We start from the raw sequence: 71,410 nt of genomic DNA on the forward strand, positions 1-71,410 counted from the left end.
TGTACAACGACCGCCGCTCCTTTTCCTGGAGGAGCGCATCAATAAATCAGGTGGATTCCCTTTTCGATATAAACGAAAGTTTGTAAATAACAACTCGGTGTCGGTGATCTCCAGGCCAGACCGCATCGCTTTAATAATTCATGGTGAAAATGTGAAACGCAACCAAAAATACTTTCCCGTCTGATATTCGTTTCCATATGACGTGCCAACGAGAGAGGTGGTTTTATGGATTAAATATACGTTTATATAATAATAATAATATATGTTTGTTTTGGGAGTTCTTGGATAAATTGCTCCAGGCCGCTGGTCAGCAGGGCGCATTGTGCGAGTACAGGCCCACCCTGACACCAGGGTCCCATTCATACACTCAACACACACAGTGGATCTCATTCTAATGCATCTTTTCTATTTCATGGTGTGTTGGTCCCACAAACGACCCAAACAAACTGAAGGGGGCCTCTAGTACCAAGGCTATGTGGGATTAATATGAAATATGTGAGGTTTGGTTTGCACTCGGTCCTCAAACTCTTCTTCTTGGTTAATTCTATATGGCTAACATAGGGTTGTTTTTTTTTTCTTAAATCAACAGATTCCCCAGGCCCAAGTAAGTATACATATGATGTTTGATGCGGTATTAAGCTATATCAGACATATAGTGACGCGTAGAGGTCTAACACATCTTGGTCTTAACCTGAGCTGACTGTGATTTTCCCACAGTCACTGCATGGTATTCAATGCTTGTCTACACTCTTATGATTATCATGTATTTATCATTATGATTATTATGATTATTATGATTTTATTATTATTATTATTATTATTATTATTATTATTATTATTATTATTATTATTATTGTAAGGGGTGGACCCCCAATAATAATAATAATGGGCTATTGTTATCCCTCTGACTTTTTCATTTTTAATCTTGGCATTTTTCAGTCGAAAAGTATCTGAAACGCGACAGCGGCAGTACACACAGACATGGCTGAGCTCTCGTTAGAACCGGGACGTTTCAGACATCTTCTCATTCAAGTCTGATCAATATTGAAGAACATTTGGGGCAGAAATGTAAGAAAAAAACAGTCATAATTTAATTCGTTTCGGGAGCAGGTCATTTTGTTTTTTTCCAAGCTTCGTATCTTGGAAGTCATTCCCATCCAGCCACTTGGCAGTGCGACACCTAGACAGGCAACTTGAGCCGGTGCTGCATTTAAAGGAAACTCTGAAAACTGTAACTCATGCAGGTTTTATAAAAACCCAGACTATAAACTATAAATGGTCACAGAAGGTGTCTTCACACCACAGGAAGTTCTAAGAAGCCTTGCAGGAAGCGACACTTTCTTTTGTGTCTGCACTGTATGATCCAGGGAACGATCCAAATTGTTTAAAAAAAACAACATTCTTCAGGGATATTTAAACTGAACGACAGAAGAGGAACATTCAGTGATGTACGTGCACATTGATTGGTCCAGACCTAAGTCCACTGTGATTGGTCGAACACATGTGCATGAGAAATACTTGTAAAAAACCCATGAAAATGTGGATTCCTCATTTAAAGTACACTTGTCTTTATTTATAAACAATTATTTAAAAAACAATAAATGTAAAGGCACTTAAAGGCTAATCACGACATTACTGAATGAAAATTGTACTCAATACGACTAAACTGGACCCTGTGTATTGCTGCCTGCAGCTATATTTATTATTATTATTATTATTATTATTATTATTATTATTTTTGTTGTTATTGTTCTTATTAGTATTATTGTTATAATAATAATAATAATAATAATAATAATAATAATAATAATAATTATTATTATTATTATTATTATTTTTAATAGTAGTCGTAGTCGTAGTAGTAGTAGTAGTGGCAGCAATAATAATAGTGGTAGTAGTGTAGTGGTGGTAGTGATAGTGACAGTATTAGCAGTAGTAGGAGTAGTGGTAGTAGTAGCAATCGTAGAAATAGTAGTTGTAGTAGTGGTAGCAATAATAACAGGTTGTCGTGTAGTAGTGGTAGTGATAGTGATAGTATTAGTAGTAGTATTAGTAGTAGAAGTAGTAATAGCAGAAATAGAAGTAGCGGTAGTAGTAGTAGTGTAGTAGTAGTAATAATAATATTAGAAATAGTAGTAGTAGTGCAGTAGTAGTAATAATGGTGGAAATAGTAGAAGTAGTGTAGTAATAGTAGAAGTGTAGTAGTTGTAATAATAGTAGAAATGGTAGTAGTAGTAGTGCAGTTGTAGTAATAATTATAGTAGAAATGGTAGTAGTAGTAGTAGTAGTTATAGTGTAATAGTAGTAGTAGTGTAGTAGTAGTAGTAGTAATAATAATAGTATCAATTGTAGTAGTAGTAGTAGTAGTAGTAGTAATAATAGTGCAAATAGTAGTAGTAATGTAATATTAGTAGTAGTGTAGTAGTGTAATAGTAGTAGTAGTAGTGTAGTAGTAGTAGTGTAGTAGTATTAGTAGTAATAATAGTAGCAATAGTAGTAGTAGTAGTGTTGTAGTAGTAGTAGTATAGAAGTAGTAATAATAGTATAAATAGTAGTAGTAGTAGTAATGGTAGTGTAGTAATAGTGTAATAGTAGTAGTAGTGTAGTAGTAGTAGTAATAGTAGTGTAGTAGTAATAATAGTAGAAATAGTAGTAGCAGTGTAGTAGTAGTAGTAGTGTAATAGTAGTAGTAGTGTAGTAGTAGTGTAGCAATATTAGTAGTTATAATAGTAGAAATAGTAGTAGTAGTAGTAGTAGTAGTAGTAGGGTTGTAGTAGTAGTTTAGTAGTAGTAATAATAGTATAAATAGTAGTAGTAATAGTAGTGTAGTAGTAGTGTAATAGTAGTAGTAGTAGTAGTGTTGTAGTAGTAGTAGTAGTAGTAGTAGTAGTGGTGCAGTAGTAGTAGTAATAATAGTAGAAATAGGAGTAGCAGTGTAGTAGTAGTAGTGTAATAGTGGTAGTAGTGCAGTAGTAGTAATGCAGTAGTATTATTATTTCTGTAGTAGTAGTAGTAATATAACAGTATAAATGGTAGTAGTAGTAGTAGTAGTGTAGTAGTAGTAGTGTAGGAGCAGTAATAATTATAGTCGAAACAGTAGTAGTAGTAGTAGTAGTAGTGTAACAGTAGTAGTAGTAGTAATAATAATAATAGTACTATAGTAGTAGTAGTAGATGTATAGTAATAGTAGTAGTGAAGTAGTTGTAGTAGTATTAGTAGTAGTAGTAGTTTAGTAGTAATAATAATATAAATAGTAGTAGTAGTGTAGGGAAGTAGTTGTAGTAGTAGTAGTAGTAGTTTAGTAGTAATAATAGTATAAATAGTAGTAGTAGTGTAGTGGTAGTAGTATTAGTAGTGTAGGACTGTTAATAGTAATAGTATAAATAGTAGTAGTAGTGTAGTGGTAGTAGTATTAGTAGTGTAGGACTGTTAATAGTAATAGTATAAATAGTAGTAGTAATAGTAGTAATTGAATAATAATAGTAGAAATTGAAGTAGTAGTAGTACAGTACTAGTACTAGTAGTGTAGGAGTAGTAATAATAATAGTATAAATAGTAGTAGTATTAGTAGAAGTAGTAGTAGTAGTAGTTATAATATTAGTATGCATTTTCTAGCTACTTGAGTGGTAATATTATCATTAATTTTAGGGACAAGCTCAGAAAGACCGACCCAGCAACGTGGTGTTTTGTGTAACCACACAGCTTCACATCAGTGAATATCTCTTTGGGAGTCGTCGTTAGCATGTAGCCCGCTTGTTATTTTGCCCCGGGCGGCGGGGAGGGAAGGAGCGGGGAGCGGTTACATGTGAACAGGCTGGAAATGACCCAGATTCCCCGGGATCACTGGAGCAGACGAGACGGCACATGGGCTTGTCACCAACGGCCGCGGTCCAGCAAGGACCGAGGATACCTTTCCTGCTCGCCGGCCTCACAACGCCACCCCCCCGCCACCGCCGCCGCCACCATCACAGCCGGGCCTCATGGGCTTGTGTAGAAATAAAATGGATACGCATGCTTTCAACCCCACCGGAGCGTTTATTCACGGAGGAACATAATAGATGCCCTTGGTGTTTGCGTGCCCTCGTATTGTATATCCAGGAACCTCCCTACAAAGCCACCCAGCCTGCTTAGAGGGTCTGACTGCATCTACATAATGCTGTTAATGAAAATCAAAACATACATTACCATTTGACACCCAGCGCGTGTATGCCGTGAGTTGCCACGGGGCAAGTGGGCCCTTCAGCTGAGCGAAACATAGGGATGCAAACATCCCTATTTTGAAAGGTTGTTTGCTGAGCTTTTGATACGGGGGAATTGGTTTTGTCACACAAACAGTTTTAACCGCCTCGTCGCAACGCTTGCATTCCCGATGCTCCGCGCATCTTTGTTATTATTTTTTTTTGAACAATGATCACATCGCTTGCGTAAGCCCCTCGGGTGACCCGGATGCGCCCGAGCGGGTATTTAGAAAATAAGACACCTTTTTCCATACATCGCCTCTGCCGAGCATAAGGGTCGAGCCAAAGCCGGAGAGCTTTGAGAGCCGTGTTTTCAGACCCGTTTGCCCCCCCGGGGGCAGCCCCGGCTCTCAACGCTGCGTTTAATCCACGGATTTGCGGTAACAGAGAAGACTTCTTATCCAATGACCCATTGGCCTCCGGTGTTCGTAATCCAGTGCCTCCCAGTCGCACAGCCCCCGCTGACACGGATAAGAGGCGGGCCAACGTTCTGCAACAATCAGGGGTTGGGACGCGCCCACATGGGCCAGTCCTGCCCTGACACACATACTCTTCCCACAACGCCCTTTGTTTCGCAGCGCAGCGCAAAGGCCAGTCTGCCCTCGTGAGTGCGACGCGATTGCAACTATTTGGCCGCTCTGGATGCATAATTGAACGACGGAAATATGATTGATTCACGGCGTATTTTAAACTTATTGAGGTTCAAAACGGTAGCGCTCGAATCGACAACACCGTTATTACTCTTCTGCATCCGTAGGGCGGTGCGGTGGAGGGCTTATAAGAGCGTACGCTGAATTTGAGGTTTTGAAAGGGACGGGCGTCCGCGGCGAGACACACACACACACGCACGCACGCGCGCGCACGCACACACACACACACACACACACATGCGTGTGCACGTGCGCGAGGCCACACAAAAGCAGAAGTGGTGTTGCTCTTTAGTCCGGGAGACTTTCAGTCGCTCAAATCCCCCGCGCCGCGCGTGCTCGGCGACGGCCTCTTAATGCGCCTTTATGGAGCGCTGATGGTGCCGTGCCGCCCCGGCCTTACTAAAGTGATGTCTTAACGGAGGCTTCCCAGAATTTCCTCCCTTTCCCTCTTCGGCGGCCTAAGACAGTAGGCGACAGATTGAAAAACAAAACAATAAAGCGCGTGAGCGCCCCGGGAGAGCGTCATTAGGGGCATCTCGAAATGCACCTGGTCCTATTTTGAAAGCACATTTATGAAGCATGTTATAGAGTGCACACAATAATTACATCCATCCCTCGTCTTGAATGCAATCAATTTCTGGTCAGAGAAAAGGCTGAATAAAACTAGGAGTGAGTATGATGCTCACTACCCAGCATATTAGTGTGTGTAGTTGGATATGTGCCTGTGTGTGTGTGTGTGTGTGTGTGTGTGTGTGTGTGTGTGTGTGTGTGTGCATGCGCTTGCCCGCTGGAGGGAACCAGGGGGGTAAAATGAAACGAAACGTGAATCCATATCCACGTCGGGAACATATGGAATTGATGTGCTCTGTTGCGAGCATCCCTTTGGCGCATCAATCCTCTTTCCAAATCATATTGAAATTCAAACCCGGAGTCTAATGGGGTGTGAAGTGTCTATCCGCCAAAAATCAGGCCTTTCTATTTTTAAGATGTTGTTAGAGCACAAAAAAAAACAACCCAAAAAAAACACAGCAGGTGCTGAACAGTGGATCGGGGAGCACTACATGTGGTTAAATCCAGATTGGTTAGAGTGAAAAATACGCGCAGTTTCGACAATATTTCCAGAGTTGTTTCTCGCAAAAGGGGGGAAAAAAGGAAAATAAATTAATTCAATTAATGTATTATTCATACTTGCCGCGCAGCTATAGCGCCAGCGACATTCGGTGTCAGCGTTGTTGGAAGGATTAAATTGGCTTTTAGCTACTTGGCTTTTATTCGGGAATCTTACATCTCACACCATGGGCTGCCCGCCCGTCCGTCCGTCCGCCCGCCCGTCCGTCCGTCTGTCTCTCCCTCCGCCCCCGGCTTCGCGCAACGATAAAAATTTGCCCCGAAAACAACAAGCCGCCACGCCGCGCAATAATTCACAGATCGGAATCAAAAAATTGCGTCGCCGCGCGATGAAAGGCGGCGGCGCGGGTCGGAGGGGTGGAGGCTGTAAGAGGCGCTCCGCCTGTTATCCTACGCCCCCGCGGATCCACCCCCCCCCCCCCCCAAAACAAAACAACAACAAACAAAAAAAAAAACGTTGACCTGTGCGATCTCCTCCCTCCTCCGAGAAGTTGGAGAGGCGGTGCGAGGCGGCACGGCGAGGGGGGGGGGGGGGGGGGGGGGAGCGTGCGGCTCCTCCCCCTCCCCCCCCTCCCCGCCGAGTCCCCGCTCCCCTCTCGAGTGGAGAGTGGTCACCCGCGGAGCGTTTTAGGGCCGAGGAAACTCATCCCCCCCACACACATCCTGTCCATGTCAGAGGATCTTGACGACACCTAAAGGTGACAGGAGTCAAAACTCATCACGGTCAGGAGGTCCTCTGGCGCCGGGGAGCTACATGATGCGTGAGTCAGGGCACAGGTCACAGCGCCCGGCCCTCACCTCCACTTCACATTGTCTGAAAGCCTCCCCTCCTGCAAGGCCCCCCCCCCAACCCCAGCACACACACACACACACACACACGCACACACAAACACACACACACAGGACTGTCGATAAGTGTCTCCCCTAGCGATAGTCTTTGCTCTTTTCTTTTCCGGACTATTGTTGCCTTTTCAATAGTGACCTTTAGACGCGGCTTTATTTATGAGATGCTCTTGATTTAATGTGGTTCACGTGCCAACGGCCTCAAGCCGCCGAAAAATGACGTCGCACGGACACGGGCGATCATTTCGGCGTCGGCGACGTAAACCGGTTCATTACAAAGAAGCGCCGTCGCAAAAAAAAGTTTTTCCTCGCCCCGTGGTCTCGGCGAGCGCCCCGGCGCTTGCTATTGTCGCTCGTCTCATGAATCGAAGGCACAGGTGTGGATTGAACGGCAAACTGACCGTTTGCCAGTGACAGAGGCCCAATTGTGTCCATTCAGTGGGTGGTGTGATTCATAGCCTGCGCCCGGCAGCACGGTGACTTCACCCTGAGGTCAGACTTACTCCATGGTAAAGTGACACACTCATCGTTACGTGACGGTTTCCGCGGAGACTCCGCGGCGAGGGGACCACAAAAAAAAAAAAAGCCTCCTTTAATTTGATTAGGCCTCGTAAAATATAGAACCGACTCCAGGAAGGAAAAGACTCTTATTGGCGGGCGGCGCCTATTATATATATATATATATGTGTGTATGTATATATATATAAAAGCTGCTCGTAAAGCCGTGATTAGGCTTACTCTAAGGTGTTGGTGATACTGGACTTGAGACTGAAATATATTCTGCATTCCGCCGTACATCTTGCTCGTCGATTGCGACCCGTTGTTTATGGCAGCACCGACGATCAATGCCAAACGGAGTGACCTCACCGTCATCAGATCACGACGCGGCGGCGGCGAAAGCGCGCCGTCCCCGTCGCGCGGAGGGGTATTTGAGGTCGGCGTCCCGAGTCGGCGTTTTCCGCAACGGCGGAGGCGGGGGCGGAGGCCGGAGATATCCCGGATTTCCAGAGACTTAATGTCTGTCAACTGTGTTTTATTGACGGCTTATGTCAAATGCCATTCTGACAGAGCTCATTAGGGTGAAGGGAGTCTTAGGTAGGGGCAGGGGAAGGCAGAGCTTGGCACACCGCCTGTTCACTGTGCGCTCATAGCTCACCGCGCTACCTAGAGGGTGATGCCTCTGACAGGAATTAGCTGACAGCAATGTGTGTGTGTGTGTGTGTGTGTGTGTGTGTGTGTGTGTGTGTGTGTGTGTGTGTGTGTGTGTGTGTGTGTGTGTGTGTGTGTGTGTGTGTGTGTGTGTGTGTGTGTGTGTGTGTACGCGCGTGTGCATGTGTGTAAGAGAGATGGATGGGGAGAACGAGGACGATATACGATCAAGTCGGAGAGAGAGAGAGAGGTAGAGAGAGAGAGATGTCACCGCTGACGTTCCCCGGCATGGCGGAGCAGGTCGCCGCTCGACGCCATGACTCCAAACGCGGCTGACAGGCTGAGAGTCATCTCGCCCTCGCCCCTCACACGCTCAAATATTTATCCGTACGCCGCTTCCCAGGCACCGAGGAGTCTTGCGCTACGAGGACGAGGGCCCCCGCGGAGGCACCGAGGACCTTGAGAGGATGAATCAAACTCGTTCTCGCCGAGTTCCCCGCCCCTCCTCAAATCCACAATGAACCCAACAGTTTGCGTGCGCGCCCGCCTCGTTTTATGGAAGCCCAGGCTACGGTTATTTAAACTGGTTCACCCACGGACCACAAGCTATTCCTATGATTTCTGTCATTACCTGAAATTACTCCTTCTTTCATGACCCCAAAATTACCTCTCCTGCCGGAGTTATTAAAGGAAGCTGTGGCTGCCGTTCCGGGGCCTAATCTATACTCGCAAGCGGTCAATGGCGCTGGCTTTGTACTCAGACTGCTATCTGACATCTTAAGGTGGTTTCCTAATTTGCTGATTAAAAATGTATGTCTGGAGGCCAAGCAGAGGGGTGTTCTGGGTAGTCCTGCCAGAGCAGATTAAATCATTTTAACTAATAGATGTTCCGTGGATTAGGGTCAATGTAAATGAGCAAACGGTTGGAAGCCCGAGTCAGCAGTGGATCTGCCAACTCGGTGGAAACGGATCACCAAGGGAGGAGGACAGGAATGATACAAATCCCGTCTCGGGGGTTCTTTGGAGGGCAGGCGTTTGATTGTCGTACGCCGGCGTTCGGGCGGATGCCGGAGTCGGCGCCATTAACGTTTCGCTTTCGGGTCAATCCAAGACGCGTAAAAAAAAAAAAAAGGCAAAAGAGAGGAAGACACGATGGAGTCAGCTTTACAAATGCCGGCGCAAATTGCCGGCATTTGTAAAGCTAATTTGAATTTGTGTCCAAATTCAAATTCGAAGAGAAGACGGTCGTGGAGCATCGCAACACTAGAGAGTGGCAGAGAGGCAGAGAGAGGGAGAGAGAGAGAGAGAGAGAGAGAGAGAGAGAGGGAATAAAAGCTTTGACGCTGTTAATGCCAACTGAGCTTCGGGCTTCTTCCCGTCGCTGGTTGTATGGAGAGTGTCCAAGGGAAGTGAGCACTAATCCAATCAGGGGACAGTCAGACGGCTGAGCCAATCAATACCCATCGCTCTTTCCCTTCTCACACTCATTTGTGATCAGGTACAGTACACAGGCACATATATTTATTATATATTGCCTTCATTCCAATATTTCAATATTCAATCTCCAATATTCATAATTAAAAGCTATATTAAATGATATGGCAGCAAAAGCAAAAAAAAAATTCCCTAACTGTAATATCAACATTTATGACATATATTTTCATAATGAATTAAGATAAACTTGTGATAAAATCAAGAGTGTATATCATATGTATAACTATAAATTAGTAATATTGATCATTTAAATATTACATTTTGTATATTTTCACAGATTGCAAAACCATCAATTTGACCAATAAAACCTCACTTATTCTGTAAATTGCGGCGAGAAAAAAGCCCCGTCGACCCGAAGAGACTATTTTAACAACGAGACACGGATGTAAAACGAGGGGGGGGGGGGACACCTCGACCGAGTTTCGAAACACAAAAAGCGCAGACGTATAGGGGCCGCGAGCACCGCAGCTCCTTATCATATCAAGATCATCGCTAATTCTCTCACACATCCCCAGACTCTCAGCAAAACACAAGCCGCCGTCCTCCCCGGTCTGCTTCCACCGCCGCCCACACCCCGGGGGCAGCCAAATCAAGGGCTGTTTCACAGTTAAATGGGGCGGCTGCGTTTTGTTCCGGACAAGTTGTCGGCCCTACCCAATAAAAAAAAAAAAAAACTAAGCTACCCTTTCCTTTTTGTTGTTCCCTTCGGTAGGTTAGTGGGAGTTTTTATCACGGCTTTTTTTTTTTTTTTTTTTTGCAATCTTTTGAATGCCTCTAGAGACGTTGCCCGCCACGGCCTTGTGTTGAATAACACAGCTTTAGAGAGAGCAGGGGAATTTTTCTCGGGGCACAGGTGTGGCCTGATAGTCTCAGAAACCTCAGGCAGCACAAAGAAAGATGCTTTCCCGGTGAAAGGGAATAGGGAGGCATGAGGTGGAGAAACAGATCAACAATGGCTTCGTCGTCTTGGTGTATTCGGTATTGACCTTCAGTCGGAGCTTCAAATAAATGCAGCACCGTGGGGGGAAATCAAAAATCCCAATGACCCTGAATCTTACGCACACACACGCACACGCGCAAACGCACACGCACACGCACACACACACACACACACACACACACACACACACACACACACAGACACACACACGTACGGCGTCTGATGAATGCATGACGTTGAAAGACTGTACAAAAAATAAAAAAATAAAAAAAAGTCCCAATGTAATAGATTTTCAGAGGAAACATAGAGATTAAGATGGTGGGCTTTTCCACAAAACTCAGCACCAGCGACCCCAATCCTCTATTCCTTCACATTCACACTCGTATAACGCACCCCACATAAATCCCATCAAGGCTATAAATAACATGGAGAAATACCAGTTCCTGTTACTCAACAGGTCATATTCATCACGTAAACCGTGCAGCTAGTGAACTATTTGTATTATTTGAAAACCCTGTCATCTGTTTTCATACGCTGCGAAATAACACCTTTGGGAAGAGGAAAATCGTGCAGTATATTGAATGACAAAATTTCTCTGGAACGGGCGTGACCACACTCAACACAACATTTATTATCAGCAGCCCCTATCTGTGTTTATGACTGCGGGCATTCTGGATTCATCCCCTTTGCTGCCGCCCCACACACACACACACACACACACACACACACACACACACACACACACACACACACACACACACACACACACACACACACACACACACACACACACACACACACACACACACACACACACACACACGCTGCGCTGGGGTGGACAAGACCAGCGTCCAGACTGCTGAGTCACGTGTCCAGGAGTACGCCACGGGAACAGAAAGTGTCTGCGCAGGAAATTGCACTGGGGGAAAAAATTGTACGCTTTGTGTGTTCCTCCAAAAATAGGATTTAGGTAATTTAAATTTTGTTTGGAGGATTTTTTTTTAATGTATTTATCCCCCCCCCCCCCCCCCCCCACCGCCCCACCCCCCGGATAAATTCAGAAATATGACCGGAAATATAAAGGTGAAAGCCAGGGATGATGTTTCCTTCCCTCCCAGAGATGCGGCAGGGAGGTGATCCTGCCTTGTGTCTTTGTGTGTCACCAGCCCCGGGAAAATCCTTCTTTTTTTTTTTTTTTTCTGCTGATAGCACAAAGTGTCTCCATGAGGCTAATGTTCTGTGTCAGCTTCTGTACTAACTAGCGTGTTTAAAAGAGGGAATCCACCAATTCTACTTTTCCCATGAAAGCACTTTTTCTTTCCCACAACATGTGCCACTAAGTACCGAGGCAGTTGAAAAACTGATGACAACGTTCTTAATATATGCTTAAAGTCTACTGTAACAACTTCCCTGATTTGAACTGTTTTGTCTGCTCTCTCTTCACCTTTATTATCTACACTTCAGGGAAAAGGAAGGCCAAACAAGTAAATTGATGGGCGGGGAGGGGAGGGTGATAAGGGAGAGCACAAAACCGAAAAAGGGGAGAGAGAGAGCGAGAGAGAGAGAGCGAGAGAGAGAGAGAGAGAGGATAAAAAAAACAAAAACAAAAACAAACAAAAAAAAAAACCCCACACAGACAGAAGTACCGAGCCCTGAAAACCGGCGTACTGCCGTTGTGTGCCGGTCACCTAGCAACAAGTCCTCCCCATCACTTACCCCCTGCTTTCCCCATCCCCTGCTGCGCTCTCTAATTCAACAAATCTGCTCAGAATGTATGGCTGCTCTTCTAACAAAACGCATTCTGCGCTGGGGGCTAAGGATGTGGGCCTCCGCTGAACACGCCACTCAGCTGCCCATTGACCACCGGGGCCTTTCTCTGCGCACACTAAGGAGCGTGGGACAAAGCCCGTGAAAGCCGGGGCAGCTCCACAGAGAAAACATTTGCTTGTAATTGTGTGTGACTGTATAATGAAAATGATGTTCTTTTTTAATTTGGGCTTGTTAAGGCCACACTATTTTCCTCTGGTCACCTGATTATTGTAAAGAAGGAGCGCCTCGCCGGGCCCTCCGGGGGCACGGGGGGGAAATATTGAAAACGGTCCAAACACTTCCCCCTGCTCTCCAGCGCAACCCCTCTTGTGATTCGAGTGTTCGGTGGTAACAACATAAATATGTAGCCACCCTTCATTACAGGACGAATGAGTTTCCCCCCGGAGCGCGGGCGTACACAAACGCACAAATGAGTTGTGCCACGGCCTGCGCCGAGTTGTGAAGCTTTGAGAAGGTGGCATTCCTGCTGCTCCTTCACTTTAACACGCCATTAACAGGAGCATTGGGCCCGCACCCAAAAGAGGGCTTCAATAGACACATTCACATCTCGGGATTATTTGTACTTTTTTACCCCACTCGCACACGCACGCACCCACGCACGCATGCACGCACGCACGCAGGCAGGCACCCACACACCCGGCTTCCTGTTTGCACTTTATTGAGCCGCGCGCCGTCCGGCGGGACCGAAGGAAAATTCGGGTGGATCATCTCAAGGACACGGGAAGAAAAGATCGCGACCGGAAAAACCCTAAACCCGGGACGCCCCGGCGCAACACGGCCGCCCAGCGTGCGGGGAAGTTTTTTAAAACAACCTTCCTACCCCGAAGGAGTTAGCTGTTTTTTTTTTTCTTATATATATATATATATATATATCATTTTACGTCCACATTCATTTGATGACTGCTGACATGTTACAAATGGTTTGTCAGAAGCTAATGGGCTTTTGAATTCCCCAAGGTTTCTTCGCACTCTTCATATGGATAGCTATTCAGTGATTTAATTGGTTCAGAACGTGGTCCCGTTTTCACCGTTATCAAAGGGTGGCTACCCTTTGAAAAAGCATAAGGCTGTTGATAAGGACGATAAAGAAACACCATTTTTTAATTTAGACATAGCTGACCTGCGACCTCCGTGCGCTGATATTCAGGTTTGGTTTTATGTCGCCGTCTGATTGGAGTTTGGCGCCGCTGACACCGAAGTCCCCTTTGGCTCGGCTGTCAAACTACCGGTGGTGGGAAGAGCCATCTTCAAGAAGTAACTAACACTGAGAAAAAAAAAAAAATCGGGCTGAAAATCATATTGAGCAAATGTTCTACTGCACTTCATGAAACATATATTGAATCTAAGGAGTCGAAAGCAAAAATTACTTGTTCAGCGTTATGACCTCATATTTCAGGGGCGAAGATGCATTCCACTCGTTCATCTCTATTTGGTCAGCCTGGCAGTCTCCTTGTATTGGCAATCGGCTCAAAATTAAAATATAACACATTTTGAAACGTATCGTGTGACATAGTAAGAAAAGCCCTTTGGTAAAAAGAAATATATTATATATTTGAAAGTATTCAAGATGAATACAATTACTGAAGTAATGCACAAACAGCTTGAAATTATACATTTAGTCTCCTTGCGTTAAATTACCTCAACGTCTACATCACCAGGTGGACACTGTCACACAACCTCACCATCGATTCCAATTTCCTACCGCTCGTGAGGATCCCGTGGTCTGGCTGCTCGGTAAGGGGTTTGTAAATATGCATTTTGATGACATCACAATTTTTGCAACGAATCACCATTCACCAATCGAACATTCAGAGCAAAATTTGTGATATCATGAAAACGCACATTTACAAACCCCTAACCGAGCAGCCAGACACGGGATCCTCGCCATCGTTCCGACGCTTGCCCCCCCCCCCCTTTAATTTTTAGAAACAACTATCTCTTTAAGGGCGGAACAGGTGTAGAAAAGAAAGGGTGAATGGTCGGCGGGGGTCAGTTGTGACCCGGCTAAAAGTCTGTGGAATCAGTCACACTTGAGTGGCTGGAGGGCCCGCAGCAACACCCGCACGCACCCCTCACTGGATTAACAAGTTTCCCCACACTGACGCCGCCCTGTTTCATTTGTTTTTTAAAAGTGTCAACAAGTGACGGTATCTGTCTGTGGGTATTTCTGAGACTTTCACCGTCAGGACCCCAACTCTGACACCAATTAAGGAGATTATGTCTTAAGCTGAGAGGAAAGCTATAGTACTGTCATACCGCGTTGATCCCTTCTGACAGGGTCACAGGGCACCGTGCAACAGCAGACATTTACAGGTTTTACTTAAATCGCATTCAAAAATGTACATTTTGAGAAGGGGGAAAACGCCATATTTAAGCACAGCTACCAAACACCAATTTGCATTGTGTTATGTACACCATGCACACTAATATTAATATGGATTTGCATTTAAGGGTGCTATAATGTTCAACCGAAAAGCTGTAATTAAACGAAAACATCTGGGGGTGAGTTTATAGGCGGGGCTTATAAAGTGCAATGTTTAAAATAGAATCTCTTTTGTTTTTCCCCAAGGATAATTTATAGAGCTGTTCTGAAGAAGCCAATACGTACCTTTGTTTTGTTTAATGGTTCTCTCATGAAGATAACAGAATTGTAGCCCACAGTACGTTGGGAAAAAAACCCCAAAACAAAACAAACAAAAGAAGCATGAATCATGAATCTGAACAGTGAAAGAGATAATTAGACCAAATGATCAATGGTCATTTCCTGTGTGTGTGTGTTTACTGCCTCCACGATCAAGGAATTACGAGGTAAATAAGAAACGTGCATTAGCTCCTCGGTGTGTTCAGATTGAAGAGGATCCTATCATTTGACATTTCACTGCATATATGTATGGAAGTATGTATATGTACGTGACGAATAAACCTCTTGAATCTTTAAAGTGCAAAGAGTGGAGAGCAAGGAGTAGATTTGTGACAAAATCGAATATGAATAATAAGTTTAAAAAAAAAAAAATATATATATATATATATATATATATATATATACACACACAGGAAACTCCACATTTATTTGGTTAAAATAACTTGGAAATAGGAAAGTGTCCCTTTAACCGACAAAGTAGTTTGGACTTAAATTTTTCAGTGACACCTCAGAAAATTTCAGCAAAAAATGAAATCGATTATTTTTCTATAAATGTCCTTGCGCACGCACGCACGTGAGCCTTGACTGACGCCGAAGACGCGCGCGCGCGCACCCCCCCCCCCCCCCAAAAAAAATAAAGAAAAATATAACAAACAAAAAAAAATCTCTTATTCTAAAATCGAAATGTGGATTTGTTATTTTATTTTTATTTGACCGAAAATGTATTCAAATTACGTTCTCAAAAGGAACAGTGCTTATTTTATCGGTGACATTTGATAAATGTAAAATCTGCATTTAATTTATTAAAATTTTTTTTTTTAAACCGACGCCTTCAACGCATAATAATAACCACGACATCATCACGTCATTGAATAATCCTAAAAATATATATTTTTTTGAAAGCGTAAAAAGTATCAAAGAAACGTATCGCTGATTTATAAAGCAAATCATTTAAAGCAAAATTCTACTTAGGCAGAACGAGTTAGAAGTTAGACGTAGAAGTTTTTTTTTTCCTCCTCTTTTACCTACCTTGATGGGGCGGATTCAGGAACCCCCCCCCACCCCTCCACCCCTCCACCCCCCGGCACTTTCCTTTCTGCGCGTTTTCACGTTAATTGGCAGCAGTTGAACCGGGAGCCGTAAATCAAGAACCTCGCGGTGTGTGAATGAGTCGGACCACCCAGGACACCATTTTCTCCGGACCTTCGGGGCGGACAATGTGCGGACACTCGAGTCTGCGCCGCGCTGAGCACCATGAATGGACATTCACAAGAGCAGTGGGCTCCTACTGTCACATTCTCCAGCAGGCTAATGGCCCGGGCATAAGGAGCGATTAAACTATTAACAAAAAAGTGAAGTATTTGGGACAAAACACAGAGATCATTTCATTTGGTGAAGGTATAGGCCCCCGTGTTCTTGTTGAAGGGACAATGAGGAGACATATCTGGCGCACTGAACATTTACATGTTTTATTTTATGATTATTATTTTGAGGGTTCTTGGTTGACAAGAATTAAGTGTAAAATATGTTAAATAGTGTAAAATAGTTGTATGGCGTACAGAACTGCAGTTTCCCTGGTGAAGGCGACAGTATATGTACGCGTGAGCCCGTGTGTGTCGTAACAAAATAATAACAAACGTCATTTACGGCAATGGCAGGTAAATAAAGCCAACGGAACTCCCGCGAGAACTCCCGAGAACTTGGACTGATTGCCGACAAGCGTTCGGTAATCAGTCACCTGTCGTGACGATCTGATTTACGGCATAACGTGCAGCAGAACGTAAACATCTTTTTTTATTTTATTTTTTTAATACAGTAGTTCCGTGTGTGTTTTATACACATTCAACACATTCAAGCTTTAAAAGTCTTTCCATAGTTTTGTTTTAATTATTAATTTAATATTCTAACTAATTCATTCACATTTCTCTGGGCCAAACATTGCGGTAAGTAGCTTGAATATACACATATACATGCTGCTCACATAAAATAACGGTGTCGTTTTCAAAATAATATTTTACAAAAAGGAAAACTATCCAGGTCCCTGTCTACAATGTGTTCAAAAAAAGTTTTTTTCTCCTTTAAATTATTTTATAACCTGCCAAACTTCCAGTCTGAAGTAGAGAAATCCATTTTTTCCTTCGAGGTTCTTAGCACCAGTTTATTGAAAATACTGTAGTGGTTATTTGTCTCTCATTGTGACACCTCACAAAGCCGTGGCCACTAAAAAACCAAGGCTAATCTTGATTAAATGTCTTTCCAGGGTACAAAAACGTAGCCCTCTCCGCAGAAGCGCGTCCGAAAACGATTTATAACAAGATGAAAAAAGATACCGCTGATGGCAAGGCCAAGCTGCACAATTCTGAAAGAATACCACCGAGATTAAGAAAACCCATTAAAAAACACGCTATTAATACGGTTTCCAAATTAGAGCAACTATGTTAAGCAAAAAAAAAAAAGGGGGGGGGGGGTCGGGGAGACTTCATTGTCCATCGTTACGCCTATGTCTCAGACACGCTTCGTTGAGATGTTTATTTTATCATAAATTCGTGATAATGGGAGTTCACACAACCATTAAAAAAAATGAATAAAAATTATATATTAATAAGATGTTAAAAGGGTAACATCGATTAAAAAAATAACACCACCTTTAAATAATGTTTGGTCTAAAAGTTAGTGCACTTGACGTAAGCTTTTTTATTTAATGTGGCGCGTAACAGGTCACATGATCAGAGTTTAGTTAAGGGCAAAACCCTGCGGCATTATGGGTCGGAACCAACATGGCTGCAGAGGAAAGACAGATAAACCTGTTCTGCGCGTGGACCAAGAGGTGCGCACGCAGTAATTGTCTTTCAGCTGTTTTATATTTGTGTATAATGTTTGTCGATGTGCCTTTCCATGGACAACTTGATCCCTTTTCGGTCATTTCATTTGATTTCAGTGCATTTCCGTCGCGCTAACGCGTTTGGGCCTGTTTACCAGCGGACACCGGCTTGAAACACTTTGAAATGGATGAGGTGTTATAATTTAAAGCTTTTATGTCCTTTATTTAACTGTCGTTTTTAAGGAAGAAAGAGAGAGAGAGGGGGAGAGGGAAAAAATACATTTTTCAAAAGACATCCGTACGAAGCGCTGTTATTTAATTGGACCAGTGGGGTTCAATGCCCCCGGGCCCAGTCTCACTAAGTCCATTAGTGGAATTTTTGCATCCGATGCTCATTCCATATGTTTCCTTTTGCAGTCGCCTGTGAATCAAAAGTTGTCTCGGTTTCACGTGGATAGGCCAAAGCTACAGTGGGTTGTCTGCTCAAAATACTCCAAAACACACCTGAGGGGACAATTAACTAAACAAATAAAAACTCTGGCAAATACAAAATACATATGTATTTTTGTTCGCTTTAATGTCGGGCAAACATTAGGCAAAGCTCAGCTAAATGAGAATTTGAGAGAAAACAACCGTTATCATTGAGCCTTCGCTGTACCGAGGCCTGGCGCTCCACTCTTTCCCCCCCGTGCGGGAAGTCCTCCTGTAAAGCCTGAATGCTCCTTGTGAGACACTTTTGTTCCCTGACACAGTGGCTTCCAAAATGTAACTTTCTCCAGGAAAAAAAAAAAAAAAGATTCTCCCTCCCACACCCGTTGATAAATTGCGTTGATGTGTTCCTAGGTTAAATCGGGGGGAATTAACATGTCTTTGGACAAAAAGGTGGTCCCGAATAAATAGTTCCTCAAGCTTGAAAGAAAAAATCCACTTATTTTCTTCCCCCTTCTGTATGTAACTGAAAATATTTGAGTATAAATCTGTAATTGACAAACAGGGATTCCAGTTTGGGCAGGAGAACTGTGGGTTGCCTTGAAGCCGGGTAGCGAGGAGGAAAAATGGCTCGTTTGTGCATCGGCGGTGAAAGGCGAACGTTGTAGGAATCATGCCACACTCCTCTTATGCCAAATGGAAACACAACTTCCCCTGTTACCCTTTCACAGACCGTGCCTAAAGATTTGTGTTAAAACCTAAAAACAAATGTAAAGCGGATGCATATAGCCTCCCCATTTCCATTCTTGCGCTCCGACCTCTGGCATAAATTATAATATGGAACGAGTTGAGTGCATGGTCGATATTACAATCAAACTCTTAAGTACCCTTAAAAATAAAGGTTTAATAATTCCGTCCAAGCTCCCAGTCATTGGTTGAATTCTCTGAGTCTTGTGATGGACGCACAGGATCAATGCAAGGGAACGCCCTGGTCTGATCAGGTATTATCTACATTGTCAACAATGATCAATAAGCAGGAGAAGACACGAGGGTCCCATTAAAATGACTGAAAAACATTTTACCCTTTAGGCAGAAAATGGTCGAAAAGTAAATCATTCAGTTGTTTTTTTTAATCACTGTACGGAAGACAACTGAAATCATTTCAAAACACAAAAAGTGAAAATGTATTTTGTTATACTTTCGCACATTCCTGGGACCTGGAGAATTTACCACAGCATAGCCTCAAATAAAAAACTGATTAATAACTTATGAGATTTAACTACCATTCCTTTGTTTGATCATCAACATTACCAACTAAAATCACAAGGTTACTTCAGATCAACAACCTGAGAAAGTTATTCATGGTCTGGTTGTTTCCTAAGAAAAGGAAATTCAGTAGTTTGTCCTGGGGGAACAGGGCCGGAGTATTCTATGGCAATTTTTTTGAAACCCAAGCAGGATGTTGCTCTTCACTGATGAGCAGATGCCACTCCACATTTATTCAAGAATTTATTTCACGTTGAAAAGTGTTGGATCAGAAAATGCATTCCAGGAAAGACAATAACACAGCGTGGGGCGGGACCATGATCCGTTTTGAGACTTTATTCAGGACTTTGGGCAAGGCGTTGAACAATCCCAAGGTTTTTCTTTTCTTTTCACATGAAGTCACAGGGCGATCCAGATTTTCCCGGGCTGTGGCCGGACAAATACCTGCGAGGACCGGCTTCGGAACCAGCATCCTTGATGAGCACCAGTGTTTACCGCCACACACTTTTATTTTAACCCAATTAAATGGAGGGGGAGGAAAAAAGAAGAGGATTCCTCCCGAGTCAGACATACAGGACGGGCTAGCTGGAAGTCCTTCAACAGCCCTTTCGAGTGTCAGAAAGACTGGAAACAGATTACAGACACGTCACGCGTGCAGTCCTTACAGTTTTTTTAAGAGCGCAAACCAGACAACGGTGATAATGATATTTTCAAGCTATCGGAAATGAAATAAAACATGCGCGGAACTAAAATTAAAAAATGAAAATGACGTTTTTATTTGGCATGAGCGTGAACATTCCCAGTCGACACAATCAGCCTCCTTTTTTATTATACAAGTGGGGTCTATAGGGATGGACCACTGAAGTGGGTGTGTGTGTGTGTGTGTGTGTGCGCGCGAGTGCGAGAGACAAACCCAGACAAAGTGAGGAGGCACAATGCAGTACGATCATTGAAAACCCTCGCTTAGGAAGTGATGACAAAATAAAAATAACATCTTTTCGGGTTTGTTTCTTTGCGTCATTCGCTGCCACACACTGGAGTGTTTCATGACACCGGGGGGGAAACTTAAAGAAAGAAAGAACAGAATGGTAGAACACAGGCAGCCCTCTGAATATCAAGTGTTTTCACACATAAAAAAAAGCCCCCCCCCTCTCACATCCCTCCAATATAAATGATAAATGTTTCTGAATAATGTCTTTGAAGATGGGGTTTAGTTATGAATAAATGACTCCAATGGAATGCTACTATCGCCGTTGGAGTGATTCCAAAACAGTGAATTAATCCATTTGGTTAAAAAAAAAAATCAATGTGTTTTTGTTTGGATGAGATCAATGCCAGCTCAGGGAATATTCTAGAGACGAGTTCTTTGGTCTTTTCCAGGAGGAGGGAGAGTCGGTCTGCTGCCAATCAACTGTCACCTCTTCTAAATTTCGGGGGTGTCTAACGTGTCCACTACATCTCATCCCTGATTCATAAGTGGATGGCAGAATGACAAAAAAAAAAAAAGAGAGAAAATACAAGCTATGGTTTGGCCATTTTTCTTTCCATCATTGCACTAGGGCTGTCGTCGTCATGACATTTCTGTTGGCGATTGATTTTTTGTGCAAAAATTCCTGCAACCGTGCAATACAAATCGAGATAAACAATCTTTTATGTGTAGTTATACGCATCGATCTTCGGAAGAAAAGCCATGGATATCGGAAGATAGTTGATACGCCTCAACTCTATTTATTGACACCGGCTCAAAATCCGGATGGAAATATATACTTGGGGATTCTAATGATTTCGCGAAACGATCACGATCAGCTCCAAATAATTGCGATCGGGCGGTTACGTAATAATTGTGACGGCTCTACGTCGCACTACACTGTGCGACGTTCGCACAAGTCCACGACTCGTAACGCATAATTCAAAATGGAGAACCATACTACACGGAGCACTTCACTTGGCTGCATTGATTAAAATCTTACACGGTAAGACAATGACGACGAGGTGGGGTGGGGAGTGAACACACGGGTGATGCTAATGTGAGGAAATGACAGAATGACAAAATGCCCGGGTGGTATCCTTTGGTTAGTTCTTGTTTTAGCTGAAACCACGGAAGAAGAGGATGTCGGGGTCCTGGAGAGGAGAAGATCAGGGCAGAGATGAGGAATGGAGTCACAGGTGAACCGCAGTGTTGGCATGCAGACCGGAAGGGTGGAGCACTCGGGGGGGGGCGCATGCCAAAAATAAAAAGACTTCGGATGGCAAGCAAGGGGGGCCGATGGGAGAGACTTTGGGGTGAGATTTAACTGTGAGATACATCAACGGAGGGTCAGAAGGGTTTCCATGTCAGTACAGCAACCCTGTGAGACCAAGCACGAGGGCATGCCGGGTGAACATGGAAGATCCATAAAAACAAACATATCCATCAATACGTATCGCACTAAGAGACGGTGGCTTGGTCTCGGCATGAGGGAACAATTGCTGTCCCGATAACCAAGTGCAACAAAAAACAACAAAAAAACAAACATCCAAACAGATTTCTCTACGCTTTGTTTTCGTCATCTTCTAAACGCCACAACCAAAATGAACAGACACGGTAATCAAGTCTTTTGTGGACACAAAAGACGGAAAACTCCCACCGGTCACCGTCCACTCTGGATTTATTCAAAACAACAACAAAAGGGTTTATATTTCAGCCGTAAACAAATAGCCAATTTTTTCCCCCCTTCCCACTGATGACCCCCCCCCCCCCCCCCATTCCCGATCCAAAACATCATCACTGACCCGTGGGCCGAAGCTGACATTAATCCTAAATTTTCCAGTCAGCGCGGAGGAACGGCGGGCGCACAATGCGGCGGCGGGGAGGGAGCGCCGCGACCAGAGAAAGGTGCTGACGCTAATGAGTGGATCTGTGGCTCCTTAACGAGGACGCCGCGCCCGCTGCCCCAATTCCGCACGGGGCCGTGTCTCAGGGGTGCAGGATAATGAGCTGGCCCGAGATTCCCAGGGCAGCGGCTTGTGTAACCCATCTCATGTGGAGGGGAGGGAGGGAGTGTGGGTGAGAGAGAGAGAGAGAGGGGGGTGGTTGAGGGGTGGGGCGGGGTAGATGTCACCCTTTCCCGATATGCTTGTTTGTACACTCCAATCATTGAATCGCCGCGGCCAAGTGAGAAAAGCTTGTGTCTCTGTGGCAAACTAACCTCGAGCCACAAGTACACTTACGGATGGAGGAGAGAGAGCAAGAGTGAGAGAGAGAGAGAGAGAGAGAGAGAGAGAGAGAGAGAGAGAGAGAGAGAGCGAGAAGGCTGTGGGTGGGGTGGGGTGATAAGAGCAATGGTAATCTCAACAACAAAAGCAGAGCTAGTAGTGTGTGTGTTTCTGTGCATGCGTGGCCTGGCATGTAATTGCTGAATGTTGTGTTCATTGTGGGATGTTTCCTTTTTCTCATCGTGGGTTAATAATAATAATAATAATAATAATAATAATAATACTGTGGGTGTCGTCGGCTCTGACCCTGATCAACTGAATCTCTTAAGTTTACAATGCGCCGGCCGTGAAGCACTCCATCCGAGCAGAGGAAAAGATTACCATTTCAAATGTATTGTCCTTTATCTGTAGCCCTGAACAGGGAAGAGAGAGAGAGAGAGAGAAAAAAAAGAAAGCTCCTAGAGTACATTAGCCAATACGACGCTCGGTGACCTCAGTGTGGAAACCATCCAGAGAGTAGGCAGCGAGCCTCGCGCCCCCACCCCCAACCCCACGCCCCAACACCACCTCTTACCGCTGCGTCTGCATGGCTGCATTAGTCAGGCTCAAATGGCTTTCCGCCATGAGAAACAGAGCATGACATGCGCTAAACAACGGCGGGGCAGATGACGGCCCGCTCCACTGATGGCGGCGGCTGCGGCAGCTTTTTGATGCGGAGGGGAGCGCGGGGGCAGGGTCTATCATTAGGGGGGCACAGGTGGCCTAATGGGGAAACGGTGCAGCCGGACACGACCGAATCAAAGGGCCCGGACATGTACGTATATGCCGGTTTGGGGGACGGTGGAATGTGTGTGTGGCAATTTAAAATGTGACTAATCTATTTCCTTTCTCACAACAACACAGAGGTCAAATTGGTAACAAGGACACATTGCGATGGCCGCAATCAAAAAGAAAGGTTACCACAGCAACAGAGGGAACAAAACGAAACGGAAAGCGCCTCAGAGTCAGAGCGATGCCTCAATGGCCCCCTTCACCAAATATGATTATTTGACTAACATTCCCTTGACCGCCGGGTTATCGGAATCCAAACGGCCGTGTTGAGAATAGTTAAATAAAGCAGACGGCGATCTGCCTGAGCAGACCGGTCACTGCGCAGAAATGTCTTTGATCACACAATATTTCGTAACAAGAAGTGCCACAGCTTTGGTTTCTAGTAACTGCAACCAGCACAGCAAATAACACTGCCCCCCTCTGGCTGACTCTGTGTGTGTGTGTGTGTGTGTGTGTGTGTGTGTGTGTGTGTGTGTGTGTGTGTGTGTGTGTGTGTGTGTGTGTGTGTGTGTGTGTGTGTGTGTGTGTGTGTGTGTGTGTGTGTGTGTGTGTGTGTGTGTGTGTGTGTCCTAATAATGCGTAGAGATGAGTTTTCAGTTCATTGATCTTGCAACAGGAGCTTGGGCAGGAGAAACTATATTTACAGTAATTATTTCTACAGGAGGAGATTCCCTCCCTTAAAATAAATGTTCATTCAATTTAAATCTGAACCACAGAGTAACGATATCAGCAGATCAAATCCATCCAGCAAAATCAAAAAAAAACAAAAAACATCACCAAATGTTTATTTTCGATATTTTCTTCAATGCGTGCTTAACCTTTGCTCCAGTGCCATGATATCAGACCGAACACGGTGGCATTGTTCGACGCCAACCCCGCGGCCGCCCTCTGTGGCAGCTTGTTTACGCACACTGCTCCGCTCCTCGCAGCGACCACAACAATCCAAATTACACCTGATCTATTAACTGGTCGCCACTGAGCACCGTTTGAACGTTTGACCTTCTTACGCAGCACATGACATTATGGTGACATTTAAAGTAATCCCACCCACGGCTCATAATCCCAGTAACCGGGAGCCGCCGCCGCACGTCCTCGCGGCTCAAGTCCCCGGAACGTGCGTTCGCCACTCACGCCAGCCGGTCCGCGGTCTGTTGGACCGGCTGCAGGTTCCCCGTCTACCAAAACTGACCGAGAGGAACACGGGGCCTCGGCGTCAAATAGTAATTCACGCTGAATACTTTAAAACAAGCGCCTTCTATATTTCTAGATCTATAGCACTGTTCAGTGTGTCACTTTTTGTGTGTGTGTGTGTGTGTGTGTTGGGGTGGAGAATTAGTTAAGTGTGTTATGTGTCTGAATCTCTCTCAAGACTTAAATCTAGAAAGTGAACATTCACGAAGACAAAGGTCCCACAAGTCTGGAGGTTAGTACTTAGATCCACTATCAACACAAACACTGTTTGTTTTGCTATAACCAGCCACAGGTGCTTCCATTTTTTATTCATCTCTGACTTTCATTTTTCATGCCGCGCTTTCATGATACAATTGTTTGTGTACTTTTCTCCCCTAGTTCTAGTAACTACATCAGCGTGTCGATTTTGTCACGGCCTATGTAGATGGATCTCTCTGTCCGCTCCAGTAAAAAATAAATAAATAAATTGACAAAAAGATAAAAAAAAAAATAACCAATCCAATCCCCAAATAAAATAATAATAAATAAAAAAAACAACAACCAAACAAACAGCCCCAACACCGAACAGAGCAAGGCCGATCACAGCGTCATTACCGCCAAGGATTTTCTACCGAAACAAAAAAAAAAAACAAGTGCGCGAAAAGCCTCTGGTGACCCGAGTCCCATCAAAGCGAAACCTTTGTTGGTTCCGTCGACGCGTCACCACCTGAGAAGGTTCCACGTTCAACTTCAGATGAAGGGATAATTCCAACCAAGATAACGTTCCATCTCAAAGAAAAATTATGGGTTTTTTTAATATTTTGCAACTTTGAACTCAATCCGGCATTTCCAGGGGTCCCAAAAATGATATTGATTGCAGTATACCGTCTTTCCAACTAGTAAATGGTGTTTACACCGCGTTCCAAATTATTATGCAAATTGGATTTAAGTGTCATCAACATTTAATATTTTTTTTTCAATTAAACTCATGGATGGTATTGTGTCTCAGGGCTCTTTGGATCACTGAAACCAATCTCAGACACATGTGATAATTAGTTTGCCAGCAGAGCCCCATTAAAGGAAAACTACTTAAGAAGGACGTTCCACATTATTAAGCAGGCCACAGGTTTCAAGCAATATGGGAAAGAAAAAGGATCTCTCTGCTGCCGAAAAGCCTCAAATAGTGCAATGTATGAAAACATTTGATATTTCACGAAAACTTAAGCGTGATCATCGTACTGTGAAGAAATTTGTGGCTCATTCAGAGCACAGACGGGTTTGTGCAGATAAAGGCATAATAAGGAAGGTGTCTGCCAGACAAATTCATGGGATGAAGAGAGCAGCTGCTAAAATGCCATTACAAAGCAGCAAACAGGTATTTGAAGCTGCTGGTGCCTCTGGAGTCCTGCGAACCTCAAGGTGTAGGATCCTATAAACCTACTATTGGGCCAGCCCTAACCAATGCTCACAAGCAGAAAGGGTTGCAGTGGGCCCAGAAATACATGAAGACTCATTTTCAAACAGTCTTGTTTACTGATGAGTGCTGTGTAAACCTGGATGGTGCAGATGGATGGAGTAGTGGATGGTTGGTGGATGGCCACCAGGTCCCAACAAGGCTGCGACGTCAGCAAGGAGGTGGCGGAGTCATGTTTTGGGCCGGAATCATGGGGAGGAGCTGGTAGGCCCCTTGAGGGTCCCTGAAGGTGTGAAAATGACCTCGGCAAAGTATATAGAGTTTGTGACTGACCACTTTCTTCCATGGTAGAAAAAGAAGAACCGTGCCTTCCGTAGCAAAATTATCTTCATGCATGAAAATGCATCATCTCATGCTGCAAAGAATACCTTTGTGTCATTGGCTGCTATGGGCATAAAAGGAGAGAAACTCATGGTGTGGCCCCCATCCTCCCCTGACCTCAACCCTATTGAGAACCTTTGGAGCATCCTCAAGCAAAAGATCTATGAAGGTGGGAGGCAGTTTGCATCAAAAGAGCAGCTCTGGGAGGCTATTCTGACATCCTGCAAAGAAATTCAAGCAGAAACTCTCCAAAAACTCACAAGTTCAATGAATGCAAGAATTGTGAAGGTGATATCAAAGAAGGGTCCTATGCTAAGATGTAACTTGGCCCGTTAAGATGTTTTTGATTGAAATTGCTTTTGATTTCAGTAAATTTAACAAATGACCATTTTCAGTTCTTTACAACGTATCAAATGTTTTGAAACTCTGTTGTGCATAATCATTTGGAACAGTGCATTTTGAGTTTATTTTTGAAAAAAAATCATTGGGAGGTTTGTTCAATAACATTCGAATTATACCCTAACGATTGATGACTTGAAAATTATACTGTCATTTGCATCGACTATTTAGGAAAATCAGAGAAAAATATAATTTGCATAATAATTTGGAACGCGGTGTATGTATTTGCAGAAGATTCGCAAGAGTCGTATTCGCATTTTTTTCCCCCCTTTTCGTCGTTTCTTTTGCACAATATACAAAGCGGATCACAATTGAAGAAGGTAACAACCCATTTATTTAGTGATACATTCTGCAAACTAGAAATTTTATTCAAACTCCAAAGGCTAAAAAATGAAAGAAAGGAGGGAAAGAATGGGGGTTGGGGGGCGATTCAGGAAGAAAGGAGTGAAAAGCATAAATTCACAAGCGAGGAATGCAATTTGTTCAATCAAACACACAAATAATACAATTTAGTTCAGGGAGAAAAAAAAAATAGCTTTTTTAAACATTTTCTTTTTTTTTTTCCTGCCATTTCTTTGGGGGGGGGGGGGGGTTAGACCATAATACAAAATATACAGTTATTAACCATTGTAAAATCACTCACAGAGGCCTCTGAGAAGCGCTTGAATCGACAATGACAATACTTATCTACATCAATCTAAAGCTACTTTTGATCATAAATATAGCAGACATGGATGTGTGTATGTATGCACGTTTGAATGCGTACAAGGTTACCAATTAAACACTTGAATTTGAATTGTAAGTATGACATCATCCGCAAGAGTGAAACAAATTAGCTTTCAAGGTCAAGACTGAACAGGGTGGGGGGGAGAAAAAAAAAAAAAAAAAAAAGGATAATAAAAAACATCAGCATAGAAACCAGCAACGTTTAGAAAGCTGTACCTTGCGGCTGGTAACGATAGATGTTGAGACGGTAAGTACTCTAACATGGCAATCTGTTTTTGATCTATAAGAACATAAAGAAGCCGCATTACTCCTCAAAGCGTTGCACTGAACAAGTACTCGATGGGGTAACATTAGATTGGGTAAGGCAAATCGGTGAGCTTATTAATGAGCTGAAAAAGGTTTCGCAAAGCGAGGCTCGGGTCCCCCCCCCGGGGGGGAGGGGAGCGCGCGAGTCGTCACCGCCGCTAAGGGTCACACAGCAAACGCCGAAAACTGAGGTACATCGATACAGTATATACATGAGGGCGCAAGCCTTAAAAATCTCTGAAACCTTCGCCTGGCACACCTCTGTACACAAATATACAGGACGAGTTCCAGTCGAGCAAAGGTAACCCTGTAAATAGCTTTTTGTTATTTTTTTGACAATAACATTTAGTGGGGAGGGGGAAAAAAAAAACCAAAAACTGATTATACAGAAAGACAATCAGTGCATATGACCATTGCCGTTTAATCACACCCTCACATCGCCATTTGAACATATGTTACAACCCTGAACTTTGATACAATTCTAGATACAAGGTCTTTGAACTAAGTCAGTTAAACGACAAGAGGCGAGCTTCGGGGGTTCGGGGGAGACCACCATCCTGGAGGACAAGAACGATCATTTCGCTTGTTGACAGAACATCGTTTTAAAGTTCCCACACGGGCCCTCATTCAATCTCCGTGCGCCACAATCAAATACTGCACATAAATATTGATTCATCTTGTTCGAATGGAACAGCCTCAAACCTTAAGAGCTCTTTGAGGAGAGCCACACCACCACCTAAGACAGCTTTAGAGCCATGTCAATTTGCGGCGCATGGTCACACAGACAAAACGCCTTCCTATTAAAACACTCGAGGCGTTCCACGGAGAATCTAAACCGGTGAGGGACGAAGCTCAATATCAATCATCTATGTTGTCAACAGGGCAACTTGACGTGAAGTTCACAGACTACTCCTACTACAGCGCTTTTTGAGTTATAATCACTCCCAACCTTTTAATGCGACTCATGCTCTTCAGGTACCGAGATGAAGAAAAGAAGAAAGCTCAACAAACCCGTCGTGATTGCGGGGCCTCGGCCCTGGACCGGCCCCGCAAAGGGCGCCGCTAGTCTAAATTCGGGAGGTGGGCGGGGGTGTCCCGAAATTGAAGAGAAGAAAATGGGGATTCGTAATCAGGCTTGCAAAGTATTGCGTGAAGTGTGGCTAAAATTTTGCAAGTTAATCATTTGTGATGGGAGCTTAGAACTGGCAGCAGTGATGGCGAGTAGTAGTTACCAAACAGGAACAATTAAGGGAAACCAAACACATTCAGCTCCTATATAGATTCACTACTGATTACATTTTTAAATGGGAGTCGTTCATTCAGTCCTAGGCTGCGAAGTCGCCGTTAAGTCAACTGCAGCGAGGACTTGAGAAAGCTTCATTTGTAACTTTATATAAAGCAGACGTATCCAAACGACAGTGCTTCAGAATTTCTTCACACAGAAATGTAGAAAAAAAATAAAAATAAAAAAATAAAATAAACCTGTCTGGGAATTTTAGCACCTAATCTGGAATTTTAGCACCTAATCTGTAATTGTGACTCCATCACACAAGGCGTTTAAGCACGTTTCCACGCCGATGAGTTCTTACGTCATGACTCTGCTCTCTCGACAGGAGCGGCACGGGGGTCTCGTACCGTTTCCACAACACTCGTCTCGTCTTCGGAATAATTCCGTGTAGGGTTACGCCACTCCTTTTATGCAGAAGTGTGAAGGTTTCATCTTTATGAAACAACCTCCACTTGGAGAGCTCAAGACTCAAGACCCAAAATGCTTTTTAGGTCAGAATCGTGGCCTACAAGCTGTGCATCTTTCTAAACCAGAATTTAGAATTAGAAAGAATTGTTTATTCGCACACTGTAGGACTGGCATGCCAAAACCTGGTAAAACAGGTTGGTATTCAGCCACTCTACGATAAAAGGCATTTGACAAACAATTAATTAACACCTTTATGAAAACAAACAACTCTATTTTCGGTATTGCTTGAAAAAATGCAAGTGTTTATGCCTAATCAAGCCATTGCGATAGTTAGAATTGTCAGTTTGATCAAAAATGAATCATAAATTTAGCATATTATGCTGTGTTAAATAAATACAAAGTGTCCAAACCCTGAGTGAGGATCAGAGGGACACCATAATGATGATCAACTCTAATCAGTTCAACATCCAAACACATACCAAAATAGCATCTTAATGGCAAAAAAAAAAACAAAAAAAAAAACAAAAAAAATACTAGCTCAAGCGGCATGATTTATTCCTTGAAAGTTTAAGTCAAAAATATTTACATACATAAATTTCAAGCAATGCAATTTCAGACAGTTACCGGAAGGAAATAAACCTAAAATAATTTTTTTTTTTTCAAGAAATACATGTACTGTGTGTGTGTGTGTGTGTGTTGAATGCAGATTTAGTGAGTGACTATTCACGTTTAAATGTGGGGAAAATTATCTGCGAATCAGATCATACGCGATAGCAGCAAACTGTATTGTGCTCTGGTTTCTGATGCAACGGGATTTAATGCAGATTAAAATGATGTGAATAAAGGTGCTTCATGACCAAGAGACTTGTTAATAAGATTTGTTCTTGGTTTAAACCTAAGAAATAAAGACCGTTTTAATAAAAGTCACCTTGAAGGTGAGAGTGAAAAATTCTTTCTTCAGACAGATTCCTCCATCTGGAGATGCGAGTGCTTAACCTGCGCACATGAGAGATTCGGGGATAATTTAAAAAAATGTAGGACCTTAGTCCCTATCTGTACCAAATACAAAAACTTGTGTCTCACTCACGAGTCTCATGAATGAGAAGCCACTTGGCGTGGGAGTGCAGAAGGACCGACTCACCATATGGCACCCACGTCGGGCATCAGTAACAATGTACACTTAAGAAAAGGATGACGACATGAAATCATGATGACAAGCACAGCCGTGTAAAGCCGCCAGTGTCCTGGCCTGGCTCTAACCTATCACATGCCATTGGTAAATCAAATTACTTGTGTTGGCTGAAATTACATTACAGTTATGATATATATAGCTTTAAGTTGTTCAAATAGCAGGAAAGCATGTAAACTGTGTAGTCCAAAGATCTTGGAACATGGAGTAGTGACAGCATTTTGTTGCCTTGATATGGATGGTTGAAAGCATTGGGAAAGCCTTTCCCTTTAACTCCAGCCTGTGGTGTTTTTCCATCTTAACTACCATAGCAAGGTTAACTAAAAATTGCACCTACAGATCTCACACACACACACACACACACACACACACACACACACACACACACACACACACACACACACACACACACACACACACACACACACACACACACACACACACACACACACACACACACACACACACACCAAGGTGTTAACAAGGGTCTGAATGAGCTTTATCTTTATACAAGGTAAATGGAATTCCTTTTTCCATCATCCAACTAAGAGAGATTAAAAAGATTTTTTTTTTCATGACCAAGAAACACTTTGCCATTATTACATGGAGACATACAGGAAAAAAAAAAAAAAAAAAAAAAAAAACACATACAAAAATAAAAATACAATTTAAAAAAGTACAGGAAAAAAAATGAAAATAATTAGGATTTGAATGGTTTGATATAGAGAGCTTACTGTGCTGTCAACCTAGACAATTTACCCGTTTCTTAAAGGAGCAAAGACTAACTGAAAAATAACGGAGCAAGCAGAAAGACGTAGCGCCTGGAGGACAAACAGTAATATTCACTGAATAGACATTTGTTAGAACTCCAGAAGAGCAGGAAAAAGGCAGATAGTGCATAAAAGGTTCTCTTTTTCATTTCTTTCATTTTTTAACTTAAAATCAAGCTGCATTAAATACAGGCTTTTTGTACAGGACAATTGCACTTCACAAAAACAGAAATATACAAACACACACAAGGAAATGTGAATCAAATTAATTACAGGAGGAAAAACAAAAAACAAAATCATCCTTACGCTGATTATTAAAAAAAAAAAGCAAAAGACAGATAAAACTGGTGGATTCACTTGTTATGGTTTACATTGGGGGTGGAGGGGGTTGAGGGCGGTGTGTGTATGCGTGTGTGCGTGCGTGTGTGTGTGCGTGTGTGCGTGTGTGTGTGAGTGGAGGGGTGTTAGGTTGGATGAACACAGAGGAGGGAGAAAAGACAGTGGGCATCCTGAACTCCAGAGTGGACTGGTGCTGCACAATTCCAGGTTTGTGTGCACGCATCTCTTCCTCCTCCTCTTTCTCCTTCTCATCCAATGAAATTCCCTTCTTAGAAACCAAACGCTCAGAGTGGCGGAGAGGCAGACTGCTGAGCGGAGCTGCTGTGGGTCTTGAGAGGGTGGCGCTTTGTAAACTCTATGCTGTGTTAGTGGTGAGGGGGGGGTAGGGGGGCGCGTTACCACATGTCGTCTGTGGACGCTGAGTCCTTGACAAAAGAGAGGGAGGAAAAACCCTTCAGACTCTGGGTCTACATCCAGACCGATCCATTATCAACAGCAGCATGTTGTTCACTAGCAAATCATACAAGTCGATTATAAGATTATACACCTTATGAGTATTAGCAGGACCTTTTAAACAACATAATACCTTGGTTATGCACTGATCTTCAGCCAAGGCAATTGATCTTTCAGAGCAATATAATATTTGTTCTACAGTTTGAGATCAGGACGTTCGGCATTAATAGACTACAAATCTCAAGAATGAAAAACCATTCTGCATTACGGCCCCCTGCGGATGTTGTTATAGGACAGCAGCAACTTATGAGACATTTATTTTGCAACTATAGTTTTGAATACCATTTGGGCCCTGTGGTGTTCTGGGTTCACAATGCTAAGCTATTAGTTGAGCATTCAGCTTTTTGTATTTGGCCCCCCTACAGTCTGAGTGCAATTGCACTTTTACACCACTGTCATAAAACTCAGTCTGGTGTCCGAAAATAATAAATTTTACCAGACAAATTTGAACCTTATCGGTCATGTTTCAATAATAGTCTGTTACACATGCAAATATAATGTACACCTAGGTTACAGCGTCCCTTGCACGGACCTCGCCGCATGAGCACTCAGTCCACGGCTCCCCGGAGCCTCTCTCTGGGGAACCGTGGACTGAGTACTCGCTTAAGCCATGGGAGGGCATGTGGGGATCAGCCCCCTGCTACCGGTTTGGGTACCAGATGTGCTCGACCTGGCAGATGGGCTCGCACGCACAAGTCAGAGGGAAAAAACAACCCCTGTGATGTAATGAAAGTGAGGTGCGGGTGCACCATTGGTCCACCTCGTGGTATCGAGGAGGTGGAGCGGATGCGTTTTGTAATAATTACTGGACACTTTGAGTGCAAGTTTATAATGAACTGTTTTTTTAAATACATTTTACCAGGCAAAAAAACAGAAATTACCAGAGCCAAATATTAAGGAAGTGACGTAGTGCCGGAAAGTGTAACACACTTTTCCCGTGGTTTCCTACCCAAACACCAAAGCTACAGGCGTATCATCAACAAGTGAGTATATCATCAAAATTATTTTTAAGTTGTTATTTTAAGGTTAAAAAAAGTTATAGTTTTGCTTTAAAGGAATATGTAAAATTATATCTGTTCATACTTTTAACTAATTTTAATAATAACTCTAACCAATTATTTAAAAGTGTCCTTACCCGTTATTTAAAAGTATATACGGCTCTCACAATCCTCAAATTTGTGTTCATAGTCACAAATCATTTTGACTAAAAAGTCCCTTTTTGTCCATTTTTTTCTATCATAGTTAAATATTATATAGTGGAATAATACACATCAACCTATTACAGAAGAGTTATCTATTGACGTTGAACATAAAAATTTGATTGGCTGATGCCAGAATTATTGTCACAGCTCTACTTCTACTTAGTCTTAAGTTTCATTCATTTAATCAGTGAAATTATTCTAATATGGACATTCAAATCAACATAAACACATGAGAAAGTGGGAGAGAAAAACCTCACAATTTAGGATTTATTTTGAGAGGTTTGTTTAGAAGAATAGGTTCAATGATTTAGTAAAAGAATACCTTTGATAATTGGTTGTTGTTTAGAGATAATTAGCATTACCTACTCCAAACATTACATTACAACAACGACAGTCCGCACAGATTAGGTTTAAATAGAAACTAACAAAAGGTTCTAAGACGGTGAGAACTAAGCAATGTAATTGTAAAATGATTTGATGTGTGGCTGACAAGGTGCAGAATGATGAGGAGTGGTATACAAGGATGACGAGTAAAAAATAAAATAAAATAAAAAATAAAAAATGCAGAAAAATAACTGATTGGTAAACACTCTTGAGCGTGTGGGGGGGGGGGGGGGGGGGCGGACGGACGACGACCCCGCAATTCTTTTTTCTTGCTCGCTTAGAGAAGGGATTCTTGAACAGGGCTAATTTTGGCAACCCTGTCTGATAACTATTGATTGGCAATGGAAGTATAAAGCTAGTTGGCTCTTATAATAGATGTTGGGTGGCTTTTAAAGTACATTTTAAAAGTTTATATGGAAAAAAGTAAACTTTTAGTTACTATTAGTATTGGATTTAGACTCATTAAGCCTAGGGATGTGCGCAATTAGTCGACTAGTCAATTAAACGTTGTGACCCTCGCTAGTCATCACCAGAAATAGTAGTAAACTTATTTTATTAATGTACACATTCTTATTACATATTGGCATAATTTGCACTTAAATGTGGTGTACGGAATATTGTTTTCCTGGTGTCGGCGTCTCCTCTTTAGACCCTGTGGCTGCGCCTTCCCCGTCCCCAGCTGCATCCTCGTCCGGGATGCGGCCGCACTCTGCTTGAGTGTGTGCGATATACCAGAAAGATGGTGAACTACGCCTAGGCAGCGGCATTTAAAATGCAATTTGTTATGGAAGAATGTGAATAATGGTTTGAAATGGTTCTTATTATATACGCAATATTTTTTTTATAATATATGCAATATTTTTTAGGACTTTAGACTAGTCGACTAGTCCAAGTTAAAATTTCCTTTGAATGTCAGGGAAATTAGTAGTTAGAAAGATCCCTAATCAGGCCCGAATAAAACTATTAAAATAACAGGATGTTATGGTATGCTCTGTACTAGGCAGGTCAGGGGTAGGAAATACTGCTGGTGCACAGGAAGTGATGCAGTTTAAAGACGACAAATATCAAGAAGAGTTGCTATAGTAAAAGATAGGGGCAATATTGACTAAATTAAATCTCACAATATTTTTGAAACATTGATAATTTGCCTATATTTTGGTGGTGATTGATGCTTTCATGTGATATTTACAATCATTAGAAAATGTGGATATTCTGACAAAGCAGGTAGAGGCATCGACTAGAACAGCTCCAACAGTCTAGGAAATTCAGAAGGTTGCATTACTTAACTGTACTGCAGCCTTATTATTTAACTATATCACAATATTAGGATAACCAACACATCACACGATATCTAATCTATCACAAATGGATATTCTCCAAGCCCTTGTAGCAGACACTAGAAATCCTGTTGAAAAATGGACATTTTCAGAACTAAACCACCTACTAATATCTTCATAACTAGTATTAGTATCAGGAAGTATTAATCATGTAGAAATAGTATTTCCTATGGGAAACAACACTTGCGCAAGTTGAATAACTCCGAAAATAGCATCTGTGCTTCAGCCTCAGCAGAGTAGCTTCTGTCATTTCTATCTCACCTTAGAAACAGGTACAAAATTTTGCCTTTTTAAAGGATTATCAATCCTTGGTCAGCGATATCATCTATAAAAATGTTATCATTGCAAAAACTGGCAAGTTAAAGCTTATTTTTTGCAATTTGCGACATTTTAAAGGACTCTGAGAAATTAAGCTTTGATTCCGGACCAACACAATATGGTGGCTTTTAAATCATCTAATGTCTGCAAACTTTTATCTACGATGCCCATTTGTTTAAATGATGAACATGAACAAAAAAAATCCTCAAATATCCACAGAGCAGTTTCCTCTACTCTAACAACATCAATGTGATTTTGAAACATCCGTTACACAGAACACACTACCTACTAATGTACTACCATGGCTGACAGCGGCAAAGTCTGTGACTTATCGATTTATCTATGCTTGAGAAAAAAAAAAAGCATTGGATAGCCACACTAAACCACAATTCTATCACAGTGATCCAAACGATATGCCGGATTTTAGTTTCTACGATTTATAAAATAGTCCTCTCCAGAAACAGAGAATTACAGAGTGATTTTTTAATTTATCACAAACTTCTTTCCTGAAATGTATAACAATTTTTCTATGATTTCATCTGTTAATGAAACATTTTTTTTGCATGATGCCATGGCATTTTTCTCTCTTTATTTTAGAAGGATGAGTCTCACTAAAAGTTGGAGAAGCTTTTGTGTGACTTGCTCAATTTACTCTTTTATTTTGGACGCAACTGTTTAACTTACTACAGCTTGCAAGACTGACCAACTGTGGTAAAGCGTTCTTTGAAAAAGAACTGCGATTACTGAATTGTCTTAGTAACTGTTTATAAGACGGCCAATGCTTTTTGGTTCACATAGCAGGACTTTGATGCAATCAACAGCGCTGCAAAAGTGTTGCAGCTCTTTTCTTTTGCTCTGTTTTGCTACCAGTGCAACAAAGTTGCATTTTGTGTGGACCAAATAACAATCAGGGATCTTAGTATAATGCACATGAACAACCTGTCATTTTATGGTAACTAAAGAGAACTTTGGCTAAATATATAGGTTTTTAGCATTCATTCTGACATATCCCTGTGGGCAGGTGGTCTGCACCATAAGTGGTTATGGTGAGGAAACATTGTTTTGTTGGACCAGACATTGGCAGCATTTACATTGAGTTTGTACTTGTCAAGGTCATAGCAATTTAAAAAGTAGAGATATTTTGGGCATATTTTTATATAAATTGTTTGACTGTCGGGCTTGCATCAATATCAAAACAAAATATTGATATAAAAAAAATCATATTCCAGCAGAGATCTGACTGATCACTCACCACATTTTCATAAAATCATGCATGACAGTTGTTTAAATTTTGCTAGTAGCACATCACACTGCATGCAATCAAACTGAAAATACCTTCAGAGAGGACTTTATTTGTGTAGACAAACTGGTATACTTACTGTGTCATCACTTCGGTAGGGGTTAAGTTTGTTGTACACTGCTTCAATAACACTTCGTCTGACACAAAAAAAAACACCTGTTAGCTTCCATGAAAATAAAATATAGATTAGATCAAAATGCTCAGTAAACACGTCAGAAGCTAGACCTTAATGCTTGACATGCTCATGAATCACAAAGGTCACTCACTTGCTTGCCAGCTCTCCTCCCGGAGGGAGGTTTGGGATACTCTCAGATGCTAACGTCCGCATCACATGGACTAAATCCGGGACCCCTTCATCTCCCTGCTTCTTGATTATCTCTGTTGGGGGAAAAAAAAAAAAAAAAAGTATTTTCTTAGCATCATAAAGTTCTCCCGTGCAACATGCCATGAAATACCTTTTACACTGACCAATTGCCTAACAAGGCAAATTTTTTTTTTTTTTTACTGACCATTTTACTGTCAGATGGCATTTCAATTATATTAAAAGGTAAATTTTCCCATTGCATTTGGTGAAAAGTGAACTGGTGTCCCCTTTGCAAGGATACACTGATACTTCTTTCAGGTCTGAAAATGTGCTCATGTAAGCTACCCGTAACCTAAACCAAAAATAAACAACCATAATATAAACAAACATACACATACAGGAGAAACCCCTATAAAGAGTGAGTTCAAGGTTACATTTGACCAACTCTTATGGTACACCGCCAGCGATGACCTGCGCTGCAAAGCGACAGGCTGCAATGCATTTCAAATGGAGCTTGGTTTCTATCCAGTTGCAGGGGCGGAGCAACGACCGACAACGAGCTGACAGCTTCACAGTGACAAATAAAGTTGAGCAGATTTATTTTATGTTTAATTTAAAATGTATGCATATGAGCAGCGCAGAGCGATAAATAGCCAATAGAAGGGAAGATACGCTCTCAATGGAGTTGATCCTTGAAAACTTGATGAACGGACCACTGTGTATTGTTTATGATTATGCAATTACTTGAATGAAAAATAATGAAACGTTAAAAAACATAATAATGAAAAACATCCCTTTATCTATTGATCAATAAGGAACACGTCAATTTATGTTTCTCCAACAAGGAAAATTCTTTATTTTAAAGTGCGAATTGCAAGATTATTTAGATAATTTTTCAAGAGGTAATTTATTTTGAAGTAAAAGGCTACACCATTTCAATAATAAAAAAAAGAAAAAGTAGACACAACACCGTCTATCTATATAATGTATATTAATTATGTAAAGGCACAGAGGTTTGATTGTTTGGCACGCCTGTAACAGCCAGTCGATTTTGAGCAACCCCCAGGGGCAACCCCCAGGGGCACAGAAGCCCCGTTGGCGACGAGACCAGAGCTGCTCGGCTTCACGCTGGAGCCCCGTAGCCAACGGTGTGACGCTAGCATTATGGTGTTTGTCCACTACATGGTACGGCTCAACTACACTCTACTTACTTTTCGGTACCGGGTAATTTGTTTTCCATTTCAGATAGTACCCCTAGAGACGCCGCATGACACTGCGGTGACAGCATCTTCAACACGACACACACAGGAACAATGGAGGATACCGAAGGGATGGTGTTCTGTATTTTTATTTTGTTTTGGTGGGTTTCTATTTAATTGATTAGTCCAGTTAATAAAAAAAAATAAAAAAATAGGCCGCTATAGTAGCTTGGCTATTTACAAATGGTGGGTTAGTGCAGGATGTCCCGTGTCGCGCAATGATGCCGTAGTGACGATTTTCTGTGACCAATCAGTAGTCTGCAGTGTTCTCACATAACGCCTCAGATCACTTAGACCCTCGACAGAGGTGATACCAAAAAAATAACAGGTACTATCAACGAGTTGAGCCAGTACGCTGTGGTGAAAAGGTGCCATCAGTGACAATTTACAATTCTATATATGGACCTTAGTAACGGTTCCAAAAATACTCTGTATCCAACAATGACAATTCAGTGTGCACTAGTTCTAAGAAAATAGTATATCTGTATCCCAGCCACACTCATTGTACTTGAACGAGCAAACAGGATGATGAAACAAGTTTCTGAGCGATGTAGTGTTACCTTCTACTCTGTTCTCCAGGTATTCATCCAGCTCTGCCTCCCTCTTCACAGCATCTGCAGTAACCTTCGGCGCTCCCGGAAAACAGATCAACACAACACTCATATTGTCCCGACTTCCCTGGTGAAAAGAAATTGTTCAGAGAACGAGTAAATCAATCTTGAAGCAGAGAAAAAAAACCTTTTCTAAGACAGCGGATTAGGCTGTTACTAATGCCACATTTGTTATTACTGCTCTTTTTTGGGGGGGTATACAATACCTTGTACAAGCAGGTGTCAACAATTTCGTTGCAGACTCTTTCAAGATCGTCTGTCACCTCTAGCCTGGATCTGACAAACTCACAGAGTTCCTCATTGGCCATGACATCCCAGATGCCATCACAAGCTAGCACAATGAACTCGTCTTCCCCCTCGCATCTCTCTATCGCGTACACCTCCGGTTCGGGTGAGACGAGCTGCTCTGTTGGGCCCTTTCCGTGCACACACTTGTAGTCGAAGTCTCCAAGAGCCCGTGAAACAGCTAAAGACCCATTCACTCGCTGGATCATGACTGATCCACCGGCGTTCTGGATCCTCTCCTTCTCCAATGGGTTGCTGGGCTTGTGATCCTGTGTGAAGAAGTGCACGGCGCCACCACGACTGAGGAGTCCCCGCGAGTCTCCACAGTTGATAAAGTAGACGTGGCCTGGAGAGATCATCACTCCTACTGCAGTGGAGCCACTGCGGTCCACACCGTGCTTCTTCTCGGCGATGGTCCTCATGTGCTCATCGATCTGCAGGAAGCCTGTGCGGATGCCATTCTTCACACTGTCCACAGACGGTTCTTCCTGAAGGGCACTCTGGAAGTCTGGGTTGCTGGTAATGTGCTCCAGCAGGTGCTCACAGCAGTACTTGGCAACTTGGGAGCCGGCGTGCCCGTCATAAACAGCAAAGAAAGACCAGAGGTCTAACCCATGGGACAGACCGATTACAGCTGTGTGTGCGTCCTCCATCTCAACCCGCCAGCCCTGCATACTGCTGAGGCCATAGCTCAGGTTGTTACCCTCACCGTGGGCGTTGTGCTTTTCCATCTTTGGTTTGTCCAAAAATGCCCCCATTGTATTCCTCTTTTTAACCTACAGACAAATTAAAGAGGAGATCTGTTTAAGGAAACAGGAGAAATGTGCTATTGTGCAGTTGCAGCAACAAAAAAAAAAAAATACAGTGGGATCATAAAGATCACAGTCAAGATTATGCAGTGGAAAATGATTCAAATGATTGTTTTGCTAAAATTATTTTAAATTATGGGACTGAATAATTCATACGCTTGCACATATTAAATAAAGCACGCCGTCAACCTTTTATGGTAAAAAGATTAGCATCTTGGAGCGGAGTTCAGGCACCCAAGTCTATAAATAGTAGACCTGGGTACAAATTTGGCAACACCGACTAGCTAGCACGGATCCAACTTGGATGGCAATCCACTACTGAGTGACCGCTTAATCTTTTAATATATATTTTTTTAATTAATTAAGAGATTTGGTATTTATTTATGGATAAATACAGCAGCTGGGTGGCATGCAGGACGTCAGAGGGGGTGCTAACGTAGGCAGTCACTCATGCTACTAATCCACATCGATAAGGTTTCGATGAGTCCGAATAACTGGTCCCTGGTAATACAGCGTAAAACGCTGCGGGGTCTTGACCCCTGTCCCTCCAAGCTGCAAGAGGCCTTTAAGAGGCCCGTTTCTTCCTTCATTTGGGAGCCCGCGGCCTGCTGCTAATGCTACATGCTAAGGACAGCTACCCCAGAGTGGCTAGCAACACTTTGACCGTCACGTGAAGAGTAAACACCCCGACTGTGACTTACCAAATATCCGAACGATTGGTTGGCAGCGACCGAAACCGCGACGGCGACGAGGACCGACTTCGCGGCTACGGCAACGGAGACGCTGGGTTCGCTTAAAGGGAGCTAGCCAGTGAGCTAGCCAGCTAGCTAGCAAACGTCCCCTCGGATTCAGTGCATATAACGTGTGAAAGTGCGGAGCTCCCTGTTCCGCGCGAGCCAGGGATGCATTACTTTATCTCGCTTGGCGATGTGGTTCCGAGGTCTAATTCGATTATTAATGAAAATATTTTTTTGGGGGAAGGGGGGGGGGGTGGGGGGCCGGAGCTGTTGTCGCGAAATGGAGAGAGAAGCCGAACCGCGAGCCCCAGCCCTGCCACTGGACAGCTTGACAGCTCGCTAAGCTAGCCCAACGGAGCGGAGGACCCGGATGTTGCGGGCTGCGTACTTGAAAACATGACATCATCCTCCTGGAGCCCGCAGCCGCGGTGCACTATGGGAGTTAATGGACCAGCTGCAAATAACCCCCCCCCCCCCCCCCCCCCCCCCCCAAAAAAACCCCAAAAACAAACATATTTATATATTTTAGGGACTCCTAATTTAAAATGCATACCATCAATTCTTAATTCTAAGTTGAAAACAAATAGATTTATTAAAAAAAAAAAAATGAATGTAATGTATGTTGATCCACTGATAATCTTTTCAGTGTCAAATAGTTAAAGGCAATGACACCATATTTGTGTTGAGGGGATAAACACATCGATGTATTTATTTATTTTTATGATCTTTATCTCTATCGTCTTTATTATCGTAACTCCGGAGTGACGTCATCGACGACGTCACCACGGCGTTCTTTCGCCTGTATCCTACGCGTTATTATTTTAGACAAAGGAAACTGTTTCGTTATTTTATGTATTCGCACGCTGAGCCGATGTACACAGCAAATAACACAAATATAAAAAAAAAAAAAAGATTTAATTTTTGTCCTGTTAAATCTTCAGGGTTTTTCTATTATTATTATTATTATTATTATTATTGATTATTTTTATTAATTTACAGATATTTCTATGAAGTAGGCAAGACAATGTATGTGGATTGTTATTTATTTATTTTCACTTTCCATGTAACCATATAGGATCACGTTATTTAATCTCATGGTTGGTGCTGTGGCTTACGTGCGGGTGCACAGGATGTCCGAACATAATGATCTTTGTTGAAATGTCAAACTTTTGTCACAACGCAATGGTCAGCTTTTACACCTTCTGTGACATCTGCCGGTGGAGGTCAACACAGAGACTATATAAACAGCCGGCCCCCAAAGATTGGGGCTCGCCCCTGGAAAAGACCCTTTCTTCCTTTCTTTCTCTCTCTCTTCTTTCTCTCTCTTCTCTGTTTTTCTCTCTTCTTTCTCTCGCTCTTCTTTCTCTCTCGCTCTTCTTTCCCTCTCTTAAAACGTTGTACCAGTACTTAATAAATACTCATCTTCTAATCACTGTCTTTGTCTCCTCAGTCCAGCCGTCCGGTCCACATTAAAGTGAACCATCATTTGGCGAGCCAGCCAGAAGGTGGTGGCGTCTCCAGACAGCTGACTGATCCACGAACCGGACAGTCAACCAAGACCGAGGGACAAAGGTGAGCTGAGCCATTTCATGAAATCTGCATAGATCTTTGACTTGACTGTATTCATTAGGGGTGGTGTGTCTTGGCACCGCATACCTCCTGAAATGAACCTTGAAAATTCTGATTTAGACCTGTGATCCAAATCATTGAATCTAAATGAATGATTGGCGAGCATCTAGAAAATTCTGATTCGGACATGTGGCGCAAATTAGGGAATCTTAATTAGTGATATAGTATTAACCATCTAAGGGAATGTTGTAACAGATTACGGTTAGGTTAGACGTTGTGGGACGTCATAGCAAAATCATAGTCTAAATAAAAACAAAACAGCCACAGGGCACAAGACCACGGTGGATCACAATTGAATGATTGTAATGATAAAAGTAAAATAGAGCTTGCCGAACAAATCGGTTCAAAGGTCGTTATAAGGCACACGACCACAGTGGGACACAATTAAATGATTGTAACTATAAAAGTAAAATACAGATTGTCTAACAAATCGGTTTGAAGGTCGTTATAAGGCATAAGACCACGGTGGGTCAGAATTGAATGACTGTAACGGAGATTGCCGAACAAATGGGTTTGAAGGTACATGTACGGCCACAGTGGGCCACAGCCACAGTGGGCTGATATTTGTGTGATTGGAGTGCACTGTATGTGACTGTCTGTCTATGTGTTGTGAATTGGATGAAAGTGTTTTACCTGCATTCTTCTGATCCAAAGTCATACGTGTCCTGCCAGCTCTCCACCTAATAGCGAGTCTTGGTGACTGAGAGGGTTGGCGTAAGTAAATACGAGCTCCTCCAGTACCCTGATCCGAGTGCTATTTAGTGGTGGACACTAAGAGCACATGCAGGGCTATTTAGTGGCTGTGGTTTCGAGAATTACAGTGTTCTGTTGTGCTGTGTGTACTTTGTGTGTGTGTGACTGTGTGTGTTAGTACGTGTGTGTGTGTGTGTGTGTGTGTGTGTGTGTGTGTGTGTGTGTGTGTGTTTGTGTGTGTGTTTGTGTGTGTGTGTTAAGTGTTGTGTTAATTCATTGGCATTTTGTGTGTAAACTGAATCTGTGAGTATAAAAGTTTGTATGGTCTAAACCGCGGACCATCGTCTGACCCACGACTCGGCCAGTCAACAGGGCCCATAGGAACAAAGGTGAGCAGAGCCGTTTTTGAAAATCTGTATTAGTGTTGACTCTCTGGGACGTGGTAAGACTTTGGTAGTTGTGTGTTTCCCCCTCCTGTGCACTGTGTTTTGTGTTGCAATAATTTTTATTATTATATTAATTATTATTAATAATTTACAATCAAGTAGGCTAGATAATGTTTGTTAGATTATTAATTAGATTAGATTAGATTATTAATATTGATTATTGTTATTAATTTACAGATATTTCTATCAAGTAGGTCAGCTAATGGATGTGGATTGTTATTATTATTATTCATTATTATTATACATTTACATATGTTTATGTCAAGAAGGCTAGATAACGGATGTGGATTGATTTATTATCATTGATTATTATTATTATTAAGTTCCAGATATTTCTATCAAGTAGGCTAGATAATGTAAGTGGATTGTTATTATTATTGATTATCATTATTAAGTTCCAGATATTTCTATCAAGTAGGCTAGATAATGTAAGTGGATTGTTATTATTATTGATTATCATTATTAAGTTCCAGATATTTCTATCAAGTAGGCTAGATAATGTAAGTGGATTGTTATTATTATTGATTATCATTATTAAGTTCCAGATATTTCTATCAAGTAGGCTAGATAATGTAAGTGGATTGTTATTATTATTGATTATCATTATTAAGTTACAGATATTTCTATCAAGTAGGCTAGATAATGTAAGTGGATTGTTATTATTATTGATTATCATTATTAAGTTCCAGATATTTCTATCAAGTAGGCTAGATAATGTAAGTGGATTGTTATTATTATTGATTATAATTATTAAGTTACAGATATTTCTATCAAGTAGGCTAGATAATGTAAGTGGATTGTTATTATTATTGATTATAATTATTAAGTTACAGATATTTCTATCAAGTAGGCTAGATAATGTAAGTGGATTGTTATTATTATTGATTATCATTATTAAGTTACAGATATTTCTATCAAGTAGGCTAGATAATGTAAGTGGATTGTTATTATTATTGATTATCATTATTGAGTTCCAGATATTTCTATCAAGTAGGCTAGATAATGTAAGTGGATTGTTATTATTATTGATTATAATTATTAAGTTCCAGATATTTCTATCACGTAGGCTAGATAATGTAAGTGGATTGTTATTATTATTGATTATCATTATTAAGTTCCAGATATTTCTATCAAGTAGGCTAGATAATGTAAGTGGATTGTTATTATTATTGATTATCATTATTAAGTTCCAGATATTTCTATCACGTAGGCTAGATAATGTAAGTGGATTGTTATTATTATTGATTATCATTATTAAGTTCCAGATATTTCTATCAAGTAGGCTAGATAATGTAAGTGGATTGTTATTATTATTGATTATAATTATTAAGTTACAGATATTTCTATCAAGTAGGCTAGATAATGTAAGTGGATTGTTATTATTATTGATTATCATTATTAAGTTACAGATATTTCTATCACGTAGGCTAGATAATGTAAGTGGATTGTTATTATTATTGATTATCATTATTAAGTTACAGATATTTCTATCACGTAGGCTAGATAATGTAAGTGGATTGTTATTATTATTGATTATCATTATTAAGTTACAGATATTTCTATCACGTAGGCTAGATAATGTAAGTGGATTGTTATTATTATTGATTATCATTATTAAGTTACAGATATTTCTATCACGTAGGCTAGATAATGTAAGTGGATTGTTATTATTATTGATTATCATTATTAAGTTCCAGATATTTCTATCACGTAGGCTAGATAATGTAAGTGGATTGTTATTATTATTGATTATCATTATTAAGTTACAGATATTTCTATCACGTAGGCTAGATAATGTAAGTGGATTGTTATTATTATTGATTATCATTATTAAGTTACAGATATTTCTATCACGTAGGCTAGATAATGTAAGTGGATTGTTATTATTATTGATTATCATTATTAAGTTACAGATATTTCTATCACGTAGGCTAGATAATGTAAGTGGATTGTTATTATTATTGATTATCATTATTAAGTTACAGATATTTCTATCACGTAGGCTAGATAATGTAAGTGGATTGTTATTATTATTGATTATCATTATTAAGTTCCAGATATTTCTATCACGTAGGCTAGATAATGTAAGTGGATTGTTATTATTATTGATTATCATTATTAAGTTACAGATATTTCTATCACGTAGGCTAGATAATGTAAGTGGATTGTTATTATTATTGATTATCATTATTAAGTTACAGATATTTCTATCACGTAGGCTAGATAATGTAAGTGGATTGTTATTATTATTGATTATCATTATTAAGTTACAGATATTTCTATCACGTAGGCTAGATAATGTAAGTGGATCGTCGTGTTCATATAATTTAATGTAATTTGGACGTAGATCGCGCGCAATTACAATGTGCTTTTATTTTGAAAAGCACCACGCGGATGTAGTACCTCCATTGAGTTGCGCCAGCGCTGCGGTGCTGGTGTCCCACTCGACCCCGTGTCACGCTGCACTTTCTTGCTTCCAAACATGGATGTCTGTCTCGTATCTCTAGTCTGGTACTTTCTACCTGTTTACCTGGTCATCCAGACACTCCGCTTCATTTGTGCGGATGCCGACTTCACGCTGGCGTGGGCTTGCCTCGTTGGGAGAAAACCAGGTAACAAGCGGTCCCGGGTTTCGTCCGATCCGTCATCTGCAAACGATCGAAATCGACTGTGGCTTCATCCCAACAGCAGAGTTTTAATGCGGGGTCGGACCAGTCTCACGCTCCCGACCCCGTGTGATTAAAAACCGCGGGGCTGGGATATTATATCGGCATTGCGATACAGTATGGGGCATTTTAGGATATTACGATAACAGATATCCTGGACGATATATCGTCTGGGGTCTTGGTTGTGTAATAGTTGTAACTAAACTGCTCTAGCTCTTCTCATCAGTGCCTCTACCTGTTTAGTCACGATATTCACATTGAAGACGATTGTTTCTCATATTTCTTGTGTGTAAAATCTTATGAAAGCACCAAAAAAACGTGAAATAAAATGGATGTAATTTGTCCAAAAATACTGCCTAAGTATTGTAACTATTATTATTATCATTATTATTATTGTTGTATTATATCATTGCTTAACAAAGAAACATCTTGTTTGTAATACATTCTACCTTTATGTAATAACACCTGCGTTTTGTAATGTGTGTGTGTGTGTGTGTGTGTGTGTGTGTGTGTGTGTGTGTGTGTGTGTGTGCGCGCGCGCCTCCTATTTAAATGAATATTTTCACATCATTTGGCTTAATAATACAAACATTTTTCACGGGTTCGACGAATCGCCGTCAACGAACAGCCTCGGGTAGAGCGGGCATCGAGTTTGGGCATGTGATGATGATGATGATGATGTGGATCACAAGCTTCTCTCCAAACAGAGGCGGCGCTGAAGGGGAAGGTGGTGTGGGTGACCGGGGCCTCCAGCGGCATCGGAGAGGAGCTGGCGTACCAGCTGGCCGAGTGCGGCTCCCGCCTGCTGCTCTCCGCTCGCCGGGCGGAGGAGCTGCACCGGGTGAAACGCCGCTGCATGGGTGAGGCCGACGCCTTTTTGGAGGAAAACGGCGTTACATTTGCAAGTGCACGGCCTAAGTCGTAGTGGGGGCCTTTCTCGAATTTGTATGATTAACCTGACGTTCCTGAACTGTCAGCGTGGTATTATATGCATTTATATCGCATCCCATGTGTCGTTTTGGTTTTTAGGCTTTTAATGTTTCTCTTTGATTATCTCTGAAGAGCGTTCCAGCTTGCGAAACGAGGATATCCTTGTCCTTCCGCTGGATTTACTGGACAGGACGTCCCACGAGGATAAAACCAGGGCGGCTATCCAGCACTTCGGCAGTGTAAGGCCCCTGCAAGGGACAGTTTATGATCTATCTGCCTGTTTTTAATTAAAGACAACAAATGAGTCTCATCCAAACCCGTTCAGTCCGATGGTTTAATAGTTCGTCGTTGAGCAAAGTGCAGGTTAATTTTATTGTTTGTTCGTCCAAACAAACTGTTGTCCTGACGCGGCGAGATTGAAAAACAATATGAGGACAATGTCATTTCTCTCCCTTCTGTGTGCCGACACTTGTGTTGCAAATTAGGTTGACATCCTGATTAATAACGGTGGGCGCAGCCAGCGCTCTCTGTTCCTGGAGACCAGCATGGACGTGTACCAGGCCTTGATAGAGCTCAACTTCTTGGGCACCGTCTCCCTCACCAAGCAGCTGCTGCCTCACATGACTCGCCGAGGGACCGGGAGCGTGGTGACGGTGAGCAGTGTGGCCGGCCTCGTCGGGGTTCCCCTGTTAACCGGATACTCTGCCAGCAAACACGCTCTCCAGGTGAACGCCATTCTGTATTTCTTCTGAGTGTTATAATGTTTAGAGGGGTAATTGCATGAGTTTATTATTATTATAATTATTATTAATAATTTATTTATGTATTTATTTTTACTACATTTAGGTGTACTGGAAAGGTTGAGCAGCAGTTGTCGTATTTAACAAAAATGTCGAACTGTGACAACTTGTCCCCCCTTTTAACTTGGCACAGACATGGCTATCCGTCAAAGTTATTTCCCGTCACACTTTATCACCAGCGCGTGCATACATTTGTTAATCGCTGACCCAATATCCGCAGGGCTTCTTCAATAGCCTGCGAACTGAGCTGACAGACTTCCCTCAAATACTCATAAGCACAGTGTGTCCAGGGCCTGTGCAGTCTCAGGTCGTACACAATGCCTTCACAGAAGAAGTGGACAAGGTATTGGTGTTTTTCTTTTTAAATGTATTTTTTATTACATCTTTAAATTGTCTATCAATCTAGATATAAAGTATATATCATAATATAAAATTGGTCCATTATATGAGAGATGGTTTGTCCCCCCATGTTTCCTTCTCTCAGCCGTTGTTCACAGTTGGGGACCAGAAGTACAAGATGAGCACAGAGCGCTGTGCGCGTTTAATTCTGGTGGGAATCGCCAACGGTGCCAAGGAAATGTGGATAGCCCAGCAGCCTTTTCTTCTCTTCTATTATGTGTGGCAGTATGCGCCCACATGGGCCTGGTCCATCACAAACGTGCTTGGCAAGAAAAGATTGCAGAATTTCAAAGCGGGTCTGGTAGGTAGACGATATAATAATGACTTAATACTTTATTATATTGTCCATTTCCATTTGGGGATATTATGAATATGCAAATAATAACATGCACCACTAATGTAAGGTACCCGGTTTTCGAAATGTGCTCCGGAGCGCTGGCCATTGTGTCTGTCGCACTGTTTGTACGCACAGTCGCCGCTGCGCTCTTCAAAGTTGACCGTGCGTGGTCGGGACCTGGGATCATGACCGTCCCCGCGTTGAAACTTCGAAAAACGCAGGCTGAAGCCGAGTCCGGCAGACACTGTTTAGAGCTATCTCTTAACAGCTCGGGGCTGCTCAGCTGTCGGTGACCTTGCCTCAGTGGGTTGAGGAAGGGAGGGGTTACCGGGGTCTGACAGCGAGGACGACTGCTTCCCAGTGGCACAGAGTGATTGACTGAACCGTGAGTCTGGTGGCCTCTTCTGGACGCTGACAGCTGAGGGCCACGGTGGAAGGTCACGTTCCGAAACGCTCCCACATTTTGGCATCGCCGGACAACGTTACCCAGGTTGGGTTGATGGAACTTTGGAAAATTCAAATATGTGTGAAGAACAGAGAATCCGAACGAAAGAGGAAGAACGTCGCGATTATCTTTGCCTCTCTAACGCACCTCAATGAAGCAATTACAGGGGTCCGCGTATGACGGCGTATTTCTGGTCAGAAAGCAATCACATGTATACAATAGTCAAGATTTACAAAATGTTTTACCAGGATCCAGTTAATGCAGAGGTCTCTTATGAAAGTATTTGAGTGCTTGATAACCTTGTGTCATTGAGGACCGTGCAATCTGCCTGGAATTGCTGTTGATATTCCATTCATAGCCATTTTAATACTTTTTTTCCCCATCTAGCACAAAACTGATAAACGCAGCCTTTGGGTTTGTTATCTGGATTTTAGAAAAAAAGAAAAAGATTAGGATACATTTGAGACAGCCAAATGATCTAGGTTTTTTTTTATTTTTTATTTTTATTACAGTTAGTAAAAATCTCGTTGCGCTCACAATCTCTTTCTTTTCCAGGATGCAGACTCGACGTACTTCACAAAGTCCAGCTACTGATATTGACATGGCGGAGGAAAATCAATTTTGTTGCATTCTTAAAAGCTTGAACTGGATAGTGAGAGGGGTTTGCCTCTGAAACATCAAGGTCTTTTCTTTTTCTTTTTTTACCGAAAGCAGAAATGTAGAAAACACGTTGAAAGACTCAGAGCTCTCTCCAGAGCAAAGCGGGAGTTTAAGAAAAGAGGAGGGTCGTCACCTTGACATTTAGATGGGACCAGAAGGATGTTAACACAACACTATATTATATTAATGCAGCGCTGAGCTTTCATGTTAAAGGTTTAAGGTAAATCTTTATATTGCTCAAACACTATCATGGCAAAACCACTTTCCATTCACACGTGTGTCAGAAAGCAGAAGGGCTGTGAGAATGTGAATCTTTTGTTTTTTTCCCCCCGGTAGTGGCCAAACAAATCGATCTGGTTGAAGCCTCTGCCTCTCCACGTTTGCTCAGTGAAACCAATTATCGAATTGCTTCGGTCAAGCCATTTTATTACAAGTAGAGTTACACATATAAAATCAACAATATGTACAAGACACTATGGCAAATTAAATGAACTTAATTCTAAAATGTAAACAAGTGAAATTGTAAACAAAACAATAGCAAGTATTTACGGTACTATAACCACATTACGTATATCGCAACAACAAACCCAAGGCACATCCTTGAATTTTAACACTTCCTAACAGCAAAATTCCTGTCCCTTTATTTCACACCTGAAAATTTTGAAATCTGAAAAGCTTATGAAACCGGGGTATTTATGCTGGTATCTCCATTAGGAAAGGATGACAAATTTATGGCAACGTTTCTTTTTTAAGCACAAACAGTAAGTAATCAAATGAACTACCAAACCTATGTGCTTCTGTGAAATCCTTCAGCGACAAAGTAGCTTTTGTTGAATTAAGCTAGAGTGTCCCTGTTCAGACCAAGTAACTTGTATACAGATTGTTTTTTCCCCCCACACCTGGCTGAAACAAGACAGGTGTATCTTATAAAACCTTTTTTTTTTAAATTCATACCTGTATTTAGAGCTGTCCACTTGTGATCGGATCATTTAGAGCTGTCCACTTGTGATCGGATCACCAAAGATAATGCCAGTGCTCTGTGAACAGAGCCAATGACTTAACACTACTGCTTGTACTGTTCAATAAAGCACTTAAGATTGTTTTGTCTTAAACTATGCCACCGTATTGCCCTGGAATCAGGTTCCAAAAAAAATAAAGTCCATATTAAAAAACAAAAAGGTAACATGTAAACCTCAAAACTTTTAACATTGACATTTCAATAATTTAAGGAAAAGTTCGGAGTTAATTCTAGGTTGTTTTTTTTTGATTTGTGAAAGGGAGCAAAAACGAACATCAAAATGTTCATTGAATATGAATTTGGAAAAAAAAACAGTATCAGGCGGTAGGCAGCGAAGGGCAACCCTTGGTGTGTTTTTGGATCTCAGAATGGAGGGGGGGGGGGGGGGGGATACAGGGTCAGAAAACAGGGAGGTGCAGGGCGGCAGATGAGTAAATGGGGTATCCCAGAGGGGGGTCAGCCGCCTGAACCGTTAAGTTCCTCAGCATGATGGGATGAGCCTGGATGCTGTAGCGCTCCTCATCGTCATTAGTAGCGTACAACAGCTCCCAGGAGAGGTTGGCCCACTGGCCGCGAACCCCTTCCCCGTTCAGACGACCAACCTGAACCAGCTGCTCCTGCAGCGACAGGACCCGCCCTGTGTAAGTGCCCTGTGAACAACAAGATTGTTTCATTGAGATTACCTTAAATTAGATAACCTGTACAGTTTTATGTCAGCGATTAAATAAGAGCGGGCATGTTCACTGAGTCAGCATCTAAGATTTCCACCAGGTCTGAGAGGTAGTTATAAAATCAAATGTCACAGTATGTTTTTGAGGAACACCTCAATCAATCAAAATAACTGAGTTTCTTATGGAGATGAGTATTGTTCCTTTAATATACTATGGCCAATCAATTATACTATGGCCAAGCAACCAGAGGTATTGATTAGAACAGTCTATAAAATATATCTAGTTTCTAATCCGCCTCGCCATCATATCCACTGTGTTTGTAAATAAAATATAAAAGTATGGTTACCATAGTGAGGTCGTGCCCCAGAGAGAACAGGAAGGGTTTCTCCTGAAGGACACTGTCATGCCAACCCCTCTCAGCCACCAGACCGATGTACCAGTCCCTCTCATATTCCTCTAAGGTGCTGAACAATGCCTCAGGGCCTTCCATTGGTCCCAGACTTGCCTGATCAAACAGCATCTTAAAACCAAATCTGGGGGGGGGGGGGGGGGGCAAAACCAGAGACAAGAAATGTATGCAATGAACTTTTTGGCATCATGTGATCAAAATACATTGTGTGTGTGCTTCTTTGCACATTTTACCTGAAAGCCTTAAGTGCAAGGTGGTAAAGTTCCTTGTTGCCAGAGAGCCAGTCCAGACCATCCGTCCAGGGAACGTCGCCACAGTACAACCTGTAGACGTAGCTGGGACTGGTGAAGGTGGACTCGGCGCCCAAGGATACAAGGCAGGACAGAGCCACCTGAGCGTGCAGGTCCCTTAGGGCCTCGTCCTCCTTCAAGGCTTTGGACATGTCCTCAGAGGCCTCGTCCTGAATAACGCGGCCAAACTGTCCGAGTGTAAATCGAAACCAGTCTTCAGGGAACAAAGGCCTGAGCTGCTGCAAACGGGACGGCAGCAGCGGGGCCCTCCTCCACCCTTTGGGGAGGCTAAACAACTCAGACGTGGGGCAGCTGAAATTCAAGTGAGTAAGAGATCCGGGGCTCTCCGTGAAGACGTTGGTGGTCTGGCCCTTGTCCATGACGGGTAGCCCGAGGCCCAAACTCAGAGGCTGCAGTGGCTGCAGTGCAGAGAGGGCCATGTTCTCAAACAAACTGTCCATCTCAACAGAGCCTGGCAGGGAGGGGCCGGTCTGCAGTTCTGTGTGTCCCAGCTGAGCCTCCGTACTCACCAACGCCACTGTACGCCTGGCCGGTTGGGGCCCAAATAAGTCGTCCTCGTCCGACCATTCGCCAAAGGAGGTCAGGCTCGAGCTGTCCTGTCTTAACTTCAGAGAGGACACGTTGGATTCCACCACAACGGCCTCTACGGGCTGAGTGAAGGCTGACTGGGCAGGCTGGGATGACTGGGACTTCCTGCCTCCGCCCCCCGGGCCTTCCTCGCCGCTCCAGGGAAAGCCTTTTCGCTTTTCCACACAGTAGCGCAGAAGCAGCCAGACGAGCGCCCTCAGAAAGTCATCCTGGAGCTTCCTCAAGTTGTCGTGCGAGTCAATGATGCCACTCAGTACGTTTCGGGCATCAGAGTAGACTCGCACGGGGAGCGCAGCGCAGGGAGTCAGGGCATTCCCCCAGTGCAGGTTAAGGCCCTGGGTGAAACCCAGTCGCTCAGGTCGTTCGAACGCCCCCTCAAACACCTCGTCAACGCGCCGTGCTTCCACCGTGTGGCAAGACGTCTCCTGCAGCTCCAGACCCTGGAACAAATTAAAACAATTTAAAAAAACACACTATTCTTTACTTTCTGCATCTCCATCTCCGTGTGGTAACAGCACTGACTTATCGGGTGCAAACAGTTCAAAAAGGCAAAACCCGACAGACACGGTACCTTGATGTTGACGGTACAGTAGCCATATCCTCTTTCCAGGATGATTATCCAAACCATGCGGTCCTGGAAGCGCCCGAGGAGGTGAGAACCCGGGGACAAGGAGCCTACAGTAAGGAGAGGAACGTATCAGTCCGTCCCTGTATTTAACGTGTTTGTTTGAGGACTGTCGTAATGCGAGTATCGAGGGCACGAGTGAAAGGCACGCATGTAACATATACACTACATAAGTAGGAGCCCCCCCCCAGGCCACAAAACCCTTTCATTTTGCATCAGTAGTGAGTCTCTGCGCTGACTATGTGAATAACTTGCCCGCTGGATGAGCTGCGGGGAGACGCTCACCATTTCAGTTGCAGGAAGGTCATGATACTGTTTAAACTGGCTGACTGCACAGAGATCTAAATATTGAATCCCTTCTCTGCCTGGGCTTTCCTTAGGTCTCAAAAATTAATTCCTCTTACCGGCAACTACTCAGAAGTCCTACATGGCCCCGGGGGGGAGGTGGGGTCATTTTTTGGACGGTAGAAGAGAGCAGACCAACGTTTACTTTCACAATGGATGGCAGTGTCAAGGTGGTAGAAGCTTTTGTTTCACGTTTAGGCTAATGTACTGATGGCTGAAGGATTATGTCATGTCCCGTGATGACATCTCCGGATAGTCACAGACGCTACCTCGTGATCAGAAGTGACACGCTGAGCGATTCAACGTTCCTGCTCATTGCTCACCGATGCGTAACCCCCCTGATGTCACAAAGCGAGCAAAGGAAAGAAGGGACACTGAACACATCCGCCTCTAAACTACGAGCATCAAAAGACCCCAACAAGCGCTTTCTGTAAATTATACATCAAAGTTCAGGCATCCCAAGCTAGCCCTGGAAACAATAGGATTGAGTGGTGACATCATTGCAGCATTTTTTTCCTGTTGTGAGTCATCAACCCATGAATAATTAAGCTTGTACTTGCATTGTGTGCCCTCCCCCTCCCCCACCCCCACCCCCACGATAGCAAAGAGCACTGCACAAAAACCCCAGCAGCACTCCAGCAGGCCTAAGAGTATTACAAGGTTAATGGTGTGGAAACATTTGGATGTAATGAATACAGATCAGAGCTATTTTGTTCGGGTCACTTCACAGGAAGCTCAACTGGATCCTGCAAGCTTGCATCGCTGCCAGAGGCTCCAATGTGCTGCTCACGACAACATTCCCCATAATATGAAACCCAGAGAGAGTCTCTCATATGCGTATAGCCACTGCTTGACCCGTCATAAAGTTCACCGTAATTCGTGAGCCAGCCTACGCTGGAAAAAGAATCAAAAAAACATCTACATTTAGAACTCTTCTTACAGCGCCATTTACACCCCGGGCTAGGCCTTGCAATTCAAATATCAGCAATAAATGTAGCTTATATCTTACTAAAATTGGCGATTTATAGCACACAAGTAAACATTTTGATACTTCTGTGCATATCGATGTTCTTTATGGTATAGTTATTTTCCTGATTGTTTTTGTGTTTGATTCTGAAAATTACACTAGGTTTCAAATTTAAAAGCAAAACACCAGGGGAGGGATTAAGAACAATGGCACAGCCAACTGACCCAGTGACCCGCCGGCAAAGGCCCTCCTCAGTGCTGCGGCCAGGCTCCCGCTCATCTGCTGGTAAAAGATGGAGTCGGGGCAGGGGCAGGCAGTACCTACTGGCCCTGGCCAGCTCCGCTGAGGTCTTGGGAATCCCACCAGGAAGATGGGCAGGGTGAAGAGGGGCAGCAGTGGTGCAGACAGCATGGCAGAGAGGATCAAGACAGCCAGCAGCAGGGGGCACAGGGAGGCATTCAGAGCCAGGAGAGTTCCCGCGGACTGCCGACGCTGTTTTTTCTCCGTCCATGAAGTCACCAGCACAGTCAGGGTGAACTTCAGCTTTGCCAGGAATTGGACAATTCTGTCACTCAAGAGACCCACCTAAGTCATGCAGAATAAAGTCCCTTAATTATCAACTGATGTGGAGCATTATGTACTGTATTTGTTAGGCATTTTATTATGAATTTATAAGAGTAAGTGCTTTATACCCCCTCTACCGTTTACTTTCTTTCAATGGAATTTAATTATTAAAATGACTATATAGCCTTAACAAAAAATATATATATATATTTTTTTTGCAAAATATGAATAGCCAGACAGTGCTAGAGAGCCAGGCACAAGCCCCAGGCTCATAATTTTCAGCAAATTGTTTACACCAGGAATGTGACTTCTAAAGTCAATCTTTAAAGTCACTTATACACGAGTGTCTCACATAACAAGAGGGATGGGATGGCACTACCGAGGACATTTTTTTTACACATTCATTTTACACATGATCCAATGAACCACTGTGACGTAAGAACGGGGAAAAGAGGAAGCTGTGTTCACCAGAAGAAGCTGGACACCGGTTCCCAGGTTGTCCCATCCTGGCAAGGCCTTTTCACCGGCCATCAGACGCACCGACACCACCACCACCATCTGCAGCAGGGCCTCTTCTGAGCTTTGCCACACCTGCACGCAGAGCAGATCAACGCATGGAAGGTATTGATTTGAGTAGGGTCAAATATTTTACCCGTTATGTTATTCAATACAAGACAATATCTGAGTGTGATTACCACTCTGAAAGCCCGTGTGAATCCCACACTGAGAGAAGCTGTGTGGAGCAGCAGCAGAGACTTGTCCATGGACAGAAAAGCAATCATTGCAAATGGAGACACTATGGAAATGAAGCACAACAGTTAGTAACAACGTGATAATAAAAAAAACAAAGAAAGTGAAAAGACATGCAGGTTACTCTCAAAACAAACTTACAGCTCAACAGGAGGGGAAAGGACTAAGAAATATCAAGAGACGCACCTAGATTAAGGAGGACTCTTCTGATAACAGCAGCCACATGAAGACCTCTGTTACTCTGTTTGAATGTCTGTACGTTGGAAATTCCCCTTGGGTACAGGGGATTGATGAAGATTCCTCCAAAGAGAAAAGCCCCCTGAATCTCTCTGAGTGCCCAGCAAAGGATGAAGAGAACAATGAGGAGGTAACTGACAGGAGCCTGGGGTCCTTTGACAAGACTCTGGGGATGAACCTGACCCAGGAAATGATGCAACAGGCCCGCCTCTGCTGTGGCTGCGATGAGCAGGCTCACGTACAGCAGAATTTCCCTGCATCCCAGTCGCCAGCCAAAGGAGCTGGGAGGAGTTGGAGAGCCCCCCCTACGCCATCCGCAGCCACTGCCTGCCGCGCTGGACCCCACGCAGAGTCTGCTGATCTGACTGAGATCCAGGCTCAAGAGAAATCCCATGGAGGTGGAAAGCAGAACCACACCCAGCGAGGACGGGATAAAAAAATTACAAACAGCTACGGCAATGGACACGGTAAACATCACCAGGAGCCTGATGGGGAGCGGACGCACAAACACCCAAGAAAATACAACGGAGAGAATCAGATTTTATCCAATCATGGAAAATTAGTTTTTACAAACATTTGCAAACAGTTTCTGAAATGTGCTGATCATACTACTTATACTACCTAATAATACTGTTAATGCAAGTTTAGGCATGCATGTACCATTGAGTAAGAGTTGACAGATGTATCATCATTATTAATGACTTTAAACAAGTTTGGATAATATGGATGTCATCAGTTACTCATTATCGTCTACAAATGAAGCCTCATGAAATATTTTGTTGTCAACATACGTTCTGGCACTAAGTACAAGCAGTGTTTTTACTCCATGCTTTCAACCACAGAAAAACATACATTTTGATTGTACCAAAAAACGAATTCAGATGAGACAAAAAAAAAATGCCACTATTGTAGACACTTTTGTAAGTACACAGATCGCCTGCACATTTCTTATGAATGAAGCCCAAGGAGTTTACCTGAGGTTGCTGGACATGGGTGAACCCCCCAAGCCAAACACGAGGCTCTGCTCCATTCCCCAGAGGAGAAGGGCATCCAAGGGAGACAGTATACCCAGTGCCCACAGCAGAGGTAGGAAGAGGAAGAGCACATGGAGCAGCTGACTGGCCAGCTGAAGCTCAGGAATGGGGCCCGTCAACCTGAATAACAGCAAAAAGTTTGCAAGTGTAACTATTGCAACACAATCCCATTCATTTCTACTTCCTGGAATATTTAATAATTGGAACAGGTTCATATGGTCTCTGAATAGCGTATAGGAAGACTGGGAGAAAAAGTGAAATACCTTCTGCAGCACACAATGACAATTTAAGAAGCTTTTTTCCTAGTGTCGATATATGAACATAATAGCAGCCCCCCTAAGTTGTTGATACTCACCTATCTGCGAGATCTACAGCGATGAAGGTGGAGATGTAGAGTGGCCGGGTGAGTGGGGTAATCTCATAGGTGTCTTGTGCCTGGAAAGTGGCTGTTTCTGTAGCGGTATTTACAATAAGGGAATACTCTGCTATACACAGGGTTACCCAACTGAGAACAAAAACAACCAGGGATGCACCAATGCTGCCATAAAGAGCAGTCATTCTGCCTAGGAACACATACCATGTCCCAAAGCCACAGAGAACCCCAGCCAGAACAGTATGGAGAACCACATTCAGCCCAAACCTCTTCCCAGGGGCGATGAACCTGACAGTCTCTGGGCCGACACAATGAGTGAATTCCACTTCCTCTTCATCAGCCAGGATGTTGGGTGCACCTAGCCTCTCCACTGATCCACTCTTTCGCGCAGCGTATTGTGCCAGGGCCTGGACTCCAGCGGCAGCCCCAAACATGAGAACACCAGATAGCACCGCGGCATGGAGCTCCTGCAGCAGCTGTAGCTGGCAAAGCAGAGTTCCTATACCTCCCAAAAGCCATGGTGTCAGGAACAGGACAGCCTGATTGACATAGACATAAGGTGGGGCACAGTAGCCCAACTTAAAGCGCGGTCCCCCCAACACCGTCTGGGGGAAGCGCTTCCAGAAGAACTCTTGCTTGTATTCATTGAGAAGGGGCACGTCTGGCCCCATTCTGACCATGCCCTTTGGGATGGAAGGTCATCTCCACACAGGTGAGGCAGGAATCCCATTCATTGTCCTAAGCACAAAAAAGCAATTGATAATCTTCAGTTGGTATTGCATTTTAAGACAGTGAGTTTCCGCACGCACAGTTTATGACTGATCCCACATTTTGCTTGTTTACATATTACTGCATGTTCTGTACAAAAATGACAACCTTTCCACTGTCACTGAGAACCGGGGTCAAATTGCTTGTATGTGTTTGCATACTAGGTCAATAAAGCCTGATTGCGATTCTGGAATGGAAGGAAACCCTCTGTCATAACGTGTGGAACAGCTGCGATAAGGAGGAGCACCTACTATTTGGTTGCCATGCAGACACAATACAGGTAACGACCTGGACACGTGACAGCGAGTCTCTCGGTGTTTCTGCCACGGCACACTTGTCACAATTAAATAATCCCACGGCACACCACTGTCACGATTAACCACTAAAAACGTCACAAAGACGTCACGGTAGTTTGGCTGGAAACGATGAAAAAGTAAGCTTTCCTCAATCATGAGAGAACTACGAGGACGCTGAATGTGCGTTAGAATCACTCAGCTCGCCTAGAAACATGTACACGAGTGTTGCGGTTTCTGATCTCGCAACACAAGAGCCCAATATCCATTATTTTATTGTTTTTAAATTGAAGAAAAACATTCGCGACATACATAGTAGTTGAAAAACATTAGACTCACTAGCGCGTGACAGTGTTTGGTCTGAGCGAACACAATATATATGATAATGTGTTAGTCAAGATATAAATATGTATATAAATGTTTTTGTAGTTAGACACTGCGCTAGAAGCCTAGCAGAGGGCTGGCAGCCTGGGTACTAGTCTGGATGCCAGATCGAGATAGATGCTAGATAGCCAACGAAACTAGTTCGCTGGACAGCCATTCGTGAAAACACGAACTTACCTAAAACAGAAGAATTTCAATTGGGGATATATGGCCTATTTAATATCTGACGATATCAGCCGCATGAAACTATAACAAACACAAATCCGTAGAGTTAGCATTAGCCGCCAGCTAACAGCAGCAGAGAAGCCAAACAACGGATGACGTGCGGACACGTTGTAGCCAATCGGCTTCCAAGCGGCCACACCGCGGGGCCTCTGATTGGCTGTAGACTCACAAACCCCGCCCACTACAACACACATCTGTGCCCCTTGACAACACACTCCCCTCGCGAGTACTCGTCCCTTTCTGCGCGCGCGCACACACACACACACACACGCGCTCACACACACACACACACACACACACACACCACACACACACACACGCACACACACACACACACACACACGCACACACACACACACACGCACACACGCGCACAAAAACCCTTTAAAAACTAGATTAGTTGTGACTAGGTAGACTTAAAACACTACACTCTAAAAGTTTTGAATACGTTTTGAGTACATCAAAAATTGAATCTAAAATATGAAAGAAAAATGGAACCAGCATTCAACCCTTTTTGGTTTACGAGGACACTCAATTATGAGGAGCGAACGATGAGATTATGAGGACGCTGAATGTGTATCCAGGTGTTCACTAACCCCATCCCAGACCATCAGTTAGATTCACTCAGCTCTGAGGTGACTCCTGTGTTAACCACCCGCGCCCCAAAACATATACACGAGGTTGCAACATGTACCCAAGTTTTTCCGCTCAAAAATACGGAATGAGCTTATCTTTATTCGATGGCTTTTGGGCCCATGCCACTACCATTCCTTGCTCACATGGAAAATAACATCCCATCTCTCGCTGTTATTACCCAGAGTGGCACACCGCTTTGGGCTTTTTTGATGCTCCTGACTGTTACAAATCTTTCACCTTGGCACTTGCCACAATCTTTAAATCCTGAAGCTTATGAGCTTAGGCCGTCCCCAAAAAGCGCTGCGGGATTAGCGGTTAAAATTATATTGCGACTCCTTGTTGTCTTTGTCTTTATATCACCGCAGAACAAATCCGAGAAGTACGTTAATGTGTTTTTGGGGCTTAGCATTTTGGGCTTTCCCAAATGTTCAATTTGCTCCGAGCGTCGGCAAGAAACGGCGCATGAAGGAGGATCATGAAGTGATCAAGTGAAAAAAGGCCCCAATATTAATACAAAGAAAGATATTAATCTGTAACAAAGGAGATTACAGTTGTTGTTGTTTTTATTCTTGACAGGGCGGAGGGGATGAGGGTATAGGACGTTACAATCTTTTGTCATCTGGTGAAAAAAATAAAAATAAATTTCTATTCATGTAAGTCACAAAAAACAACAACAACAACAACAGAGACCCCGTGTCAGTCATGACGACATCCATTCACCCCTGTTATTTGCACAAGTTCCCATTTTTTCATTTAGAGCTGGCTGATGCAGAATATAAAGTTGAATTCCAACGTCCAAGGTTGAAAAATGGAAAAAAAACAAAAACACAAGACGCAAACTCTGTGGAGAAGAAATACAACAAAACAGCACAGCACGTGAAGGTGTTCTCGAAATCTATTTCTGATTTCAACCCAAGCAATTGCTTGTTTGTATTGGGTGCCTTTATTGTGTTGACTTATTTATGCGATTCTGCCAGAGCCACAGCTTTTGTGTGATTAAAATAATGTGAGAAAAATCACCCCGCCTCAGGATGAATAGCAGCTCCGATTTATTGATTCGAAAAAGGCACAAAACGCGACAAAGGGAGATGCTGTACACAAAGTCGGCGCGCTTGCTTTTCTTATTTCATTTTTAATTATGACTTTCACACCTTTGTGCGTATATATATTTTTGACTCCTCTTTCTTCCTCCCATCTTATTCCAGGAAGCCTTGCAGGAAACCTATTACCAGAAAATAACAAGGCACAGTGATAGTGGTTATATTTTAAGCAGGCAAAACTGACTCAGGACATAATATGCTGCTTTCAAAAACACAATCATTTACATTTTGATGATGACCCATCTCTTGGTTTGCCATCAGCACCCAAAAGACTGTGTTTATTTTCACAATAGCAGCCCTGAGAAGACTGATTAATGTTGCTATAACTGTAACATAAACGCTGCCACTTCCATAGGTCGGTGAATCACATTATGTGTAATGCCTTGATACGCGGCGCTGGCAACGCGTCGCATTGTGATTGTCTATAAACATCAATCGATGTTCTCATCCCACTGACTCCACGTCCGCAAACTCACCGCCCCCGAGCGTCACACACTGGAACCTGAGTAGATAGCACAGAAAACATGGTCCATTCAGCAATTATTCACAGAGTCCTGGACTAATGGCGCTCTGAATGCACAGACACAGCAGAATGTAGAGAGTCGCCGGACCAGCAGTAATCGCCCCCTACAGAGCATGTGTTTTTTATTGTGTGTGTGTGTGTGTGTGTGTGTGTGTGTGTGTGTGTGTGATAGTGTATGTGTGTGTGTGTGTGGGGGGGGGTGCATAATCTCCAACTGATTCACAACAAGCACAAACATGTCTAATGATGAACCCAGACTATGGTCACAGAAACCAACCCCCCTCCCGTTCCCTCTCACTTCCTCCCTCCCAGCCCCGGCTCCATATCAAGCAGATGAAAACATAACCTGTCACATTCCATTCCATTAAACCAGCTACAGTATGAACCATGTGCTCTACTCACTTGGGGGAGAGAGGGGAGAGAGGAGAGGCAGAGACATGGAGCGAGAGAGAGAGAGAGAGAGAGAGAGAGAGAGAGAGAGGGAGGGAGAGAGAAAGTAGGAAAGAGAGAGGGGGGGGGGGCAGCCAAGTGCATCTGGGCTCACTCAAGACTGATGCATTATTCACAATCTTTATGCTAATGTGATTTTAATGGTAAAAATACTGACAGATATGCGAGCGCAAACACACTGTACGAAGTACCAGAACCGGCCCAGTCCTACACATGCAGAAATGTCAGTCTGTCGGGAGAGTTGGACAAATCCTGTATCTGTACTGGACACAGTGTACACAAATATGAAATGTGTAATTATCCCTTAAAATACCTAATGCATCGGAGCATTCCTCTTATTGAGCTTCCAAATCTGTGCATTAGAGATTTTTCGTTCCTGCATGAGCCCATCAGCTGCCATTTGATGCCGGGCAGAGCAAGGTAATGACCGCGCACTCACTTGCACTGTCATTAGCCCTGCTTAAAATGCTGGGAGTTAACACAAATTAAGTGCACACATTAGAGCAGCTTGGCAGGGCCAAGACTTTTATTTTGATAACTACTATTGGCTATTAAGCAGAAGCTGTGCTTGCACGAAGATGGAAAAAAAAGAAAGAAAAAACCTAACTTGGAGCTGGAAAAATAAGCTGGAGCATAACCACATATCCATTGAACTTGCCTTTGAATAGATGCGTTTCTCACTAGAAAAGAGAAGCCAAGGATATGTGTTATCAACAGAGTGGAGCTGGCAGGGCGGGCGCAGCACAAGGGACATCTAGCGGTCACATAACAACAGGCTGCCGGAGGAAGTGAAAAATATCTCCACAGCTTCAGGAATAGTTGAGGATTTGGAAATATAGTTGAGAAAAATGTGCGTGTTTTTTATTATTGCATGCCATTGGGGGAGGGAGGGGAGAGAGTCACTGTCTTAGTACATAATGTAAGTGTACCTTCCTTCAAGGCAAATCAAGGCCCTTAGTGAGAATATATATTTACGATGGTATTTAATGAGGAATTAGACGCTAACTCATCTAAGTAGTGTAATTCAAGTTAAAATGTTGCTCCTCTTTCTTACTCAAACTCACATTATGAACTGTTACAGCTACCAGATATTTTGGTCGATTATAGTCCCAGCCTAAAGACCCTTAGCCGAGCATCAATCCATTGAAGAATGAGTAAAAGGTTTTTAAACCCCCGATGGGGTATTTTGCATCTTCAATATTCTTATTTTGCAAAATGTTGTTTGCATAAACTGGTACAAGGTTTGACTGACATACAGGATATGTAGAATTATTATATCATATGATGTCCTTACATAACCAGTAATGTTGACTGGAGTGGGTGATTGGCTCAGTTCCAGTAACTATAGTGTACAAGACACTTCGACCTTTGGTAAGGGAATGAAAAAAATATGGTTGGCTTTTTGAAAAGAGGCTAACACGCTGGAACTGACAATCTCTGCAATCCATTTGGACCCCATTCAAGACTGCATCTTTATCTGAGCGACGGCAGATTATTGTCCTCAGAGAGGTGTGCTAAAGCTGGATTATCTATTTGTTGAGGATCCATTTGACCTGATGGACACAGCCTGCCAGACTCACACACCCTTGCCTCTGTGGGTGTATTTTTTTTTTTTTTTTTTTTTTTTTTTACTTATTCGGGGGGGCAAGGATAGGATGGCAGTGGCAATGACACCAAAAGCTCTCATCCTCAGATTACCGTGTTTAGTGATCCACATGCACGGGACAATGGCAGGCATCATCATAATACATCCATTTAAAGAGATACACATACCTTCCCCTCTTAACTAGCCTGACCAAAAGCCACCTTTTTCCTTCTCCAGCCATCATTATTTAAAACCTCATTTAATAAAGAGGACTCGCTAATATGTGTGTTTGTGCTTTTAAGAATTCTATCCTCCTGCAAAAGGAGTTACAGCAAATAATACGACAAGAATGCGGCACCACTCGGGTCCTACAGTCCTGTGTTTCTCTGTGTGTTCTCTGTTGTTGTATTAAATGACCCACTTCTCAGGACCCAGCTCTGTTTCCTTCCGTGGCCGTCACATTGGCGAAGGTTTACGTGCGCCGCCACCATTCTGGAATCTGGAATACACACACACACACACACACACACACACAGAGACACAGACACACAGACACACAGACACACACACACACACACACACACACACACACACACAAGCGAGAATAAGCCATGGATCCCCTGATCATCTGATACACACAACTTTAACGCTGTAAAGAAACAGCGCTCTCTCATGAGTGTGTGATGTGTGATGTTTACCGACCCGCTGCCGTGTTCAAGATCGGGGTAAATGATGATGACTCGGTTTCCCACAGGAAGCAGACCTGCGCACGGTGAGCCGCCGCTCCCCGTTCTCCGGATGTACCTGAGGGGGGTCTCCGCGCGGCCCCTGGGAGAGGCACTGCCGGGTTTCTGCTTCTTGTCTGAGACGAGGAATCAACGGGGGCGCGGATGAGTTCCAGGAGGGGTTGCGTCAACTAAACGATCAACTTGGTGTTTTCAACGGTTGCCTGCCACGTTGAAATAACGATGGAGCCCGTTCTCAGCTATAGCTCAAAGGAGCATCAGTCTGTCATGCCAGTGTGTCAATGTCAGACTCACATTTGGACGTGTCGTGAGTCTGCGCTTCGTCCAGGATGCATGGGAAGATGAAGTCGCGCCCCAGGAAGCTCTGCAGCCCCGCGCCCAGACCCGTCGCTCTCGGAGGTGCGTTCTGCGGCACGAGCGGCAGCAGTCGAGCGGCGCTTATGTCTACAGATGGCACAGAGGCTCCGGGGCACTAGGGTTAGCGCCGTTTGATGGATATGGAACAGGGGGCAGAGACATGGCGCGGGGGGTTAATACTACAGGGCAAAAATCAAATTAGAGCAGGATAAGCAGACACTCAACCCGGTAACGATCACAAATGATCTCTTGGCAGCTTTGTGCTCTGCAACGGATCTCCTGGCTGCTATTGATGTTACCGTACAGCCTCCTGAACTGCCAACGTGAGCACAAGATGGATGACTGAATTGCCAACAGCATATAGGGGGAGAGGCTAATGACTATTCGACAATAACAAGCCGGGTGAGAACAGGCATGAGATGGAACTGAAAGGGTTATGGGTTGGCGAGGCTTTTTGTGTTTACGTTGATAATGAGAAAGCCCTGGATTTCCACTCTGCATTCCCACATCTACTATTAACAAGCAGAGGGGGTTGTGTTGACCTGGCTAATAGGGGCTAAATCCACTGGTGCATTATCGGCCAGGCACATTTCATCTAATCAGCAGGATGAAGGCAGCGGGCTTAGGCTGTTTTTAATTCAGCTCTGGAGGAGCATTACGGCCTCGCTCCCTCGTTACGTCAACATCAAATCAGTCGGACTGAAAGAGTTTGATCCGTGGTTACTTTTTTTTTTTTTTTTTTAACCCTGTTTTTGGTTGCTGCCGTTTGGTTGTTGTTTCCCTGTCCACTGTGTGATTTTAAGTTGCAATGCATTACCGATAATAAGGCCCATTATCAGCTTTTTCCTAAACGAGGCCTAGGCTGACGGTCAGGTCAATGACATAAGATCCTACATAACTTCACTGGATCACTTTTTTTAATACCGACCCGTTAAAAAATCAGCAATATAACTCACTCTTGATGTGTTATATATATATATACTATTTCATGTATTTAATCAAATATAATGCTAAAACTTTTACAGGATCTTTCTCGCGATTTATTTATTTATTCATATTTCAATTGAAGGGATTGACATACTTTTATGTGTGTGTGCAAGCATGCAATCATATGTATGATTTCCTATGTTATTTCACCGGTGGTTCTGCACAAAGCAGTTCAGCCCTGGTCCTCTCCTCTAGGGTGACCATCATCCCATCCAGGACTTGCAGTCTGGACAGATAAAGCACTGCTGCCGGTCTGTGAAGGGAACGCCGAGCCACCTGGGGGAAAGTTAACACACAGTCCTATAATACGACTAGTAAATAACCTACACTGTCATTTAAGTAACTCCCTAGCTAGGGCAGTAGTAGGGTAGTAGTGCTCCCCGGGCCCCTGGGACCACGTTCGATAACTGCTCTTCCAATGAGTCAGCTGATAGCTGCAGATAGCTCCCCCGACCCAGCTGAGAGCACCCTCAGGCCAGGGGATAACTCCAGGTTGTCTCCAGCTACGGAACTGTGTCTCGCTGTAAAACACTGCTGCGGCAGAGTGAGGAATCTCTGCAGCTGATAGCGATTTTGAGAGAGAGATTTTGGCCGGAGAACATGGAGAACAGCGGTGATCTCATGTGGTTGACAGCAGGAGGTATTGTCTCCAGGGCGTCTGTTGGCTTCTACCCCCTGGCAAGATTAAGTCTCCTGTGGGAAGAGAAGTGGTGATGTGGTGTGTGTGTGTGTGTGTGTGTGTGTGTGTGTGTGTGTGTGTGTGTGTGTGTGTGTGTGTGTATGGGGGGTGGGGGTGCTTTGGGCGACGCGGGCGTTGTGCACATCTGAACCGGGCCCAGCCGGACGGTCGGAGGACTGGGAGCGCGGAGCTCCGCCCAAGCCTGATCCATGCGGTCCAGATGGGGGCTGCACCCAGGCCAACAGTCTCTAACAACGGCCCTGCCATTTGGTCAACGGATTTGTCTCCGATGACGGCCAGTTTGAGGGAGAGCAGACGTCCTGTCATGTAATCACTTAATTTAGAACCACAGCGTGTGTGTGTGTGTGTGTGTGTGCGTGTGCGTGAGAAAGTGGGAAAAGGGAGCTTTTGCAAATTGGGGGTAAAAGTACTCTTTCTCCCCCACCAACACTTAGAGGGTCCAATTCCATGTAGAGAGAACACATAATAAGTAAAAAAAGGAGCAAGCATATGGCATGCTAATGTCAATCTGGGTCATATTTTAGGAGTCGTAATCATAGATGATCTATATCAGTTCGCAAACCCCCAGTGTATTAAATGTACTTTGTGGTAGATAAACATTAGTAATACTCACCGGATTTCCAACAACGGAAAGCTCAGTCAATGAGGGAAGGACTTCTAGTTTTACAAGCTCTGAGATGTCCTATAAAAACGAGAGAACCCAAAAGTTTAAATAATACTGCCCATAATACTGCCCTTTTCATCCACTACAAACCCTTGTTTGACTTTTTATATTTACTAATGGTGACCTGCTTTGTGTGGATCACGGAGACATATGCATTAGTGCTGAACCTTCCCATAATTTTGGTGCAGTGAGGATAGAAGCAGCTGATGGGAGAGATTACACGTGTTGAGCTCTCATTAATCTCGTGAGAGAGTTTGGGCACGCAGAGGCTCATGACGGCGCCCCTCTTTATCCCCCGACTCGGCTGCAACTCAAACAGGTCCCAATTGTGAGAGCGGATATGCAACGATGATTGCTGCATTTTGTGTCTTAATTGAAAGCACGGAAAGATTAGGGAACCGAAGGGATAGCAACTGTTGACAAAAGTGCAAATCAATCGCCTGGGGTGAGAAGAGGAAGTAGACTGAGAAGCTGATTACACGTTGCTTTGATTGTTCCTCTCTGCCCTTATCCATACAGCCCTGGCCTTCAATCAAAGTTGATTCTCCTTAACACTACCCCATGCATGCCACAGTAGGGTGGTAATAGCTCATGATTACTATGTTTCACCTTGTAGTTTGCACACACACAAAAAAAATACCACTGGGGCTTAAATGAAATACATTCTTAAACATATTTTGCATACATGAATGAATCAGTGGAGGTCGTCGGTAAATCAGTGCAGCACGGAAAGTTGAGAGTGACCTCGGTGGCCTTGTGGTGTGAGTGAATTCCTCTCATGGTGGCAGCACAAAGGAGACCAAAATCTGTGCGTGTGTGGAGGACACGGGTAGCAGAGCCCAGTTTTGCACCTGTAACTTGTTCAGGCCGAGAAACAGCCTGCGCAGCTCGGTGAGTGGCTCGAGGTGGTTGAGCTCACGGATGCGGTTCTCTGCCAGGTGCAGCTCCAGCAGGATGTTCTGCGCTGCGAAGGAGTTCTGACCCACAGCTTTGATGCGGTTCTTGTCCAGAACCAGCTTTCTAAGCCGGCTCAGTCCCTCCAGACCTTCCACCTGGCTGATCTCATTTCCTGGAAGGCAGGAAACATCCTCAAACTAGTGAATTGCACGCACGCACGCACGCACACATGCACACGCACACACACACACCAAACTATGATAGTCCCTGGAACCCATTATTTGCAACAGAAAAATGAAAACAGAAATAACTGGCCCTGGCAGAGCAGTAATCTTTTTTACAAAAAGGAAGACCAAGCAAGTAAGTCCAGCTCAAATGGACAAATCACTCCAAAAACTCAGAAAACACAATCAACCACAATCAAAAGCAATTGAAAACAAAGTCAGTATTTCTTTTCTTGAACCCTCTCCCACCACCTGGTCTAAGGTCTACTTTTCTCCCTGTGTTTGCCTTTTGACAGTCCCTTCGCAACACCATTTTCAGCATTTCAAAGGAGGGCTGGCACATCACCCGTACCCACCTTGAAGAAAGAGTGCTTTCAGATTGCTGAGCCTGCTGAGCTGTAGATTGGCCATATTAGAGATGCAATTGTGGCTCAAATGCAGCACCTCCAGGCTCCCCATCAGAGGCTCTAGGCTGCCCGTGGACACAGCATCCCTTTAACACAGCCAAAGAAGGAGCGCTCTGAAGGTTGGGCACTTTTGCTAAATGAGCAGTTCTGTCTGCCCCCGCTGCTGCATTTAACTTGACAGACATCACAGGTGTAAAGCAACTCAAGGCAATCATCCGCTGGACCTACAAGAGTTTTTGTTGAAATCCTCAGCACTGATGCTTTATTGCATATTACAAAATAAACTGTGGAAATTGTGGAAAAATTGTAATCAAACTCATTGTCAAATCAAAAAAGGTTCCAATGTCGCCTTGATTTTTCAATTTTCTTTCTAAAAAACTTAAATAACATTTGCACTGAAATGTGGCGTTAACCCTCCAGTAATCTGACCACTACTATCATGAGTGAGTGAAGCATGAGTCAGTGCTGCCCCCAAATGGGTAATATCTGTCAATTCATTTCCGTCTTTGCTTAGTTATTAGGCTACTGGTTTAACACAGTAGGTTCTATTCAGTTATGTGTTTCCACCTAAAATCAGATTTATGGTACCTGTTAGATTTGGGTAGACATGGCTGTCCATAGCCACTGGAGTTGACTCTGTGATACAGCACCTGTCTGCTGGTCAGGTGGCTCTGGGATCTTTGTCTGGGCAGGATGGACTCAATGTGGTTATAATTCAGACACAGAGCCTGTAGGAAAACACAATGAAGAAAAATAATTTCCACTGGTTAGATTTTTCATTTCTTTTTATTTTTTTGGTTTTCAGCCTGTCACCTTTATGTTGGGCAGGTAGACCAGGCCAGAGAAGGATGTGAGGCTATTGTGCTCCAAGTTGACGCTGTGTAGGTTGTGGAAGAGGTCTGCCGGAGCCAGGTCCACCATCCTGAGTGACAGGGGGATGCAACATTTTGCCGCAATTTAAGGGATTCACAAGCAAGCACCATCAACAATAAATAAAGACGATTCATTGTAAGTATAACCCATGCAGCACGCAGCTTTTTTATTGGGTTACCTTATAGAGGAGCCCTGCAGGCTGAGGTCGATGATGTCTGAATAGTTAGAGTGTCCCAGCTTCTCTGCCACCATGTCCGGGGTCAGTCGACCGCCAAACACGTCCTTTGCATTCTTAGACTCGGTAACCTCCTTGTAAACATAAAAGCATCATTGTATCGTTTCACATTCAAGATAGAGTCATTTTTTGCAACTATTATGATACGTTTTAAAGTGACCGATTTGAAAAAAAACGAAACATACCACCGTGATTCCATCCAATGCTTTTAACGCAGGCAAATGGAATACCGTGTATATACGATAGTTTTCCAATTTCTCCACTAGAGGATTCCCATAAAGCTCGAGGATGACGAGATTAGTCAATAACTGAATAAAAACAAAAATAGGTGGAATCTTTAAGACAACAATGAAGATTAGATGAAGAGAATATCAACAGGCCGTAAGTTATGTATAACACTTTCTGCCATGTATGACTTTTAAAGTACTTCCTCATTAGTTGCACACCTTCAGATGGTAGATGTCTCGCGTGGTAGTGATGCGGTTGTTGCTGATGTAAAGCTCAAAGAGGGTGCGAGCCCTTTGGATCCCATTCATGGAAGCGATGCAGTTGTTCTCCACAGACAGAAAATGCAAATTTGGCAGACTGTCCAGGACAGAGGCCTCTAGACAGGAGAGCTGGTTTCCATCCAGACTGAGTTTGGTTAGGCAGCAAAGCTTGGACAGTCCTGAAAAATGGAAAGGGATTAGATGTGTTTGTTTCCCTATCTATCTATCTATCTATCTATCTATCTATCTATCTATCTAACGCTCTATCAATCAATCTATCCATCTATCTATCTATCTATTTATCTGACAGAATTCACTCACCGTCCATTTTGGTTATGCAGTTGTCATTGAGGGAAAGCTCCTCAAGGTGCAGGCAATTTTCAAGCCCCTCCAGTTTAGAGATGTCGTTGTCATTAAACGAGGCCCAACGGAGATTAATCAATTTTTCCAGGTTGGTCAGTTTGTGGATCCCCTGTCCATCCAGGTTAAGAGCTGTTATCTGTTTGGATTACAACATTAAAATATAGCTGCAGGCAGCAATACACGGGGTCCGGTTGAGTCGTTTTTTGTAGATATTACAGTTTTCCGGGTTCTGTCAAGTTACACCGCCGACTTACGTCTGGACCAATCAACATGCACTTATGTCTGCATGTTGCTCTTCTAAGCGTTCAGTTTATATATTCCTGAAGGACGGTGTATAAACAATTGCGATCGTTCCTAGATGACGCAGTGCGGACACAAAAGAAATGGTCGGTTCCTCCAGTGGTTCTTCTAACTTCTTGCAGTGCGAAAACGTCTTCTTTGAACGATTATAATTTCCTGGGTTTTGTAAAACGCAGCACGAGTTACAGTTTCCCGAGTTTCTTTTAGACGCAGCCCCACCTCAAGATGTCATGTCTAGATGTCGTTCGTAAGTGGCTGGAGGGGAATGACTTCGGAGAGACGACACTTGAACTTACTGTATGTAACTTTTGATGATGACTAATGAAATTACAACAGTTTTTCACTCATTTCTGCTCAAAAGGTAGAATGAATGAATGAATTGATCAAACTTGAACGACAAGATG

The 71,410-nt window shown here is 43.2% G+C and overlaps 4 protein-coding genes across 5 annotated transcripts in view; 1 reads left to right on the top strand and 3 right to left on the bottom strand.

Moving 5' to 3' along the window:
- Positions 1-19,750: 19,750 nt before the first annotated feature.
- Positions 19,751-41,150, bottom strand: ppm1aa (protein phosphatase, Mg2+/Mn2+ dependent, 1Aa). Of its 2 annotated transcripts, none has more exons than XM_080013077.1 (6): positions 40,869-41,150; positions 39,280-40,134; positions 39,023-39,140; positions 37,166-37,277; positions 36,979-37,036; positions 19,751-21,550 (listed from the first exon to the last, which is right to left on the bottom strand). In XM_080013077.1, the coding sequence occupies exons 2-6, from the start codon at positions 40,114-40,116 to the stop codon at positions 21,515-21,517; spliced, it is 1,161 nt and encodes a 386-aa protein (XP_079869203.1). In that variant the 5' UTR covers positions 40,117-40,134; positions 40,869-41,150; the 3' UTR covers positions 19,751-21,514. The 2 variants fall into 2 exon arrangements, with proteins under 2 accessions (XP_079869203.1, XP_079869204.1); XM_080013078.1 differs by lacking the exon at positions 19,751-21,550 and adding an exon at positions 30,115-32,270.
- A 4,952-nt stretch (positions 41,151-46,102) lies between these two features.
- dhrs7 (dehydrogenase/reductase (SDR family) member 7) lies at positions 46,103-51,009 on the top strand. The gene is made up of 7 exons (XM_080011874.1): positions 46,103-46,284; positions 47,046-47,198; positions 47,401-47,507; positions 47,754-47,993; positions 48,289-48,411; positions 48,553-48,768; positions 49,805-51,009. Exons 1-7 carry the CDS (start codon positions 46,155-46,157, stop codon positions 49,841-49,843), a joined length of 1,008 nt encoding a protein of 335 aa, XP_079868000.1. The 5' UTR covers positions 46,103-46,154; the 3' UTR covers positions 49,844-51,009.
- On the bottom strand, positions 50,319-59,522 carry pcnx4 (pecanex 4). Its single transcript, XM_080012604.1, has 11 exons — positions 59,424-59,522; positions 57,784-58,539; positions 57,369-57,548; positions 56,344-56,879; positions 56,103-56,203; positions 55,876-55,998; positions 55,068-55,428; positions 53,478-53,581; positions 52,241-53,346; positions 51,945-52,131; positions 50,319-51,577 (listed from the first exon to the last, which is right to left on the bottom strand). Exons 2-11 carry the CDS (start codon positions 58,479-58,481, stop codon positions 51,326-51,328), a joined length of 3,648 nt encoding a protein of 1,215 aa, XP_079868730.1. The 5' UTR covers positions 58,482-58,539; positions 59,424-59,522; the 3' UTR covers positions 50,319-51,325.
- Positions 59,523-62,387: 2,865 nt separating this feature from the next.
- The window catches only part of lrrc9 (leucine rich repeat containing 9), a gene marked incomplete at its 3' end in the record, with an annotated part of 18,241 nt that continues 9,218 nt past the window's right edge, over positions 62,388-71,410 (bottom strand). The window contains exons 21-33 of the mRNA XM_080012006.1: positions 70,665-70,842; positions 70,302-70,522; positions 70,041-70,163; positions 69,799-69,929; positions 69,561-69,669; positions 69,336-69,475; positions 68,697-68,833; positions 68,071-68,288; positions 67,169-67,237; positions 66,006-66,131; positions 64,806-64,917; positions 64,529-64,627; positions 62,388-62,443 (exon numbers count right to left, since the gene is read on the bottom strand). Of these exons, the coding sequence (XP_079868132.1) occupies positions 62,388-62,443; positions 64,529-64,627; positions 64,806-64,917; positions 66,006-66,131; positions 67,169-67,237; positions 68,071-68,288; positions 68,697-68,833; positions 69,336-69,475; positions 69,561-69,669; positions 69,799-69,929; positions 70,041-70,163; positions 70,302-70,522; positions 70,665-70,842 (1,719 nt within the window). The remainder of the gene's footprint in view (positions 62,444-64,528; positions 64,628-64,805; positions 64,918-66,005; positions 66,132-67,168; positions 67,238-68,070; positions 68,289-68,696; positions 68,834-69,335; positions 69,476-69,560; positions 69,670-69,798; positions 69,930-70,040; positions 70,164-70,301; positions 70,523-70,664; positions 70,843-71,410) is intronic.

Source organism: Zeus faber, assembly GCF_960531495.2.
Source record: "Zeus faber genome assembly, chromosome: 13".
NCBI classification, from domain to species: Eukaryota; Metazoa; Chordata; class Actinopteri; order Zeiformes; family Zeidae; genus Zeus; species Zeus faber.

Coding starts and splice junctions, on each gene's coding strand:
- pcnx4 (XM_080012604.1), bottom strand. CDS start 58,481: ATGGTCAGAATGGGGCCAGACGTGCCCCTTCTCAATGAATACAAGCAA. Junction 53,347..53,477: donor ACTGTACCGTCAACATCAAG/GTACCGTGTCTG, acceptor AATTTGTTCCAG/GGTCTGGAGCTGCAGGAGAC. Junction 51,578..51,944: donor TGGGGCACGACCTCACTATG/GTAACCATACTT, acceptor TGTTGTTCACAG/GGCACTTACACAGGGCGGGT.
- dhrs7 (XM_080011874.1), top strand. CDS start 46,155: ATGGATGTCTGTCTCGTATCTCTAGTCTGGTACTTTCTACCTGTTTAC. Junction 47,994..48,288: donor CCAGCAAACACGCTCTCCAG/GTGAACGCCATT, acceptor CAATATCCGCAG/GGCTTCTTCAATAGCCTGCG. Junction 48,412..48,552: donor TCACAGAAGAAGTGGACAAG/GTATTGGTGTTT, acceptor TCCTTCTCTCAG/CCGTTGTTCACAGTTGGGGA.
- ppm1aa (XM_080013077.1), bottom strand. CDS start 40,116: ATGGGGGCATTTTTGGACAAACCAAAGATGGAAAAGCACAACGCCCAC. Junction 39,141..39,279: donor TTGACACCTGCTTGTACAAG/GTATTGTATACC, acceptor TCTTTTCACCAG/GGAAGTCGGGACAATATGAG. Junction 37,278..39,022: donor CCTGGAGAACAGAGTAGAAG/GTAACACTACAT, acceptor TTCCCCCAACAG/AGATAATCAAGAAGCAGGGA.